The 64,250-nt window shown below is 39.7% G+C and overlaps 1 protein-coding gene across 1 annotated transcript; it reads left to right on the top strand.

The window, feature by feature from the left end:
* The first annotated feature begins 21,185 nt into the window (after positions 1–21,185).
* LOC119732606 lies at positions 21,186–60,442 on the top strand. Its single transcript, XM_038206182.1, has 4 exons — positions 21,186–21,464; positions 40,586–41,464; positions 53,011–53,218; positions 56,166–60,442. Exons 2-4 carry the CDS (start codon positions 40,679–40,681, stop codon positions 58,040–58,042), a joined length of 2,871 nt encoding a protein of 956 aa, XP_038062110.1. The 5' UTR covers positions 21,186–21,464; positions 40,586–40,678; the 3' UTR covers positions 58,043–60,442.
* Positions 60,443–64,250: the final 3,808 nt, after the last annotated feature.

Below are 64,250 nucleotides of genomic sequence, written 5' to 3' on the forward strand. Positions count from 1 at the left end.
ATTCTGTACTCTAATTCACCAGTACTACTACTTTTAGCCTCAATGGGAAAGTCCAAGGGGTACAGTCAGGACCCCAGGAAGTGAGTCGTCAACTTACGCGAATCTGGATTGCCATTAGGAACACTCCGGATACCACACCCTGTCACATTGTGTCAGAGACATGACGCGATGATGTGAGTTGTGCATTAACAGCATTGCCGGTCATGTTGAGGGCACCGGCCTTACATTTATCCTGTAACTACTAAAAACATGAATTAAAAGATTGATTGAAATTATCATTATTGTCTCAATTTATTCCTTCAATGAAGCACCTTATCATTGTCCCTTTCATCAACATCATTTGATAGAAGACAACATTCAGTGCATTTCGGTTAATTTACGTTAAACATATGGGTATACTTTATCTTGAGACACCTTCTAGTTCATACGAACAACAGGCCCACCGACATTAAATATTCCATTGTAAGAATTTTTTTTTGAATTTCACACAAAGAAATGAAATATCCACGCGAACGAATACCAACGTCAACAATTATTGCGTAGTTGTCTGATTCACATATACATTTGTCGATAATTTTTATTAGCCTATTCGAGGTTTGGCAGACACAATAGGAGGGCGCTGTTTGATTTGGGTAAGGTCATTTGTAGTTTAAATAGCGCCCTCCTATCGTGTCGGTCATATTACAAATAGGCTAATGACAATTCCTATGAATACAAAAGGTGACGAAGAGTGTCGTAACGAGTTTTTCTGCCTTGTCACGGTACCAAGAAGCAAACCAGAATGATCCAATTGTAAACTACAAAACACTCAGAGAGCGCAAACCTCCGCCAAAAACTCCCCGCCGTATTGTCAGTTCACCAATTAGAAATACTCGCATATTCACTGGACTTCCATATATTTTAATGCACATTTAACATATCAACAGGATTGCTCATAATTATTTTCAATTTATTGAAAAATAGCTATATTGGCCGCTTTACAACGTGTAAGACAGTGTTAGTTATTCAATAAACAAATCCTTAAATATGTTGTAGTCTGCTTGTATATGCATGTGTCTACCTCTCCACTCCCTTATTGTATAATGGTCTAGCCCATTGACCTGTGTGGTTAGATTATATGGGTGGTGAGGCATACAGGGTCACTGGGTCAGTGCACGCACACGAAGCTGCTCAGTTGTACGCAGCCATTCGCACATACAAAATAGTGAAGAATCTTTTTAAAAAATCCTCAATCAAGATCCGGATCCGAATCACTTCCAAAATCTAATCAATTTGTACTTGTACCAAGGTCCACCCCCAAAACGAATTTTATGAAAATCGGTCCAAAAATTTGTTCAGTTATCCTGTTCAGAGACAAACCAACCAACCAACAAACAAACCAACGCCGATGAAAAATACCTCATTGGTGGAGGTAATTAGTATGTAGTGTTCATGTACAATGGTTCCTTTTGTGTTTACTTAACAGTAAATACAATACATGTAGAACAAACCCCATAAGGAAGTCTTTAGAACTATATCTTCCTCATGAGGGAAATGCTATGTAATTTGACATTTGTCAATAGGAACAGAGGAGAACAAAGGCAGGGAACAAAGGTCTTCCCCACAAGAACACAACAGATGTGAGCTTGTGTGTGCTCCAGTGTGTGGTTCAATCTGCAATTAATATCACACGCAAAAAGTGTTCTCATGTTAACCTTTTTGTCTTTTCAGGATTTCCTGCGAAATTCGTCGTCAAGTTTGCCGAATAATATGGCTGGTATGTATGACCTGTATTTTTGTTTAGTTTCATAATTAGAACTTAATAATATAAAATTGACTACAAACTGTCCAAATATATACATAGAAATCAAAACAATCAGAAAATGTATCCACAGAGATTGCTATTTAACTAATGGACCAAAATTACGGCCGTCCCTAGGAGATTCATTGGGTTCAAGGAATAATTAACCAAGATAATATACAAGAATTTTTGTGTCATCAAATCTAGTCCGAAATTCAAAACCTGTAACGTCCGGAAATTGGGCTCAAACTCTGCCGAGTGTTCCCTAACGAAACGCACTTGAAAAAAATCTCAGAAAATTCCACGTGAACATTAAAAAGCTTCTTTGAAGTTCACACATTTCGATAAAACATTATTGCCCCCGGCCCCATCTAGTATTCGACATTTTCGTTAGAAAATCATTTTTGTATTTCAATTTTGGCGAATTTTGGAAGGGTTCACTTCGCAGTTTAAAATATGACCGGAAATCGCGCCAAAGTAAAATTTCTCTCTGGCTTTGCATAGGGTTAATAAACTCAAGGTTTACGAACGGTAATGTTTACAGCTTGATCAAATGTCACTTACAGTGAAGTTTTGAGGTAAACTGTTTTTAACAGTAAGACACTAGAGACGAAAAATAACACAATACTTTTGTTTACAAATTTCACCCTGGGTGTTCATTTTGGCCCTAATTAAATGTAGTCCGTCATTGCATTTTTTGTCAATTGCGCTCATGCTATTTTGACATTTTTTTGATTGAAAGGGGTATGGTTGCTGAAAACAGTGTTGTCTGATCTGTTAATTTGTAAGCATGTGATCTTCAGAATACGTTGAAATTTAGATTAAAAAATTGTGACATTTCTCCGGGGGAGTTAACAGATTCTGAGGTATTTAATATCTTTCCACAGCGATTCCAGTATTGAATCATTATGTGGCCTGTGTTTTACAACACAACAGACACAAAATGGTTAAAAAGCATGGGGATAGAACTGAAATGAGAACTTAATGATTTCCAAGAACTAAGTGCTTCTCCATACTAAGTACTTTAGGCAAAATTCACACAATATTGCCAATGATTGGCAAGTCGCTCATGTTCAGGTTTGGGTACACTGCCCTTTCTTTTGATACCAAATTTGTCTCAAAATATACCTAAATCTAAATTTTATTCCGCAGTGCCTAAATCACCGACAAAGCCTTCACAGTTCCCGGTCCTTTAATGTGGAACAATATGCCCTCCGATACCATATCCCTGGAAACTCTTTCGTCATTCTAGAAGCAGCTAAAAACACACCTATTCACTGAATAATTGTTGGTTTCTTCCCTTTATCATTGGTGTTTGTTGCGCAATGATCAAAATGGAATCGCGCTATAGAAATCCCGTTTATTATTATTGTTTTACGTGGAAAGGTACCACTAAGGAGACACGTTATCGTAATTTCTTCGCACGATGGGAGACATCGGTCATTAGGGAGACAGTTTATGTCTCCCTAATGTCATTGCCCCCCTTTAGAGGCACAATTTTGGTGTCGCAATTAATTTGTTATTGTTGCTCGTAATCTGATTAGTGAACATACCGAAATTCGTGGAAAAAGGACAAGGGAATATTGGGTTAGAGCACATTTAAGTTTGCAAAAAAATTGTGCACAAGTTTATAGGGCTGTCTCCCAAATATCCAATACAGGGTAATGTATATTATTATAGTTATTATCATTATTATTATTAATTCCCTCCGTTAAAAACCCATTGGTTATCCTTAACATTTATCTCTCAGAACCCCCGGACCTTTACCTTTTTGTTGTATTGTTGATTTACCAACAGATGCTAGTGCATGCCCGTGTTTTCAAAGTGATGAGGAACTGTGGAAGAGCATTACCATTGGTCTCCTTGCTGCAGCAGTCTCCATCCTAAGTTTTGCTGTGATTGTGTTGGTCATCATTGTCATCTGTCAGTGCCGGCAAATAAAAGCTAACCCTCAGAGACGCCCAGATCCAGAAAATGCCCCTTGTAACCGCCAAGGTATAAACACACAAGACTTTCCTCGTGATGACGACTACTAATAGTGGAGAGGTATCGGGAGAGAAATGTGAATAATGTGATAAAAGCATGATACGTACTTGGCATGTCAGGTCTTCATGCCATGACGAAAATGTTCAAATATGGAGGCATTTTATATCTGAGCCCTGGTGACCTTTGAGGGTTCAATGACCTTTACGTACTCTATTTACACCTATTGTTCTTGAAAACACCACCTTTCTATGAGCAAAGTCTATGTCATAGGTCTTCATACAATGCAAATAATGACCAAATGTGGGAAAATTTCATATTTGAGGCCAATGACATTTGTATTAACTGTCATAACTCCATTACAGTTATGAAGATTTACTCTTTAAATCCCAACATTTTTTCAAGACCCAAGTCTAAACGTTCAGTGCTCATGCTGTGAAAAGAATTTCATATGTAGGGACTTTCATATCTGACCTCTGATGGCCATTGAGAGGTCAATGAACTTTGTATATCCTATTTATAGATAAGTAGAAGATTTACTATTCAAAACCCCACTTTTCCATGACCCATATCTAAAATTTGGGTGTTCTTGCCATGATATGAATTTTCAGATATGTGAACCTTTCATATCTGACCTCTGGTGACCTTTGCGAGGTCAATGAACTTTGTATACCCTAATTGCCGTTATTATCATATTTAATCTTCTAAATGCCACTTTTTCACGACCCCAGTGTAAAAAGTGCAAAAGAAGTGTAGTTTAATAATTATTTTACAGCATGTCCTGAATTCAGACCCCAAAGACTATTTTGTCATGACCTATTTCCATTTCCCTATTTGTAAGGCCAAGCAGATGCAAGCGCAATAGATTATAAGACTGATATCGAACCAGCATCACACTCTAACAGTGACCAGTGGGCTTGGTAAAAAGGTTGAAAATGTGGTTAGCCAAGTGCATCTGCATAAAATGGAGTGTAAAAAGTTAACGAGAGTACATAATATTTGACAGACTTCTATTCCAATCGCATCATGTTGCATCTGCCAATATGAAAAGGAAATGGAGGTCAGAGGTCACCTCAAAATTGTTTTTTGGGGGTCTGATTTCACAACATGAATTATAGGTGCAACACCTTTCTTTGGCACTATTGAGGCTTGGGTCACGAAAAAAGGCGTTTTGACGAATAAATATGATAAATAGCTACAAAGAAGGTGCACAAAGTTCATTGACCTCTCCAAGGGTATCAGACGTCAGATATGATGTCCCCGATTTGAAAATTCTTTTCATGGCACAAAGAGTAAACTTTTAGACTTGGGTCATGAAAAAAGTGGCATTTGTAAGAGTAAATCTTATAAATATCCTTAGCTTTGACAAAGGTCATGACCTCTCGCAAGGTCACCAGACGTTAAATATGAAATGTCCTATATATGGAAATTCTTTTCATAGCATGAACACCTATCATTTAGATTTGAATAGTGAAAAAGTTGGGGTTCAAAGAGTAAATCTTACAAATAGCTATAAAAAAAGGTTTACAAAGGTCAATGACCTCTTAAAGGTCACCAGAGGTCAGATATGAATTGTATGAGGACATATAACGTAGACCTGGGTCATAGGAAAGTGAAGTTTTGAAGAATAATTGTCATAAATAGAGTGAGTAAAGATCGTTGACCTATCAAAGGTCAGCAGAGGTCAAATATGAAATGCCTCCATATCTGAAAATTTTTTCATGGCATGAAGAACCAACATGCGACGTTTCATGCTTTTATCACAACGTACACAGTTCTTAGAACTAATGGGGCCATGCCGCTCCACTATAACAGACTAGAGTGGCTACAAGAAAAATCAGAATTTTAAAATGTGTGTGGGGTTTTATTTTTCCGATGTTTTCATCTCACTGCTGTATAGCTGCTTATTTATTGCACGTTGCGTTTTGAGGATGGAGTTTCAATTGATCAATGTTCTGTTAACATTATAAGATGTGTTGTCGACAAATTTGGACGTGTCATGCCTAAAGTTATGTCTTGCTTTATAGTTTATTCAAAAGCCAAAAATCGCATGACAGACTTTCGAATCCTAATGCTGTATCGAGGCATTCTAAAACAATGATTATTGGCCAATTAACTACCTTTCTCTCCCTCTCTCCATCATTGACTTTGTCCTTTTTGTTCCCCACCTCTTGTGGTCAACCATCCCCTTCCCCCAATCCCCCTCCCTTTTGTTACCCTCCTTTCTGTTCAGCCGCCTGCTTTCTCTGTGTATTTTCCTCTGCATCATCTATTTCCACTTGACTGCATTTGTTACATCAGTAATGTATACATGTACCTGTTTATGTTTATAGTCTTGTCATTTAGCCTTCGAGAAAGACTCTGCTAGGGTCGAAACGTCAGGCCACTAACTATTTTTTTGCATTTAATTAACCAAAATAAACTTTTGAATGGGGATAATAGTTGAATGGGAATAATAGTTGAATAGGGCAGATATGATGTTAAAAATCGTTTAGGGGCTTGGTCACCGATAATATGCCCTCGCCTTCGGCCAGGACCATAGCAGTCTGGTTTAAACTACTATTCTCCCCTAATTGATTGATAAAGCATAAAATGGAAAGGCAGTGTGGCGAAAGTCAATAATTTAATTGGACTTCCTTCATTATCCTTATCTTGTAGACGGAGTTCATTACGACAATGTCAGCGGCGAGGTATCTGTTAGAAGGTTTGGGATGGGATCCAGTGTTGGAAGTAGCCTAGAGTGTGAAGGTGATCCCCACGGCTTAAAGATGAGCACCAAACCGTTGGTGAAGAGGAATTACGATGTCAGTGGAGGCACGCCAAGTACCCAGCCCTTGCTGGCCACCAGCACACTGCCTGGGGCCACTGTGGCAAGTGACACGGTGACGAGCATTTCTGGTCACATTGGAGACAATGTCGAGTCCTTGCAAAACACCCCGCCAAGCAGCACTCCACTACACGAGGCACCTACTGCACCATACAGGGAAAGTCCACCAACTTCACCTTCCTACAGTGCATTTGAGAAAGCCGAAGGCCAGTGTGGTAAGTACATAGTGAAGAAGGATATTGACTTAATATTCAGTACCGGTATTAAAAGTCAAATGACAACAACAAAAAATTAATGGTTAAGTAAAACTGCCTGGCAGCACTGTAAGAGAAAATTAGACACATCTCTATGGAAATGCCACCCAAAATGTGTTGTAACAAAATAGGTCTGCTACTTATTTTCTTTAAGTTTTGGTAAGTTTGATTGATACTGAACAGTTGAAAGTGATTTTTTTTCCAATTAAACATACAGAATGCCTGTTAGCAACGTCTTGTTAGGTTTTTTATTAACACTACTCTCTAAATTTCCAAAAAGTGAAATAAGGAACCAGACTTTTTGGGGTGAAAATCACTCCATTGGAGTGAAAATCACTCTCATTTTCGATTGAAATAGTCTGAAAAAAAAACCACTTCAGGCGAAGCTCGAGTAAAAACTCGATCTTTACGACTGAAGGAATTTCACTCTAAAACGTCTAGTCCCTAGTTTCCGACTGTGGGAGTGAATCTTCTTTCAAATGGAGTGAATTTTCACTCATTGGCATTTAGAGAGTATGGAGCAATTTGAGCAACAAACTTTGGTTAATGTTGCTCCAAAAAGTACCATTAGCCCTATCAGTTTATAAAGATGACATTTTACGCAAGTAATAAAACCACGTCAACCCATATTATTAAAGTAACATCACTCTCATTCATCATTGGCCGCTTATATTTTTTTCAGTTATTTGAGTTGGGAAATTTTTTAAAATATCAACAATATATAGGTTTTCCCGGATATTTTAACACTTTTATTACACGAATTCCCTATAGCTATACTTTAATTTCGTCCCCGAAAATCGCAAAAGACAATTCTCAATTTGAATTTCAAAATGCTAGCACTAGATTTCATTTAAGGTTTAGTATAATACACATTGTTAGCATACCGATTCGTCCGAAATTTGTAAAATTTGTCTCGTGTAGGAATCAGTGATGAATTGAAAAAGCAATTTCGTTTTTTTGTCATTCGTTTTAATGTTGTTGTCACTACATTTCTATTCTGGTGACTTCAGACGTTTCGATTATAAAATGTGCCAAATCTTGGGACTTATTTAAAGAATTGTGCGCATTTACAAAACTATAAGTTCAACACATATTTCCATATGTATAAATAACAGTAGTTAGCTATGAGTTGTGAATTTCCTTTTCTGTGTTTCACAATTAACATCACATCAGGAATAGACCTTTAACAATATTCTCGTTACTTATAACATGGAAATTAAGCATCAAGATCAAGCACCTTCGTAATATTGCAGACCTAAGTTCTCTGGTTTTATTCATCAAATAACACATTATTACGAAGGTGTTTGATATAAATGCTTAATTTCCATGTTATAGGTAAAGAACATATTTTGAAAGGTCTATTACTGATTCTAAAGAAATTTGTGCAACACAGAAAAGGAGATGAAACCTTGCAGCTAACTACTTTAATTTATACGTAGGCCTATATAAGGATATTAATGTTGAAATTAACATTTTATTAATGCGCACAATTCTCTAAATAAGTCTAAAAATTTAGCACATTTTTCAATCGTAAAGTCTTAAGTCACCAGAAACGAAATGTAATGACAACAACATTAAAACGAATGACAAAAACGAATTTTTTTTTTAATTCAACGCTGATTGCTACACGAGACGAATTTCACAAATTTAGGACGAATAGGTATGTTACGAAAGTAAAATATCGAAGTAGGGAGTTCGTGTAATCAAAGTGTTAAAATAACCAGGAAAACCTTTAAATATTCGGTATATTTGGCACAGCTTAACAATTGTTTTCTTTGTTTGTTTGTTTGTTTTTTCTTTGTGCTTGTAGGAACGTCAACCCAATGTACAGAATGGCATGCTGACTTTGTGAAGGACAATATCGACGTCAGGACCTACAAGGACTTCTTTGGAAAGCTTGGTTTGAGCAAAAAGGACTATAGTCCTACGATGTACGACCACATTCATGAGGGAATACAGGGTCAGATCAGGCACGTTCTCATTGATGATTTCATCGGAAAAGAGGACAACCCGTCCATCTACAGGCTGCTTTCTGCATTAGATGCAAGTGGTAATAAATATGTTTCTAGGCAGTTCCGGGGAAAATTCCACGTCACCAGCAGCTGGATAGGCTCCAGTGTTGGAAGTAACCCAGAGTATGAAGGTGATCCCCAAGGCTTAAAGGTGAGCATCAAACCGTTGGTGAAGAGGAATTACGATGTTAGTGAAGGCACGCCAAGTACCCAGCCCTTGCTGGCCACCAGCCCACTGCCTGGGGCCACTGTGGCAAGTGACACGGTGACGAGCATTTCTGGTCACATTGGAGACAATGTCGAGTCCTTGCAAAACACCCCGCCAAGCAGCACTCCACTACACGAGGCACCTACTGCACCATACAGGGAAAGTCCACCAACTTCACCTTCCTACAGTGCATTTGAGAAAGCCGAAGGCCAGTGTGGTAAGTACATAGTGAAGAAGGATATTGACTTAATATTCAGTACCAGTATTAAAAGTCAAAATGACAGTGTCGTAACGGTTAAGTAAAACTGCCTGACAGCACTGTAAGAGAAAATTAGACACATCTCTATGGAAATGCCACCAAAAATGTGTTGTCACAAAATAGGTCTCTACTTATTTTCTTTAAGTTTTGAAAAGTTTGATTGATACTGAACAGTTCAAAGTGATTTTTTTTCAATTAAACATACAGAAGGCCTGTTAGCAACGTCTTGTTAGGTTTTTTTTCATTAACACTACTCTCTAAATTTCCAAAAAGTGAAATTAGGAACTAGACTTTTTGGAGTGAAAATCACTCTCATTTTCGATTGAAATAGTCTGAAAAAAGAACCACTTCAGGCGAAGCTCGAGTAAAAACTCGATCTTTACGACTGAGGGAATTTCACTCTAAAACGTCTAGTCCCTAGTTTCCGACTGTGGGACTGAATCTTCTTTCAAATGGAGTGAATTTTCACTCATTGGCATTTAGAGAGTATGGATAAATTTGAGCAACAAACTTTGGTTAATGTTGCTCCAAAAAGTACCATAAGCCCTATCAGTTTATAAAGATGACATTTTACACAAGTAATAAAACCACGTCAATCTATATTATTAAAGTAACATCACTCTCATTCATCATTGGCCGCTTACATTTTTTTGAGTTATTTGAGGTGGGAAAAATATTTAAATATCAACAATACATAGTTTTTCTCGGTTATTTTAACACGTTTATTGCACGAATTCCCTATAGCTATACTTAAATTTCGTCCCCGAAAATCGCAAAAGTCAGTTCTCAATTTGAATTTCAAAATGCCAGTGAAAAGTTATTCGCTGACGAGCAGCCACAAATGTATAGTTAAACTAGAGTAACTTCACACAAGACACGATCATTTCAGAACAAGCTGGTGAACCCCGAAAGGTCAACTTTAATGTAACCAACAGAGGGCGGTGTTCAGTCTTAGAAATACATCACATCTCCCCCATACAAATTAAGTAAACATTAAACAAGTTTAACTTTGGGAACTTACATGTACATGTAGGAAACAAACAATAAGCTTGAGCAAAGTGTTACTGAACTTTATAAGGGAATACTGCAAAATGTGATTTACAAAAGGGAGGATTAGAGAACAATGGAAGGTGTTTGAATCAAGCAAATTTGAAAAAAGCACAAGCGTTTGTACATGAATTTAGACCATCTTGAAAAAGCCACAAATCTGTTATTTACTGTCCATGCAATTTGGTGTACAACTTCAGCTGACAGGTCAAGTTTTTGAGTTGGTCTTACTACCCTGCCACTTCTAGTAGTAGTAGTCTGACCTACAGTCACGCTATCATATTTTACACTATGTTGTTTTGTCTCACTTGGTTCTTCAGGTTCTGCAGTCTGATGGATATTTTCATTCTGTGTGCTAGGAGAGACTAGGTTGGGCTGAGACAATGAATTCCCTTCAATGTCAGCATGTTCTTTGGAGTGAACAATGTGACGCCTATTTCTTCTATACACCTGTCCAGTTGGTGTCGCAATCATATAGCTTCTAGGGTTATCATGTTTTTCTGTCACTTTCCCTAACACCCATTGGCTGTGCGGATTTTGAAATCTAACTTGTTCCCCAGTATGTAGTGTGCGCTTTGGCTTACTACATTTTGCGTCATAGTAGTGTTTTTGCACAGTCTGTCTCTCTTTGAGTTTGGCTTTCATGGGTGGGACTACTTGTGGTTGAAGAAGAGTCGATGAAGTGGGAAGTCGGCTTTTGAGCAAGCGACTATTGAGTAATTGTGCTGGTGCATAACCCTCTGTGCCATCGAGGGGCGTGTCGCGATATTCCAGCAGTGCCATATAAGGGTCCCTGCCAGACACCTTAGCCTTTTTCATGAGTGTTTTCACTGTTTGAATACAGCGCTCGGCTTGCCCGTTGCTTTGTGGGTACCTGGGGCTAGACGTGACATGCCTGAACTCCCACATGTTTTGGAAAGTTCTGAAGTCTTCGCATACAAATTGGCTTGCATTATCAGTAATCAACAGATCTGGTGTACCGGAGCGGGCAAATATAATTTTCAATTCATGTATGACCGAATGGGCTGTGAGATCTTGCAAGGCCTGTACTTCTGGAAATTTGGAGTAGTAGTCAACTACAAGCAGATAGTTCACTCCTCCTAAGTGGAACACATCTGCACCTAGTTTAGACCATGGTCTGTCAGGTATGTCATATTGTATCATTGGTTCAGCAGGTTGAGTTTTCCTACTTGACTGACAGATAGCACACTTGGCTACCGTGTCTTCAATTTGCGAATTCATGCCCGGCCAGTATAAGATAGCTCGTGCTCTCTGTTTGAGTTTCACTATCCCTATGTGAGACTCATGGATTTTCTTAAGCATGTCCTTCTGCATGCTTCGCGGAACTAAAACCCGGTTGCCAAGAAAAAGAATGCCATCACAGAACACTAGTTCATTGTGGACTGCATAGTATGGGCCAACATCACTTGTCAAGTCGTGTTTATCAACAGGCCAGCCATTCATAATGTGACCTTTGACCTTCGCAAGTGTGGGGTCCGCGGCTGTTTCTTCACGGAATTGCTGCAATCGTAACTCAGTAATTGGGAGTTGTCTTAAAATCATGTTGATTTCCCGCGAGTCATCAAACTCTGAGATGTTGTCGCCTCTGCTATTTATTATGCGGCTTAACGCATCTGGCACAAACATTGTGTTACCTGGTTGCCATTGTACACTGAGGTCATATCTCAGTAGGTGCATGCGCATACGCTGCAATCGTGGGCTCAACTTATGCAATGGCTTTTGGAACACTCCTACCAATGGCTTATGATCTGTGATCACTGTTGTCTGTTTTCCAAAGATATAGTCATGGAATTTGTGGCACGCAAAGAGAATGGCGCACATCTCCTTTTCAATAGTCGCGTAATTTTTTTCAGCAGGACTAGTACTACGCGATGCATATGCCACTGGTCTGTTATTATCTTGCATCAATACAGATCCAAACCCATGCTTGGATGCATCAGTGGCCAAGCTGACCGGCTTATTCACATCATATAACATCAGTACTGGTGATGATGTTATAATATGCTTGAGTGTTTCCACGGCTTTAATTTGTGTGTTTTTCATCCCAGTGCCAAGCTATTTGCTTTTCGGTAAGCTGTCGCAACGGCGCAGTGATTTCAGAAAGATTGGGAATGAACTTACTAACGTATGTGATCATGCCGAGAAAGGTTTCAAGCTCATGTTTGTTAGTTGGGATTGGCATTTCCACTACAGACTGGATACGCGCTGGACTTGGTGAGAGTCCTTCTGCAGAAATCACATGACCCACATATTCAAGTTTGTCTGTGCCAATGACAGACTTTTTCCTATTGAGTTTAAGTCCTGATTCTCTGACTTTTTCCAGGAACTTAGCTACTCGCTCATCATGCTCAGTTGTGTTTTCCCCCCAAACTAGGATATCATCGACAACAATTTCAACCCCTTCAAGTGCCCCAAATTCAGTGACCATGGCGCGCTGCCAAATTTCACTTGCCGACGAAATGCCGAATGGTAGAACCATATATCGAAATCTTCCAAAGGGTGTGTTAAATGTTGTCAAGTACGAGCTTCTTTGTGTGAGAGGAAGTTGCCAATAACCACTTGTAGCGTCAAACTTTGAAAACACCTTATAGCCTGTGGCATGCGCGCTGCAACATCTCGGAGGGTGGGCATAGGGTAATGGGCTCTCTTTATGGCATTATTGAGCTCTCGCGGGTCAAGACAAATGCGCACACTGCCCTCCGGTTTACCAACTATTGACATGGAACTGACCCAGTCTGTGGGCTCTTCCACACGCGCAATGACCCCAAGTTTTTCCATACGCTCTAATTCAGCCTTCACTTTGTCGCGCAATGTGTAAGGAATAGTGCGTGGAGGGTTCTGAACTGGTGTGGCATCTACATTCAATTCAATCTCATATTCATGGTTTTGCAGTTTCCCTAGCCCTTCATACAAATCATTGTGTTCTGTGAACGTGATGTTGCTATGCACTAGCACATTTTGCGCACTACCACTAACCACTTCATCTACTCTTACTCTCTTAATCAATCCTAGCCTTTGACATGTTTTCAGACCTAAGATAGGTTTTACATTTCCGCTTACCACTTGAAAAACAACTTGTTGTGTGGTGCAACCGGTACCTGTACCAACCTTCAAATTGGCTATGGTCTTTCCTAATGCCTTAATCTTGTGCCCTGAATAGGATTTGAGAGATGCATTACAAAATGTACTGGGAAGCAATGCCAGTCCAGTGTTTTTGAAACAGTCTTCTGGTAGAATGTCCGCTTGAGATCCTGAATCAAGCTTGAAGTCCACCTTGTTTCTCCCAATTTGACAGGTTTCAGTCCAGTCGCCTGATTCTTGTCCAGCGATGTAGCCTATCATCAGGTCCTCGAGTTGTTTTCTTGGTTCCTGTATGTTGACACCGGCAACATCATACTGCGTGTTGTCCTCAACGTCATCACTGCTTTCGTTGACTTCCCTGACCATCTTTGGTCGCGACTTGTGTTGGGCTTTGCATATTCTCGATTTGCTGAAATGTCCAACTTTATGGCACGAGTTGCGCTGCTCATACTTTGCAGGACAGCGGTTTGTGAAGTGTGCGTAAGCACAGAAGTCACACCGTGACTTTGCTCCATTTTCTGCGTTGTTATTTGACATTTCCTTGCGACTTGCAGCTCTGGTCTGAAGTCTGGCTTTAGTGGACGTCACCCGGTTAACCTCCTGTTTTTGCTGGGTCAAATCCAGTTCAGCCTGTAGGGCTTTCACATGTGTGGCGCTCATTTCACTGACCTGGCAGATATTGATGCACTTTTCCAGGGTCAAATTATCTTCCTGAAGCAGTTTTCTCGTGTTTTTGTGTCCTTTACACCACACACAACTCTGTCTCGAAGGAGGGAATTCTCAATGTCACCAAATTCACATTCCCTCACCAGGCATTTCACGTTTGTCAAGTATGTGTCGAACGGCTCATCCACTTTCTGGTCGCTCGAGTTGAACATGTATCGCAGTACTGACAGGTTTCTCTTGGGTTCACAGTATTGTTTGAACTTGGCTTTAAGTACTTGCAGTTTGTCCTTCTCATCGTCCGCGAACGTCAGTGTCGCATATACACGCTGTGCCGCTGGGCCCGCCACGTGCAGAAACGTTGCACACTGCACTGGTTCCGGTTTCTTCTGCAGTTCCGTTGCCATAGCGTACAGTTCAAATGAACGCACCCATTCCTTCCAGTTTTTCGCCAAGTTCCCTTCCAGCTGCAACTGTCCCGGTGGTTTCAGGCCTGACATTGCGACTTTTATGATCCGTTTTCTGACACCATGTAAAGTTATTCGCTGACGAGCAGCCACAAATGTATAGTTAAACTAGAGTAACTTCACACAAGAAACGATCATTTCAGAACAAGCTGGTGAACCCCGAAAGGTCAACTTTAATGTAACCAACAGAGGGCGGTGTTCAGTCTTAGAAATACATCACAGCCAGCACTAGATTTCATTTAAGGTTTAGTATAATACACGTTGTTAGCATACCGATTCGTCCTAAATTTGTAAAATTCGTCTCGTGTAGGAATCGGCGATGAATTGAAAAAGCAAATTCGGGGTTTTTTTGTCATTCGTTTTAATGTTTTTGTCACTACATTCCGTTTCTGGTCACTTCAAACGTTTCGATTAAAAAACCTGCCAAATCTTGGGATTTATTTAAAGAATTGTGCGCATTTACAAAACTATAAGTTCAACATATATTTCCAGATGTATAAATAACAGTAGTTAGCTATGAGTTGTGAATCTCCTTTGCTGTGTTTCACAATTAACATCACATCAGGAATAGACCTTTGACAATATTCTCGTTACTTATAACATGGAAATTAAGCATCAAGATCAAACACCTTCGTAATAATGCAGACCTAAGTTCTCTGGTTTTATTCATCAAATAACACATTATTACGAAGGTGTTTGATATTAATGCTTAATGTCCATGTTAAAGGTAAAGAACATATTTTGAAAAGTCTTATACTGATTCTAAAGAAATTTGTGCAACACAGAAAAGGAGATTCAAACCTTGCAGCTAACTACTTTTATTTATACGTAGGCCTATATAAGGACATTTATGTTGAAATTAACATTTTATTAATGCGCACAATTCTCTAATTAAGTCTAAAAATTTGGCACATTTTTCAATCGTAAAGTTTTAAGTCACCAGAAACGAAATGTAATGACAACAACATTAAAACGAATGACAAAAACGAATTTGCTTTTTTAATTCAACGCTGATTGCTACACGAGACGAATTTCACAAATTTAGGACGAATAGGTATGTTACGAAATTAAAATATCGAAGTAGGGAGTTCGTGTAATAAAAGTGTTAAAATTACCAGGAAAACCTTTAAATATTCGGTATATTTGGCACAGCCCCAACAATTGCTTTCTTTGTGTTTTTGTTTCTTTGTGATCGTAGGAACGTCAACCCAATGTACTGAATGGCATGCTGACTTTGTGAAGGACAGTATCAACGTCGTAACCCACATAGACTTCTTTAACAAGCTTGGCTTGAGCAAAATAGACTATGGTCCTACGATGTACGACCACTGGCATGAGGGAATACAGGATCAGATCAGGCACGTTATCATTGATGTTTTCATTAAAAAAAAGGATGATCCGTCCATCGACAGACTGCTTTATGCATTAGAAGCAAGTGGTAATAAATATGTTTCTAGGCAGTTCCGGGAAAAATTCCACGTCACCAGCAGCGCAGGGCATAAAACATAACCTTGTAAGGGTTAATAAACCCTTACAAGGTTATGTTTTATGCATATAAGCCATTTGCGAGTGACCTATCCTTTGTGATTTACATTTGAAAAACCTCAGGCGCACTGACTTGCTCAGAATGCTTGGCACATTTAACTTTAAATTCTCCAGACCAAAGACACTGTTGCTAATCACATGATTCGGGGCAAGCTCTTGCATAGTTACGTAAGAGACGCTCAGCACCAATACATTGTTCACAATGGGTGAGAATGGCACAAAGACACCAGACCATGCCGGAGCTGGGAGTTGCAAGCGTAAAGGCTTGCCCTGAATCACGTGATATAGTATCAGTCTCTTTGGTCGGGAGAATGTAAAGTTAAAACGTGCAAAGCATTGGATTAAGTCAGCGTTCCAGATTTTATTCGAATTTAACTCGCAAAGAGCTTATTGTATAGCACGTGCCAATTAACACGATTTCCCACTAACATACCCCAAGCATTAAGCACACACACACACAAGCACACACCCACTTGTTTCACATGACTAGTGTGGACTTTCCATTGCTTTTGTGTAGTTAAGAAAAACCAGTGAAAAAACTCATTTTTCTCAAACTGTGAAAACTCTTTCAACCCAATTTTTTTTCTATGATTCCCTTTAGTGTTTCTCTTCATTCTGCTACAGATAAACCTAACCCAAAAATGCCTCTAAACCTGTTTTCCAGAAATGCGGAAACACTGTGTGGACGTGGGGTAAGTCCACACAACGTCGGTGCTACCTACATTATGTGGACGTCTTTTGTTCGGAAGTCCACACTGCGTATGTAAGACAAACTCGTGTGTAAATGCCGGCAATCGTGGACGTCCCATTGTCCCTAATCCTCTTTCCTTTGTTTGTACTCTTAACTTTTAAGCGACAGCTCTCATTGGTTTTGTACACGATTTGAGATTGTGGATGTTCTGTCAATCGTGGACGTATTGTTTGCGCCCAATTCTTTTGTCCTACGTCCACGATTGCCGGTGTTTACATACTCATACTCACCCTTACATTTACCTCAGAATGGCCAATGGTGTGAAACACAAGATATCCATGCGCCTGCAATCGTTTGCACATCCACGCTTCGAAATTGTGCTTACGTTTAGTACAATCTTCTGCAATACTAGTTAGCACGTCTTATCTGCTAATGCTGTTAACCTGTGCCATGATATTGGTACCTAAAATGCACAGCAGCAAGATATATAACTCTAAACAAAGTATTATTTTGGTTGACTCATAAGCCTGTCTTTAGAAAAGGATGAAATTAATTTCCAGAATTGATCAAGAAATGATTTTTGCCAATGCTTTGTGAATTAGTTGTAAATAATTTAACAGACAAATTTGAGTTTGTTCAAATAAATTGAACACTAGGCCCCCTTTTTCATGTTGGTTTTATTTGGTTGGGAAAATGTGTGAAGTAGTTATGAAAGTGTTCTGAGCGTAAAAAGTGTAAACGTCGCATCTGGAATACTTAACTTTCGTGTTTGTGTTTTGTGCAAAATTTATGTCTTGAGCTTTTCATTAAAAAGAGATATCCTTTTATGTGGAATTGCCACTTTCTGAATTAAAAATGTTCACCCACTGTTAATAACGCGCAAGTCTATTGGCGTAGTGTGTGAAATCATTTTATTCAGAATGTGCTAAAAGCAAACCAACTGCTCTTTGTGTTGGTTAGAGGAACGTACCCGAGCGTTTGGGCTAGCTAGTAAATCAAGATTTGTTTTTCTGTTAATATTTTGTTGTTTGCATTTTGTAGAGTGTAAGGAATGATATATACATGTATTTACTCAGAAAATGAAACAAACAAACGTAGCCTAGAACAAAGTAGCCTTGTTACATGTAAATTATAGTTTAAAATACTGTTGAAATGGTCCTAAAGACACGTGCTACACTAAAGGAAAAGTGGATAGGATGGGTTGCCATGGTGATGACAATGACTTCATAAAGTGTCCCCTCCTCATTTTTCTGCATAACGCTGCCAACGTGTGCCTGAAATGGATTGATTGTCCAGATCCAATATTCTTGAGTTGCATATTGACTTCCTTGCAGTTAGTTTCTTTGAAGGTCATATTTGCACCTTTTCTGCTAAAGATTGAATGCAGGGCCGTAACAGTACCATGTTTTTTTATCCCTAGCCCCAAGGGTTCAGTTGAATTTTTGGTACGACACATACGAAGATAATTACTGTACGATTTTATTACGATTTCCATCACAGTTTGCAATAGTGGCACTTATTGGCGTTTGGCATGTCTTAATTCATTTTAAAACTTTCCAATGCTGCTCAGTGATCAATTAGATTTTATGGGTTGGATTCTATTTTTTTTCTGATCTTTGCAACCAATCGCAGCTGTTATAGCCAACTGTTTGTTGACAACTCATTTACATTTTCAAATAGTAAAAGGTGCAAGAAGTGCTACCTGTATTCTCAAATTTTAAAAATAAGAATGCAACATAATAGAGAATGTACTTTCATAGCAGCGAGTATGCACGACCAACACAGTTTATGGTTCCACCTTTGAAATAAAATTCGTCACTAAAAGGATCCCTTTCATGCCCATATTGTTTATTGACTTGGCTCTCCCCAGGACCACATTGTTTGCTCAGTCATGCGGAAATCACTAGAGCGTGAACAAAATGAGCACGAGTCAAAAACTCACTTTTTTCAACCCAGATTTTAACTGCCAAGGAGTGATTAAAGTCATAGGTGTTGTGTGTAAAGTTTGTTCCTTGAACCTTACTCTTTTATGTGATGTAAAAATAAAGTCCATACGTGCAAATATAAGAAAGTTATGCCTTTTTGTTCATCTGGTCCCAATTATCAAACTGCAAGCCATTTCAACACATGACCAAATGGCACTCCATACCTCAAATTGTGCGTGGATACTTCTGAAGCACTTTTCTCGTATTTTTGTAATCGTAACACTATGAATAAACCACACCAATAAAAAGATCCGAAAATACTCTTTCAGCTAGTGTATGGTTGATGTATGGGCGGCCAAACATATCAACATGCCGCCTTTCTGAAAAGTAGTGAATATATCTGTGTTGAGGGTGTTTTGTGTGTGGTTTCCTGGTCGACTAAAGTCGCCCATGGGAACCAGCAGGGGGTACTTCTTGTCGACAAAAGTCGCCCATGGTAAGGAAAGGGTCTATTCATGCACTCAAGTCACACCATGTCTGTGAGTCACACGTACTGTACGAAGTGCGAACAGCGACCTCTCGCGGCTGGTCTACAATGTGCAAATCAGTTGGTGATGGTCGAACGCCTTGTCACTATTCGGTATCGTTGGACTATCTGATAGTAAGATAGCTTACGTTGTATATATATTTTTTCTTTCACATTGTGTTTTGGTTCGTTCCATTCCATTTGCCCTTAGCTTCATTCATTTTCATCTCGCTACACTTTTGAATGTCTTTTTTTTTCCAGTTTCAGTTGATTTATATTATTTTTTACCTATATTTTGCCAAATGATTTTATTCATGATACTTCGTGAATAAAAGAATAGTTTGTCTTTTGTCTTAAATTGTCTTTTAATATTAGAACTTGCGCCGTTAAGGTGGATAGTATACACCATTTTTGAATTGAATTGAATTGAATTGATCTAATTGGGACAATTCGTGCTATTTTTGGCTGAAATTATATCCTGTTATATTTGGTTTGCAGACTCCAAACTTGAGAATGTAGCCACAGCATCCATCTCTCTATGTCAAATATGAGTATCCACGACCATTGAGCATCAGAATATCCATTCAGTCTGAAGATCATGGATTGTAAAAATATGTTGTTTGGACCCCAATGCACGGTCCACCCTCAAAAGAGAGTTTGAAACCCGAACTTAAAGCCGAGATTCCTTAACTCCCAAATAAAAATAAAATACTGACGGTGATCTGTAAGACGTCAGAAAGAAAAAAAAAATTTGCTTTTTCTATCTCACAAATAATGAACATTAGTTTTAAAATACAAGTGTAACAGTTTAATATAATTAAATAGATTGCTTTGTGATCTTATCTTTCTTTTGTTTTTCAATCGAATTGTCTATGATTTCGATTTCGTGCTTTCTTTGTAGCCACTACCTGAAGTGATATTTTACCCTGTATGTTTGGCTAATTCCATAAAAAAAACACTAAAACCTTGCATGATTTGTGGTCTTGGTTGTGTTTTTCGGGCGGTTGAATGTGTGTACCACGTTCGAAGTTCTCGGGGCCAAAAATAATAAATGAAAAGCTGAAACCCCCCCCCCCCCCCTCCTCATCAGACTCAACCCCCCCCCCCCCCCTATCATATTACCCCGCCCACCCCCTCCCCCCCCGTTTCCTGAAAGTTAGATCAGTCCCTGCTGCGACTTGGCTGCAGAATTAATTATTTTGAACAAATATTCGGAGGGAAACAGATTGTACAAAATGTAAAATAGCTCAACATTATACATGATGACAGAGCTTACCTACAAAATAGTTGGAACGGTTGAACGTATTACACTGTTGATGCATTCCACCCCCCAAAAAAAAAAAAAAAAATCCGCCCATAATTACCGGGAATTTTTGTCGGAGGGGTTTATTTTGCAAGAGTGGGGATAACAGTAAGCTTCCGTACCATAAACTGCTGCTAGCAGTAATCATAAGCCAATTTGAGGGAAATATTGCGCCGAAATCCGAATCTCTTGTCTAGGGCTATTGGTCCTCGTCCATTGCAACTACGTTGGAAGAAGTTGACAATAGCCGTAGCCGTAGTTCTAGAAGCCCGGTTCAGGAAACGGCCTTAACCATAACCTATTCCGATCCCCCCCCCCCCCCGCCCGACCTCCTCACCTTAAAGATTTGCAGGTATTGTTTCTTGACATTGGAAAGTAAGGGATAAGTGTTTTTCCTTGTCAATGGAAATGTATTTACTACTATGGAACGCACAAGTAGTATGGTGAAACTTCTGAAGGACTCCCACACGCCCTCTATTGATCTCAAATGCCAAAATATCCGGTAACACATCGACGTCGTATGGCATCGTGTGCGTCCATTTGTCAGGCACCAGGCCATTTTTGTTCGCGCTCTGCTTACGTGCGGCTGTCACAAATAGCGCACACAACTGTACATCACATTCGCAAAGACCTCCGTTCGCTGACTCCAGAATTAGATATCCACGGTACAGCGCGCCCAGCAATCAACTGCCTACGTAGCCATGGCAACGGGAGGACACTGCTCATAAGTCTGGGTAATCGACGTTGGGAAAGGAACAGCCCGTGTACGTGCTGCGAACGTAAGTGCGGCTCCACCATTCGCCTCTGCGTGTTTGTACGTGGATATGTGAAGTGCCCTTGCAACATCGTCCATAACACCATTCTCAATAACGGTAAGTCGCCCACGAAATCCTCTCGTTTAGTGTCTGCATTGACACAAATTCGTAACATTAAACCTGGTGTTACTGATTACAAAGCGTGTTATAATCACAAACAACCTTTTGAATTGTAAGAATGCTCATCAGAATAGTCATGTTGTCAAAGTGTATTTATAGAATGTCATTTATATTTTTGGACTACACTACCCGGCGTCATATTACTCGGAGCGTATAAATGGACTTAACGCACGCACAAAATACCTAGTTGTGAGAAAATAATTGCCACAAAGGACAGAAATATGGTGAGTTTCTCATGATATTTTTGAGGAGATTTCTTCATTACATCAAACAAGTCTAATGTATAATTATCTTGGTTTAACCTCGATCAAGGAACATACTTCTTTTCAACCACCAGTACTTTATTCCATTTGGCACACGTACTAGTAGTAATAAGAAAAAATGTCAAGTGAAATATAACGATAAGATTTAATGGACCATGAATTGGTTTTGTATACAATATTTGGCACAATGAACCCCAGTGACATATTCAAGGCAATATCATAATGAATTGCCAAGTCTAAACCATTGACCTTTTTTTTCTTCTTCTTCTTAGTTTTCTTTTCTATTTATGGGGGTGATTTTTCATGATTAAGAAATGTTTACATGATATCGTTGTTGGAAAGGTGTGTGTGCTCGGATGCCTGAAAACAATTGTTTTTAATGGGCGTTGATATGACGTACGATGCTTTGTAAATACAATTTAATTTGATAGTCTTAGAAATCAAAATGTCAATGGCCAACATTTAATCCTTGTGTATACGCCATGTTTCAATTAATGGTTTAAGACACAGTTTTCTATAAAGGAAAACATAGTGTGACCTTATATAATGATCGAAGATGTGCGCATGCGGGGCTGTGATGTTTTCCTTGCTAGCGAGATTGCGTGCAGGATAAGTGCATTGGTGCGTACAGACTGTCCATCAAGTCCAAATAAACGCCCGTGGTTTCATGGGCAATTTCAGCTGCATCATTAAATTGTCTCGGATCTCTATCAGTATCAGTTGTGCACGCGATAGCATCACTCGGTATTCATCGCAGTGGACTGTAAGACTAGTGGAATTGTTATGGCTTCTTAATTTTATTTTCAGTATAGTATTATTTCAAAGAAGGAGACTTCTGATGAGCATTCTTCAAAGACGAATAATTATATCAAGTTGTTCTTCATTTTTAGTGGGCTTTATTCACGAGTCGGCCATATTAAATTAAAGGCGAGGTAAAAGCTCCATTTTTGGAACTAGCGAACAGAAATGAAAGCAGTGACTTAAATTAAATTACAAATTAATACCAGTCTGCTCTAATGAATATCTTAATATTTGTGATTAACATACCATACTGTTTTAAGCAACATTTTTAAAAAAAAAAAATTGAGAGTGAGGCTAGAATGCAGAAATAGTTTGGCACCATCACATTCAACAATTCACAATTTGACAAATACATTCAGGGAACACGACCAAAATGGCTTCCTCGGGAATAGGGTCCACTGCTTATCTTCTGGCAGATGTATTTTGTTGGTAGCATACACGAAGTAAAAGATACAGGCTTCCAGTAAGCTCGGTGTACATAGTTTTGTCAGAATATAATTACCGATCCCAAGAGAGGCTGTATCCGTTCTTCAATCATTCCCTCACTCAGTTATGTAAAATAAATACACCGTAAAACATTAAAGAAATTGCAAAACCTTAATCTTAAACTTCAAAAAGAAAACACTGCAAAAACTGAGTTAAGCAATTGAATACTTTTCAAATTACTTTCGAGCTATCAGTTTGTAAACATGTTTAAATACTAAACATGTTTAGAGTGATTGATGTTGAGGAATGAACACATAATGTTTAGCTTCTAAACATGTGTACAAAGTGATAGCAAGATTGTGTTTAATTGCTATAAACACATTTTTAGAGTATGTTATTATACGCTACCAAAGAGTAACTGTTTTGGCGACAGACAAGTATTGCGGTAAGACCGTTTGAAACCAATTGGTAAATCACAGTTTAATTATTTTGCTGTTTTGTGGTTCGGTATAATAGAGGGGGAATTAGGACACTTCACTGAATTGTACGCTAGAGTATGTTGCAAAAAACTAAACACTTACATAATATTAACCAATTACCAAATAATACAAAACACAGACAAGAGGTCTTTCCGTACGCCGTCTGCAAACTAAAATTCCAGTGTCGTTTGATTGGGTCGTTCTGCCTTTGCACTTCGAATCCCAAGCACGTTTTATTTGCACTAGGGATCATATGTGCACTTAGGGATGTTGCTCATTAAATATTGACATTTTTGGTCAACAATCGCAGCCGGATGTCAAATTTGCCTTTGGTGGGGATGATTGTCGAAAATGTCTCACCCCGAATTACGCATCTGAAGCAGCTCATAATATTTGAAGAGTTTATTTTAAAAAACGCCATACATCCATTTGGAAAAAGTGAACAATTTGCACGGAAATGAAACTTTAAAGCGTTAGCATAATAACATACAGTATAACAGCTGTTTCTCAACTTCATTTTTAGGTATATGGTATTCTTAAGTCCTGTTTAAGTATAAAACAGCTGTCGAAATTGCTTTTTGGCAGCCAGGAGAGAGTAGGATTCTAAAAGGGAACAAAATGGCGTATATCGCGTTTTGGAAATAAACTCTTCATTTTGTGTGATCAATATCGGTTTGGAAAATGGTGATGAGAAAGCCTTGCCTTTTGTTGGCCTATTTTGTTTGAAAGGGGTTTTTTTTGGTACAAATTGCTTCAACTTATTGAATATAATTGCTTTAAATTGATAGAAACAAAACAAGTGAATGGTATCGTCCACATGCATGCGTTATAAAAAAGTAAGGTTGAAATGCACTATCGATAAGTGATGAACGACTCACCTGAGGAATGCACTGCTCTCTATTCATTTAAGTGTAAATTCCAAACAAAAATAGCGAAGTTGTTTTCTATATCCCCGTAAAAGTGTGGATGAATTTCTTTTTAACAATTGAATGTACGCAACTTTGTTTGATGTATTTCACTCATGTCGCTTTTGCCAGCACTGTCGACAACCGGTCGACCGCAATAGAGTTTCATTCCATGCCCATTTTTTGTTTTAATCGTTTGGATGATAAGAGTTGTTTTTGGTAATTGTTTTAGTATATATTTCTATCGGTTTCATGGGTGAAATGTATTTATTAACAAACTTAATGTAAATCCAAAAAACTTTGGTTTAACCTCGAATTATCTTTTGGGGGGAAAAAGGAGAAAGATTGAAATTGAATTGAAATGCACTTCATGCCGATCGCATGTATATGATAGCAACATAATTGTTTTTCGTCGTGGCCTGCTATCAACCAATCAGATCGTTTTGCTCCAGGATCAAACCAATTATTCTTGGTTGAGCAGACGTAGACGTACCATTATTGACAGTCCAGCATCGCAGAGTCACCAAAAATGAGCAGGTGTTTTTATCTATTGTGAACATCGCAATACAACTTCCTTTTCAAGCTCTCAATAATTTGTTTCTGTTGGACGTGATGTTTTTGACTCTTTACTGATCGAAGGGATCGTTTAAAGTCCTCTGTACATCTGCTCGGTCAGGTGTTAATAAGAACTCTTTGAAAGGTTCTGCTTTATGGACTGAAAAGGCTTTGCAATATTTTGTGAGAGGAGTAAAAGATGTACCGTAAGGATAGACCTTCGCACAGTAATAGTTAACTAATATTCTGAAATATAAGATGTTGCCCGTCATCTAACAAAGCTGCCCGGCACTAAACATAGTTGGTGAAGTACGAATTCATTATTAAAGTGGTGGAGATCATGTACGGCTTAGTAGCTTTAAGAATGACTCCATAATTAGGATGAGATGGAGATAGTGTAAAGTATAAGTGATACGGCTGAGATGAGATGTTTCATGTGAGATGTGAGAACGTTTGCCGTGTAAGAAATGTGTACGCAGGTGTAGACGAGTCCAAGGTTACAAAATGCCTTTCACCAAGTGTTTTATTACGTGGAAGCTTCTATATTTTTCCCACAGGGAGTCAGGTTGGTGTAGCGGTACTTTCCTCGCCTTCCACCGCTGTGATCTGGGTTCGAATCCCGCGTAGGCAAATAAATGTGGTTTGGGTTTTCAGTCGCTACCTGATTCCGTGGCTTTTTGTCAGAATATTCGTCCTCCCACGTTTAAAACGGAAACTTCTTCAAATTGTCTTCTCTTAACTGGACCAAATGGTAGACCAGTGGATTATACTGAATGGGCTACCGTGGCGCACATATGCGAACCTACCGACAACAACTTTCTGATGACCTGCATGAGGATGGTTGGTATTCGCTCGAACCAGCTACACCAAACCATACAAACTGCCAAACAATGGGAAAAAAAATTAACACATTATTATTGTAGTTACTGAGCAACCCCTGTGAGATGCACGCGCACAGACGTCACCAAGATGATGGTCAAATTAAAATAAGAATATCCAAATACAAATTGTCAAAATCGTTTCAAACTTTCGTCGAATTGATTGTTTTATTTCTCTCCCTCAAACACTATATACTTTTACTGTGCCAAACTATTTTTGTATCTAACCACCTTGCTTGTGCAACCTGCTTATCCAAACCCGCATTTGTTCGCTGATGGTCAAGTGTGTGTGTGCAGGTAATGCTTATACGCTCAAGCATTGATCCAGAGTGTTTTCTAAGAATTGATGACTCCTGCGTAGGAGTTTAGGGATGTGCAGGATTGCGTGTGTTGGAGGCTGATCTAATCAGGACTCTAGACATCACAAGGGTGGTACAGATGACTCTCATGTAAACATTTTGACACGTAGGCAAAGCCAGAGTGAGTGTTTCCTAATAAAACAGTTGCCAGTACATGTGAAACCAAGAAAAACAAAGTATAGGAGAAAACTGCCGGAAATTAAAGTACAGCGGCAATTTTAGGAATTGACCGCAGCATAGGCCTATTTATAGGTGTGTGTATGACTTTTAACCATGTACCTGTGATGTAATGATGATAGAGACGTCATGCTTGACGTCAACAGACACCCGGAAATAATGAAAACGAAGCTATCTTAAATACTCATGGTGTAAATTTGCAATTTGGGGAAAAATCTGCTGTCAAGCTTTGGGTTTATGCCAACTACTAGCCCCGCTATGAAGAAATAACGCGAAATGACGCGGAACGTTTTGAGTCACGTTCAAACACTTCAACATAAACCTAAGTAAAACGGGTTTTTTTGGACAGTACTGCTCGTTAGAGTTCTGCGAATATCAGGAATTGTTCACCGTTTCGCCCGCAATTCAGCATTGAAATACCGGCCACCACGCCTTTCCGCGCATTACCATGCCCTGCTAGCGCATCGTGTCGTCACGCGTACTATAGCGTTGGGCAATTTATTAGAGGACGACGATAATTTGTATTGGGGGCCACGCTTTCCCCCTCCCCACGTTTCCCGACAAGTGACACATTCCATTAACCCTGCACCTGGGACTTGTTTGGACAAGAAAATGTTACACACACATTGCCGACCGTTCGCTCATCCATTTCATTAAAAAAATTAAGTGACACCTGTTTCGGGCTGTTAAACCAACTTGATAAATGTGTATTGAGAATGATTAACTTTGGGGAAAATCCTTTGCGTTAGTACTATAATTGCCTCTCAACCCATATCAGCCCAATTGAGAGAGTGTTCAGCCCAATAAAAGATGAGGGATGTTGCGTTTTCGCTTGCCTCTGCCCTTTCATCAGATATACTTTATACGATAAGTTTTACATTTAGTGTAAGTGTAGACACGAATCAAATGTAGACAGGGCAAACACTGTTGTTATTAAAAGACTTCATCTATCCCATCATTTTGTTTTAGTGACACATTCAGTAATTGCCCAACTTTAACTTCTGAGAACTTGTTCCATATTTGGAATGCAAACACATCTTGGGGGACGGAGGGGCCATGAAACGCACTTGTTTTTTATATCTTTGAGAGTATAAAGATATTTGTGTCTGCCTACGCGTTTTTCAAAGCTTTTAGTTGATTGCATCTTAATACACGTCCTTGACTTACACAAGGCAGTCTTCTGTAATGGGCACGTATTGGCATATACATCGATTACTTCTTGCCGCCTTTTGTTCAAGACGGACTGCACAATCTTCGCCTTTGTGGCTTAAAAACCGCGGGAAATATTTCCCAGAAGAAAAGCAACTGCCCGCATTGTCTTCATTTATTCAGTTGCAAGAGCTGTAACTGTTTAAAGGTATTTGTGATACGATCGTTGTCATGGCAGCAGGCAAGAGAGAAGTGCTTCGTCGGTCGTTTACCTTTCTTAATTGTTGGAAAATAGTGGACGAGTGAAAAAACCGGAGAAATGCTTTTACGCGAAGTGGTTTTGAGGAATCAGACATCCACCAAAAATGTCTCGACGAGATTGTGTTTGAAGAGTACTACACCCGATCGATGTGTTCCTTTAGCTGAGGTTCGATTATGTAAAGGGTGTGTATTGCACGGTGCCTGTGCAGCATTGGTTCGTTGGGCTTGATGTGAGTTGGTTTTGTCTTGTTGGAAGGTTTTGGTTGATTTTGGTAGCACATGGCATGTTGAGCTGCGTTTTAATTTTTACTGTGTTGAGTCAGCTAACTACTTGGAAGGCGATTGCATGAATTTTAGACATTGTTTGTTTTTCTTATTCGAAAAACGTAGGCTAACAGGCCAAAATTCCATGTGATTCATATAGCTTGTTACTGGTCCTTAGCTGACTAAACAAGTTCCCTATGCATTTTTTTTTATTCTAAGAGGATGTATGAACTTGGGCCTCTTGGCTTGAACTGGACTTATCTGAGATGGGCTGACGTACTAAGTTTGGCCGAACTGAGCCTGAGCTGGGCTGTAAGCTGGGTTTAAGGCATGGGCTGGGTTGAGCTATCTAGACTAGGTTTGACCGAGCTGAAGTTACAGCGGGCTTATTGACTAGGTTGGGTTGAGCTGGACTTAGCTGGGCTCTTAGGTTCGGCGTTGGCAGGGTTAAGCTTGCAATGCCTTGGTTTGACTGGGTTGCAAATAAAGCGGAAGGTTATACGAGGTTGGGTTCAACTGGGCTGACCTGGGTTACAAGCCGGGTTAGATTGGTATTTGCAGGGTAGGTCCGGGTAAAGTTGACGCAGCCTGGGTTAGACTGGGCTAAGCATGTTTGCTTTGGCCTAGGCCGCGATTGCTGAAAAAGTGTTAGATTGGTCATCCTTTTCTCCTGTTCAAGTTTCCTTATCAACAACCCATTTATAGTTGGCAGTTATATAGTTTGACTTACCACCGCCGTGTTCAACTCAAAATGCAATGCGTTATTAAGGTTAGCTATCATATCCACATGGTTTAGTGACGTCAACGTGAATCTGTATTAGAAACGCAGTTGTCATTCTGAGGCGAGGAATGACATAAAAAATTAAATTCTCATCAGCGACAAATCAGAGGCCACAGCCCGCACACCCTTTTGACTTTCATCCGCCGAAATGTCAAGCAAGCATCGAGCCATATTTTGCCGATCTACTGCTTGCTTTACAATTTTTGAAATTTCAACCGTCAATTATAAATAAACATGTTGCGGCTAAATCCGTCGGTTGCCATCGCATCAATTTGTCCAAGACCTATTATGAATTCATCCCACAGACGTCTGTCCAACTTCCGATGTTATGATTGCCTCGGCACACCTTCGCAATCACGTCATTTGATATTGCACCACTGGACAAACATTTCATTCACTGTGTTGACTTCCGAACATAAGATGTCCCATAGGCCTAAACCAGGTAGCAGCGACACTGTGAGGACTCACCCACGTCCACACAAGGTTCCCCCTCTCTGGAAAACAGGTTTAGAGGCATTTAGGGTTAGGTTTATCCGTGGCATAATGAAGAGAAACTCTAAAGGGAATCATAGAAACAAAATTGGGTTGAAAGAGTTTTCACAGTTTGAGAAAAGTGAGTTTTTTCACTGGTTTTTCTTAACCACACACAAAAAAAAGGAATGTTCACACTAGGTATGTAAAACAAACATGTGTGTCCTTTTGTGTGTAAGGGTAATCCTTTACTTATGAGGACTTGTAATAAAGGTTTACCACAGAAAGCAGAAACACCAAAGAGCTGGGCCCGATGCAGTTCTCGGTAGGTTTCGGGCACACACCGTGTGGGGGAAATTTCAAGAGAAGAATGTCCAAAGAATGGGAACAAAAGAAGTGGACAATAAGGGTCATCAGCAGTATAGCATGACCCGATATTATTTGTATCTATACAGTGTAGTTATGTTTAGGTATTGAGTTTAGTATTATTTGAATAATACCAGACATCGACAATAGGGTCCACATTTGGTTGGAGGTCCACAGTTGAAAATTCATTACAAAACCAGTTGGATTTTCTTCTCAAAAGCATAAATAAGAGGACAACAGCAGGTTCACAATTGAAGGGTTTTACTCAAGACTATGTCTTATTGAACTTGAAAGAGAAGGGAGCTATTGGGGTTTTTTCCAAACATCAGCTTCGTCTTCGACTTCAGGCAGGTCCCAGTTTAATGATGCAAGGTCGGAGATGGGAGTCACAGGGACAGAATCTGGTTCTCTTTTATATACTGCTTAGCATCACTTATTAGTAATTACATTGGTTAGGATGTTACAGAATGTCCATTGTGTTCGAGCACCAAAGGGATCTTGATTAGTCTGGAGACGGAGATAGAGCCCAGGTCGGAGATGAAGCTGCGTTTTGGGGAAATGGCCCTTGTTTGTCTATTTCCCAGGTCACTCACACAAGACGGAGACTATTTTGTCATGCACTTCGGGCGAATTCAACACGCACTCGTACCGCAATCAAAACATAGGAAATTTACATCCGCTTCTTCACGATCGGTGCCCGGGTAAACTTATTCAACGCGCACTAACTCAAGAGAACGTGAATCCAATATCCAATACGGAGCAGTCTACAGACTCTTGATTTTCTAACGAGTATGTCATGTTGGCACAGGTTGGCACAGGACATTCCCCTTTCCCTAAACCAATATCGAAAATAGAAAGGTGGATTCCTATTGACATGCGTAGCTTTTAAACCACATTATTCCATCATTCTGGTAATGAAACCGAAGTTTTTCAAAGTTGCCTAAAGCACTGTAAGAGAGAAAGCCTGAAAAAAGAGAAGTCAGTTAAGAAATATTAGAGATAGGATGAAAAATCCTGAGTGAAACTCCTTGGGAAACCCATTCACGGAGACAGGGGGACTAACAACCCATTCAGTTGTTGGCTTGAATCAAAACAAGTTGAATAGGGTTGAAATGGCACGGCGTTTAGATCAGTGCCGTGCATAGAGCTATATTAATTTAATATAGGCCTATGGTGCCGTGCCACTGTCATTCGGAACTACGATAGAGCAGCAGCCTTGTCGCCCTATGTATGGCGTTGCCGTGCCGAACTCAGTTTGCCGAGCCAACCATTTTTGGTTCTAAACGCCATGCTACCGCCAAGCTGAATTCAACAAAGTCAAATTAATTGAGTTCGGCGCAGCAGTAGCACGGCGTCTAGAACGGGCCACGGTAGGTGGCTAATGGAGAGACAATATTGTACATGATTACCCTGTAATGGGATATTATCCGATCCACTGTGTACACAATGTACCTCGTGTCAAAGAAAACATGTCCTATAATTATTTGACCCGAAATAATTATGTTGTCTACCAGTGGATCCACACCAAAATTTCAGATCATGTAAACAAGGCGTGAAAAATTATGGAGCGAGTTTCATCAACTTTGTGCAAGAGGGTGAGATTTAAACGCCATACGAAAAAAAAAATACTCACTTTCAGAATCTGCCACTTTCGACTTGGCGTCCTTCAATTTTGATACAGCGCTGGAGACGGTGGCGGAAGGCGCATGCTGCGGCTGAAAGCTTCTGAAGGAATGCAGGATCACCCCTGATGTCATTGCACACCTTGTCGATCGTGTGTTGCGCCAAACGATCGAGGAGCTGTTCAGTGTTATTTAGGATCTAAAGTAGGGTTTTTTTTGTTTACACGTAGAAATCATGAAAAGACTTCTAGTGAAAAGCCATTAGGAATCAATTGTATACAGTTTGTGTGCTTTGGGACCAGCTATACTAGGCTGTTCTTGCCTTGTAAAAGCTGTTGATGGTGGAGATTAGTCGTGTATATTTACATTTTAACATAACATTTTTTTATGTGATTAAAAGTGCAGTATACGGTAGTGTTTGCCAAAGAGGAAATTTCCTCCAACGTCATGAAAAAAATATACGACGGTCTCTTAAAATGGCCCCTTTGAATTCTCACTTTTGCCTCTCAGTCATAGAAATAGGGGCCATGTCACGTAAAATTCTCTGAGATACGTGACGTTTACTGTTTTTGTGTAAATCAAACCCATTCCATTTTTAGCGAGTACTACCCTCGATATTCCACTTCATGTCTTGTCGTTCGAATCGAACGTGTCAAGTACCCTTGGGACATCTCATACCCATCAACAACCAAAGACACCGTGTCGACATTAATTTAGTCTTTGATTCAAGTAAAAAGCAGCAGGGGCAAAAGCTTGCCCACTCCGAAACAAATTTAAACCGACATCACAAATCAGGATCTTCACGCCCGGCCCGCAGTTTCATTAAAGTCCTGTCACGACAGCGTATCAGAAGTTCACTGATTTTATCTCGAAGTTTGTGACACGTACCAGAAAATTCTACCCAGCAAAGAAACTTTATCCACCAGGTGCGCATGCGCAGTGGTACATTTCACTGGTTTTAATATTCACTTTTATTACGCGCATATCGTCACCGACACCACAAAGTGACCTTAACCCCCGCGAAGTGGAAAATGTGTGTTTCGAGATACAAGCGATTTAAGTTGGCGATGTTTTGAAACATAGCCTCAAAATTCATATTTTTTACATTGTCTGAAAGCTGGGATCTTGAATGTCACGTTAATGTATGATTTTTAATGTAAACAAATAATATTAATGAGTTATCAAACTAATTAACCATAAGATCACTTCGTAAAAACTCAAAATTCAGATTACGCTGTGTTCGAGTTTTCACGAAGTGACGCTAACCATGTGTATTAGCTAATGGGTTAGCGCTACTTCGTGATAACGCCAGAAGTGAGTCGCGCGTATCACGTGACATTTGTGTCACTTCGTGAAAACGCAAAACCCGTTTTGACGCGTAGTGTGCAGGCACTCTACACGCGAAAGAATGGTATAGTACACTTCGTGAAAACGCATTTTCCGGTTTTGACCCATTAAACGTCAATTAATGTTAATTAATGTTTTCACAAAACTAATTAACTATGTGTTTAGTAACTACTTGAGGTGATAGATTATGTGTAATTAATCACAAATCAGAAATCGAAATCGTAAAATATCGATTTTTCGATGTTAGTGTCACTTCGTGGTGACGGTGACAATATGTACGACACATTTAGGTTTAGCTCAACTTCTTGTTAGGAAATATTCAATAAGGAATACTAACGATAGACACTCAAAAATTTCTATTATTGTGTGATGCTCAGTTGAATACTTCTTTCACGACTTTGTTAAATAGACCTTTATCATGCTGCCACCATTTCAGTCACGTTCCCTGTATCCAATAACAGTACCGAATGATTTTTTTTTGGCTAAAAGTAACTAGAATATTTGTCCTGCCAGCCTTGTTTTGGTTACGTTGATTTAAATAGGCCGCAACATGATAATGATCTTTACCCTTGATTAGAAATTGTAACATCACGAGTAGGATCGCAACTATGTTTGGGTTACATAATGTTACATCACATTATTCATGGTATGTGATATTACTATAAATGTCACAGTCATGTAAATAATCAATCAATCAACATTTATTTCCGTAATGCCAAAAAGAAAACAAGACAATGTAACAAAATAAATTAATAAGTAATATAATTAAATTAATATAATTCTAAATATACATGGAAATATCTAAGCAAGAAAGGACAATAAAAAGTGCAATTATGGGGGCATCTTCCGAAGCCGGGGACTTATATGGCGATGCCTTGACAAAACAAAACCGAAATGACAACTCGACAAATACAGAGACATACAATCAATCGGACAAACGCAAATATAATACACATGGGATTAAAACATTCTGGATATAATTATATATGGATGCAACAAAAACGATAATGCCATAATCACATTTTCGTGCAACTACATGCAGTCAAAATCAAAACTATACAAAAACGTTCAGGTAAACACAAGAAAGTGAACAAAAACGAATTGATAACCAAACAAAAAGAACAAACAAGTAGGCAGCCAAATCAAAATGTTCTTACGAAAGATAAACAAGATGAACAATCAAATGGCAAAAAAGAATTACACACAAAAAATAATGTCATAACAAGGAGTGTTGTACGGTTTATTTATTATGGTTTTAACTATAGACCAAAGGATCTTAATGTTTTCAAGAAATTTACACAGAGCCAATTAAGAAAGGCGAGGTTTTCAAGGGATATGTCTGGGATTATTTTTTATTCTCAGTGTTAATGCGGAGTTTTCATGTAATTTTTTTATTCAAAGCAATTCTATTTTTGTTGTACTGATTTATGTGATCTGAATACATTTAATGAACTACGTATACACTTTTATTTATTCTTTTTTACCATATCGGGCCAACTTATTTTCCTGGTTGCATTGAGTTCCCCATTGGTTTCTACATGTACATATATAATGGCTGGACAACTTAGATTGGTGTCTTAATTGAGGGTAATATATACAACTTTTGCTTTTGCTGTTAGTTTCAGAAATGGATGGATTTGAGGGTTAGTAATGTATTGGCAAATATTGTTACACTGACCTGTTCAAAGTTTAGTGTTCGTAGATGCTGGAAAAACCAAGACAAAAAAGATGATGTTGTTGTAGTCTGGTTCCCTGATGAAACAGAGCAATTTATGGACGTCAGGGAATTGTCATGTCAGGGAGCCAGACTAGCTGGCTTGCATCCGTTCACAGATGTGTAATCGATTGAAAAAAGTAGACTAAATTTAAAATATTTTGGGCAGTATTCGAAAAAAAAAGGCAGTTGTTTTCCAACGATGGTTGGCTAACCATCGTTAGAAATGGATACAAAAATGCCACTTCCTTGAAAATTTCAGCACACCAGTTGCCATGATATTAGGGGATGCTTGAGACTATTATTCACTTACAGTCAAGTCAGGTATTTCATAATAATTTGGTAGTTTTGTTTGTTGATGTTTGCAAATCTATATCACCTTTAATACGAATGTGTGTTGGGGTTGAAAAAAATCGAATGTGTGAGGGCTTTGCGGTATAAAAAAATATATGATAAACGAGTGCTCAATTGGGGTAAAGATGTTTTTTCCGGCTGTTCCCTACAAATTGCAAACTTTCTGGGGCAATAAATTATTTAAAGCCGTATGGGCCGCAAATGAATTATTTTGTTTTCTAGTTTTTATTGTTTTGCGGGTAATCCCCCAGGAGAACAGTTCATTAAAAACTGATGTGGCTGCCCTGGTAAAATAATATGAAATAAATGAATGAGTGGATGCATAAATAATCAAATGTCATGCAAACTAACTGACGGTTCCGTGTGTGAAGCGAGTTGACTTGGTGGTGATCCCATGTGTTTTATTCAGAACAAAATGATACAATTATGGAAAACACTTAATGTAACAAAGTGATACAGAAGAAAAGTGAGAACATTTATAAACAATTAAATAGAAATATATAAATGAATATAACAATAGGTATCGAATGAAATATACAAGATAAAGGTATATGGAGGCACTTTCAAGAAGCCGAGAAGGTTATACTGAAATGCATTTGAATGAAATATTATTACAAGTATTTAGGATAAACTGTACAACAGATAAGACGCAAAACATTATGACGAGGACCGGACAAAACATTGCACACAAAACTAGGACTGACAATTAAATCACTGAAACAAATGAAGTCTGAAAATGTAAATAGCAAAACTCCAGATAAAACAATTAAATCAGGACTAAGGAATAAAGGAAGAAGATAAGAATAAAGAAGAGAAGGAAACTATGTCACATAATGGGAGATAAGAACTCGTTTATAAAGTCGTTTAAAACGACCCACGGATGGCTTGGCTTTTTCGCCGATGCTGCTTGAACTGTTTGAAAGGAGATTGCACGAGTGATGCACGTTCACCCGATGTGCTTGCCAAGGGCAAACCGCCCGGTCAATTTAATACAAAACCTCACCGACGGAGACAATGTGGCAACAACAATTAGGGTTCTGAGGCAGCCTTGAAAAATTATAATGTTTTCGGTATTCTAACGTAATACTTTGTAACTTATTCAAATGTATTGAAATCGCGTGTTGATGTGACTGCATTGTTTGAAATGCAGTCACATCAGTATGCGATTTTTAGCGTGTGCTCTTTGTTAGCGCTTTTCTTCTGAAGGGTACAATGGATATACATGAAACTTTCACCACAATTATGTCCAAAACACCAGCCTACCACATCTCCCATTTGCCTTTGTTTTGATAATTACTACATATTTTTAATTTTTTCTTTAATTTGGGTCCAGATCATTCTGACTCACCCTGTACTTTAAGTTACAGACACAATTATTCCGCTGCAGAAAACAATAGTGTTATTTTAACACGGTTCGCTACCTATAGTTAACTATTTTAACACTACGTTTGGTATAGATACCGTTCATTGTAAATTGTACAATATATTTACTTGTTACACACTTTTCCTTTCCAGTTTGGGAATACTCTTGTGAGTTATTTCTTTTGTTCTGCACTTCACGTAGAGACAATCTTTGGAATACGAGCCAGCCATAAAAATTCACGTTTGTTCTGTATTTCTTTATATTTTAATTTGCAAGGCAATTCAGAATATCGGTATCAAATTTTGATCTGATCCCTAATTTTAAAAAAAAAGCCGACTTAGCTACCTGTTCATTATCAACAACAAACGTTAATAACACATTTTTGATATTGCCCACTTTGTTTTCCGGGAACGGCATTCAAATTATTCATAAGATAGAATTTGCGTCTGGGTGATGTAAATTCAATGTTAGGTTTTGCCCTTCACCGACGTGTAAACAATTGTCTACTCCTGTGATACCCCCGAGTGAAAGTGAGAAAAAAATCTCAAATCTCATTCAACTAAAAACAGAATGGAAAGAAGATTTTCAGTTGGGAGATAGGAAAACAAAACAAAAACAGGTTCGTGTTGTTAAGACCTTTTAAAGTGTGTGACATTTTCTCTTTGTGTCAGTCTCAGTTCTACTGGGTAAATAGTTGCATTGCCTCGGTACAATTCGTAGGACAAGGCGTGTATTCGGGTTTTTTTTAGTTTTTTCTTCTTTTACAGTTTATCGTTTGCTTGTCTTCTTACTCTCTTTTCTATTGATCTTTTGGGTCTCTGTGGCCTATGTTTGATGTCTGTCTTATTCGTATCAATATATAAACCAAACTGTTCTCTATAATTTAGGCTTACTAGAACAGCCCATACCTTTTTTTCGACTTATACAGTGAACTGAGTTTACATTAATGTAAGGTTTTCAGTCCTGTTCCCTAATGTTGTATATGCTGTGTATTTTTTCAAATGGACGTATGAAAATACATGTGATTTTGAATTGAATTGAACAATTCCTTAAGGCTAAAAACAGATTACGGTCACCATAGGTTAACTCGTTTGCGGTCGGTGCAGCTCGGCAGGTGTTTTACATTGGTTTGCGTACACTTGATGTCATTGTGGTCAGTATTATGCCCTGCAAAGTTGTATTTAAAAAAGTATTGTTTTCATGTGTGTATGGATCCACTTTTCAACAAAATATTTTGTGAGCTCCCTATTCAAGTCTTTAAGCAAAGGAGAAACTGGTAAATGTTGGCATTTCAGGAAGAATTGCTAGGATCGAAATGCCAGGCCCTGTAACGTTTATATTTTCGATAAATATTTATGATAGGTTTCATGTAGTCAGTTATTTCTAACAACTGATAAAAAAAGTTCCTGTTGAACAAGACAGGTAGTTCTCTTGGAAAATAGGTTAAGCGTATAACAACCCCTCCATCATTTTGATTGCGGCTAGAATGATATAATCAGACACACTGGTCGATAATTTTTAACAAACGTGTTCGTCATTTGAATCTGGTCAGACAACCTGCAAAAAATGGGCAATTTGTTCTTCATGCCTATTGTTTGTCAAAATATCAACTGCGTACACGAAATTTTGATGAATGTTTACCCAAATTAACCAACAGTTTGAGGTTTGAGGTTCATACCAATTGAAACAGATCAACACTTTTTTAACAGTAGACGTGCATATACAGGGTGAGTAAAAAAAAAAAAAAAAAAAAAGTGTTGGGACCATTGTTTTAGTGAAGTTCTGCATGTAGCACTTCAAAATCTAGGATATGAAAGCCCAATTTATATGCTTTCTTTTAGTACAAAGAATCATTCAAATCACTCAAGTACTTTTCAAGTTAAAGAATTTTAAACACAACCACCGTTTTAAGGTTCTGTCCACGGATCACAAAAAAGTTCAGTGTTTTTTCAGCAAAACGAAAAAAAGTCAGATAGGGATGTGTGTGAACTGTTTTCGTTTTGATGAAAGAACGCAAACCTATTTTGTGATGGTGGTGTGTTAAAAATTCCGTAACTTGAAAAGTGCATTTGAATGATTTTTGTACCAAAAGAAAGCTTTCATATCCTAGACTTTGAAAGTGTTACATGTAGAACTTCAATAAAACAATAGTGCCGACATTTGGGTTTCGGGTTTACTCACCCTGTAGTGCGTTCGAGATTGTGTTTTTGAACAGAGGCCTTAGGTGTGCTATGCGTCAACCTATTAAATATATGTTTTTCTACCATACATCTTGATTTGTAAATCAAGATTGAAAAGGCCTATACTTTGTTTTGCTAAAAGCTTTATGTGGGAGTTATGATCATATTGTTGTGATTTTTTTTCGTTCTGCCCCTTGCATTTTCAATTTTAGTTCCAATTATTCATTCTAAATGGTACGGGAGTCAAATTCAGTAGCCATCAAGAAAACACTTCTTGCGCTCCAAAACTGACGTTGATCCGCCGTGATCTTGCTGGGGATATGGAAGCCTTGGCGTGTAGCGGGTAAACAAGCTCTCTCGCCCCCGTCTACCACCGGAGTATCGTATTACGGTTAAGTCCTATCGACAAGAGGATTTCAAAAAAAATCACTCAGATGACGGTCATCGTCATATCAAAAATAAAGAAAGAGTTCTCCAGTGCATCGACTGTTTATTTGGATGTCGCGGGACGTCCGTGCACGTCCGCACACTGGACAGAATAAAATTCAAACGGAAAGCAGCGAAGTGGTACCTGTTTTTGCACTTTTCCATGAATTCGATTTTAGCAAGCTCGTACGTATACCCATCAGATTACGTGATGATAATACTGACATTTTAGACAATAATTTATGACCACTTCGCTTGAAGGGTTTTTTCTCCATTTAGGGGCCTAGGCCTATAGGTCTTTTAACAATAATATACACTCTTGTCGTATATAAACATAATACAAAAAGACTTTCGTTTTCCCACGAATGGTAAACTTTTTTTAAATTATAATATTTGAAATAATATTTCATAAAAGGAATGATCTTTTGCGAATGAAACATTATACGTTGTACCGCTTAAGAAGCCTGCACATTTTTTGAAGAAGTTTATTTTATGAAACAGACAGTTTTCTAGTCAAAACTCATGAGCAATTGACTTCTCATGCAGCAAACAAATGGTTCTTTTTCTCTCTGATTTGCTCTCTCTTTGTGTTTCGACGTGAATTCGAGTCGAAGCTGACTTAATTAACAGACTCCCCTTTCTTACTCTTCTGGGCATTTTTTTTCAAATTTAAACAAAAGAAAAATTAATTTGCTTGTAGATATTGTTCATAAAATTCAAGTCACCATTGTAAACATTAAGCATTTAATTAATCTTATCTCTAACTTTGAAAGAGTGTAAGTAATTGCACGTAAAATAGAGTGAAAATCCCTCTAATGTTAGATATAAATACGTGGGGAAAAATAGTAATTCAGTTGAAACTCGTACTTTAATCTAAACGATTGAATGGATTTTTTTCTTTAAATTGATGGGAGTGAATCTTTACTCGAGAAGAATGATTTTTTTTTTCTTTTAAAAAAAAAAGAGCAGTCTTTGAAGGTAACGTGTTGTAGTTCTGTCTGTCACATATGCAGATAAAGTGTTTACACATCCGAGATGTTTTCCATATTACGGCAGTTTTCATTCCCTTGTGCATATTACGCACGAGTAAGTCGTAATATGCAGATGAGACCGATGTGAATTTATGGTGCGTGTAGATATGGAGGTGGGTCGCCCTATCAACTTTGATATCTACTTCATCAGCACACCGATTTTCTCTATGCGTTACCTGTCTCTGCTTCCAGTCGTAAATGCACCACGCGTTACTGATTCTGTAAGTCCCTAGCGAAACGAAGCGATTCACTCTTGTCAGTGGACATCAGCACTCGAGAAAAAAAGCTCATCAAAACAGAGTCACAGTGACAGAGACACATTGAGCCTCGATGATGTTCAATTTATAATAATGGATCCTATATTTTCTGCATTTTCTCGGCGTACACAATGCTGCTCCGTTAGCGGGGACTACACTTTTGCAGCGCAGTGACGTCAGACTGCGTCACCTTGGAAACCTTTTACAAATGCGCCGGGTCTGTGTTTTGTTCGCAGCTCGTGTGAAAAGTGTGATTTCGATATTCTGCTGAGGGTGGCTGACACAATTTTGTCGTCACGTCAAAGACTCGAGGCTGGAGGCTGAGCGATGTTGGGTTGTTATCGCACTGGTGCTTGTTTTGTAATCGTTGTGAGCGGTTGATGCAAGGTGATCAGATTCAGGCAAAATGTCATCTTGTTTGGTTTCTCGCATCGGCTTAGAGAACAACAATCCCCCGTTACGGTTCGTTTAATAATTGTGGAGAAAATATCTAGGAATTATATTTGGCAAACACTTATTTGGATTTGTGTCAACGAATTGTGACATTTGAGAGAGCCCCAATGGGATTTTTTGAGTGTGTTTTTTTTTTTCCAACTGATGTTTCATTCTTGTTTCAAATTAAATTGCAGAGGTACTCCAGATCATCACTCATCATGCATCAGGACATCCGGTAATGAACTTCTTTGTTGTAAACAAGCCGCCCAGAGTATCCATGAGGAATAATGGGGGAGAGCAGAGAGGAGTACAACCAAATTCTGTACGGTAACTCCATAGTGTGGATCATTGTGATTCCCGCTATCGCCTTTGAGAATGTGGTCTGCCTTCTGGCCATCTCAACGCGCAAGCGCTGGAAGAGTCCCGATGTCTTGCTCTTCTCGTTGATTTTGGCGCATTTCTTGACCCTGGTGCTGCCCATGCTGCTGTACGCCGCCGTGCTCATCAGTAAGTCCGAGTGGGTAGAGAGTGCCTGCAAGTTCCTGGTCTGGTGCTTCATGAGCTTCACGATCGTCAACTCGCTTCAGATCAGCTTCCTGTCCATGGACCGCGTCTGGACGCTCAAATGGCCCAGCTCCTACCGGATACACAACACGGCCAAACAGAGCATGCGCACTGTGTCCTTCATTTGGATCTTTGGCCTGTCCATCGGCTGCATCCCCCTCCTGGGCTGGCCGGATGACCCCAGTGTGACATCGCTCTGCAGTGTCATTCTCAACATTGGCGGATACGGCTACGCGCTGTGCATTGTGGTTATCATTCTGGGCAGCTTCGTCGTCAGCTCCGCCTGTGTGGCCACCATCCTCCTCCACCTCACCTTCCAGAAGCAGACGGTTGAGGGCGCCCCAGCCCCGGAATTCAAACAGCCGATTCCTGAGATCGTCATCGAGAGCGAGACCGGTGAAAGGACGTCAGCAGTTCAAGGGTCACGCGAGACGCAAAACCGGCAAATCTGCCTGCTGGTATCCGCCTTGGTGGTCGTGGAATTTTTCACAAACGGCATTCCATTCGTGGTAAGTAGTTAGTATTAAATTCAATACCACCAGAAGAACTCATCTATATTTCATTTTAGGAAAAGCGTTTAAAAAAAAGCATGATCACATTTGTCAGAGTGGCTGAATGGTACGTGCTTATAGCTGATTAAAGATGTTCTGTCTGTGTTGCTTCAACAAAGCCGGTAATTTTCCCTGACGAATTTTCAACTGGTTTGTTTTCTTAACGAACACATGTTTTGTCTATTGTTGGTGTCTACAACTTTTATTCCGTGTTGCTTTCGCGTACAAACAGATCCGCCGTGTCAGTAGCCTGGTTCTCAATCCCATGTTCTCAAATCCTAAATCCTAAATCTTTTAAATCCTACAATGTCAATTCTGATTGTGGAGCGGAAACTAGTCTGTCCTACGGGGGAAAATAACTGGCGGTCAGCAAATAATTTGAAATGTTTACAGTAAAGCAAATGTACTTTTCTGGTAAAAATCGAAAATAGTTGCAAGTTGCATCTTACTCCATATTTCAGCATAATGTATATCGATTTTCGCACGTACTCCACGTAGTCTATACTTTAAAGAGGTTGTGGAATGCTCGAAGACATTTCCGTCATTTTTGGGGTATATGAAGCATAAGGTGTGATGAAATAAAAACGAATATTGTTTCTGTCATGAAATGAGTACAAAGGGTACTTTTGAGAGCTATTTTTCAGGTCCTGTTTCGACCCGAACGTGCAATTTTTGTAAAAGTCGTCGTTGCGGGCAGCAAAAAAAACACAGTAAATCGTGACGTAATAAACAGGACTCGTTAATGCTACTCTGCATCGGGAGTCCTGTTTATTACGTCACGATTTACTGTGTTTTGTTTGCTGACCGCAACGACGACTTTTACACAAATCGCACGTTTGGGTCGAAACAGGCATGACAGGACTTGAAAAACAGCTCTCAAACGAACCTTTTGTACTCATTTCATGACAGAAACAATAGTCGTTTTTATTTCATCACACTTTAAGCTACATATACCCAAAAATGACGGAAATGTCTTCGAGCATTCCACAAACTCTTAAAGTATAGACTACGTGGAGTACGTGCGGAAATCGATATACATTATGCTGAAATATGGAATAAGATGCAACTTGCAACTATTTTCGATTTTCACCAGAAAAGTACATTTGCTTTACTGTAAACATTTCAAATTATTTGCTGACCGCCAGTTATTTTCCCCCGTAGGGCAGACTAGTTTCCGCTCCACAATCAGAATGGACATTGAAGGATTTAAAGGATTTATTTTAAATCTATTGTTTCTGTCATTTTATGACAGAAACAATAGTCGTTTTTATTTCATCACACCTTATGCTACATATACCCGAAAATGACGGAAATGTCTTCGAGCATTCCACAACCTCTTTAAAAAGGTACAGTTATATATGTTATTAGTTGTAAACTTAGTTTTCTTCATTAAGTTGCCAGCAGCTGGCACAATTACTTGTCATACACACACGTGATTCTTGTTCCGTAGTTGTGGGGACATACACTCATCTGTACGAGGTATTTGTGGGATTGAAAATGCGGTGGGGACAGCAGAAAGTCTTCATAACTCGGTCCTAATTTGCCTAACAAACTGTGGACATTCCTTTTCATTCGCGCAGTTAAAAAAAAAAACGGAGAAAAACTCATTTTACTCCCAAGTCCGACACTCTTTCAACCCAATGTATTATCAGGATTTCCTTGAGTGTACCTCTTCATTTGCAACAGAGAAACCTAATCCAAAACTGCCTCTAAACTTGATTTCCGGAGAGGGGTAACCTAGTGTGGACACATAAGTGTGTAAACGCCTTCAATCGTGGTCCCATATTGTCCCTCTTTTGTAAGTACTTAGGAAGACCTCCCATGTTTTGTACACGATCATCAATTGTGGACCTTATGGAATTGTGGACCCTTTTGTCCTCTATTGTTTAAAGTCCCCTACTGAATGCAAAAAACAAACCCACCGTGACACACAAATCAGCAGAACAAAAATCAGCAGGAACTCGGCGTCAAAGCATTATGTTGGATACCTGAATTGTCCTCTATCTAAAATCAATAGATAATTCCGCTTGACCTTGAGTCGTTGTCTCGACATCGACCGCCCGTGCCGCGAATGGGGTCGTAATGATTTACGGCCCTTAACAACACAGAAAAACAATATTTTAGAGCACAAACCATTAAAAGGTACGGGTCAGTGAGTGCTTGAGAGGCGTGGTATAAAGATACGGGTATTTCAGCCTGCCCTCAACCTCGCCCCTATCCGTGCCTTTCCCCTGTAGAGCACGACAAAGTTTGGAATTTTATTTCGAAAACCAATTTTAGTTCAGGTCCATAACTAGGTCAAATGTAATGAGCAGGGATGGGCACAGGAAGGGACAAAGGGTAGTTTATTAAAAAGCCGGTTCGGTATTCCGACTGCGTGTCCGCACATCAAGATTGATTTTGAAGAATGCCTGCCAAAAATAATAATCGAGAATACCAACAAAATTTGACATTATTATGGTTGTTTTGAAGTAATTGTAAAAATGTGAAAAACATTGTAATGCCCCACCTTAAAATACCGCCTTCTTTTTGATAGCATTGAAAATGCCAACAAAGAGGGCAACCTTCGCTGGTTGACGCGCACCGTTCCTTATGTGTGACGCACGTACACCACCTGGGGCTTTGTACTATGTTCACGCAGTGGCCCCGCTTCTCTGCAAAATTGCAGTCAGGCAAGATGGCGTCGGTCGGTCACCCCCAACTGTACTTTCTTTGCCGGTGAGGGGGTACTTGTGAACGGAGCGGATAGACGATGTGACATTTGTTTACGAATGGTGTGGTCACGCGGTGCCAACATGCACCAAACAGTTCTCTTTGCACTGCATGTGTATCTCTTGAAATATGAATGGGTTAAAAGTGTTGACATAATACTGTTTAATATATCTTCAAATTGTAACATGCAGAAGATGCTTAAATGTTTGGGTTGCCCGGCGGTTCCCTGCATGACGTCACAGGGCACATGGTCGATTCGGTTGCCTTTCCCCTCCCCTTCCGTAGAAATGTTGTACATGCCTACGTGAGGATTGTGAACGTTCAACCAATGAAACGGTAAAAAGCAACTGATTTCAAAGGAGTCAAAATTTCATGTGACACTGGAAAAGTGTTTAGGACCTTTGTAAACCGTTTAAAACCGGCCACGTGACGGGCTCTCCAACAATAGGAATGGGTAAACTGTCTTACGTATAGGCCTATTCCAATAATGATTGTGTTTTCCCCTCAGCATTTTCAGGCTGATATAACCATTGAAACCTTGATTGAAACCCTTCCCTTAACAAATGATTTGTTCCTGTCTTTCTGTATTTCCTCGCATGACATTGTGTTCAAAATGTTTCTTATTTCTATCAGTAGGTCTACTGTTTTGGTCGATTTTTCAACTTCGGCTTTAACGTATTATGCCGCCCTTGCCACCACTTTGTGACCTTCTAGAATTCAGTTAGATCGATTGCTATTTTTGGACGATTTCCAAGTCGTTTGGGCAACCCAGCTGGAACCCTTCCCACCACGGTCAAAGAAATTACACCTGAATAACAAAGGTCAAAGCAATCATACTTTATATAACCATCTAAAATTACCTCATCAGCAAAGTTAGCCCGTTCTAAACAAAAAAGCGTTTGTAGGATCAAGATAGGGCGCGTATTCACGAGATGGCTTTTATACGTCGAGTTCCCCATGTCCATTTATTTAAATATCAATGATCATTGCTTTTAACAGTTTGAAGTTAGATGCATTTGATTGAAGTGCTTGCTCCGCATTAAAAAAAAAAAACAATTTCCACGTTTGGGCCTATTAATCACGAAAGGGTTATTCAACCACAAGTTCAAATTATTCCACAGACTACACCAACACCAGTCCGTCGGCATAATCCTCCAATCCAGCGATAAGGTTTTAGTAAAATTCCTGCAATGATGATCTCTATTTCGAATCGTCATTAACTATTTTAAGCCAGCCTCTAAGCATTTTCTGGTTTCTTCTGGTTTACGCCTATGTTCCGAATTCTCGTTTGTTTGTTTGTTTGTTTTTTGCAGGAGGCTGTGCCTCAGTCATTCAAGTTCAAATGCATATGCGGAGTTCAATTTATCCCTCCCAGCGACCGTATTTTCATCCAGTCAATCCGTGATAGCGAATGGGGGGATTACCAGGCCGTGGACATTCGAAAAGAAGGGGGATACCAGGTGACACTAGGGGGCGCTGTTCGTGATACAAAATGTACATGTAAATTTGCGCGCATTCAAAGCTTTGGTTCTGTTTGTTCTCCATTTTTCAAACTACTGAGGGGCCTGATAAATTTGGACCGTTGAACAGTTACGAGCTATAACCTCAAAATAGTCAATTGTTTGGTTTATCCAGTGGCCCATCCCCTCGGTCAAAAAATGGAGGGGATCATTATCTTCCCCGTCCCCCTGGGAATCTACGCCCATGTTTTCCAACAAGCAATGACCACACAAAAACGGTAATCCCAAATTGAATTAAATGTTGCATCTGTATTAAGATGCTTCATATCAGCTTCATGTCTACAGTGTCTCCCAGAAAAAGCGGGCCCGGACAAATTAGCGGCCATATCTAAACAAATATTCATGTCAGACTAAATTGTGTTTCATGCTGTTGGTGTTGTTTATTGCCTGTAGAAAATGAACTGAATTGATTGCAAACGTTTAAAGACATGACTTGAAACGTAAGCGCTCCGTAAAATCGAAATGAACACTTTGTTGTGGTATTAGCTCGTGCTGGTAAATTACTGGAGAGAGAGGGAGACCACGAACCTGTATCACACACGAACACATTTCACATGCAAACACAAACAAGAAGAGACTTTCTATATTTCATAAAAAAAAAAATTTCTAATGCTCGTTAATACAATGTGGTTCTGGTAAAACTAAATATTGCCCCTTAATAAATATAATATTTCAAAAAAACAAATTAAAAAGCCGCGACATTCTGCGAGACGAGAGTTCGATTGTTGACGTGAAATTATGTAAATTTCGATTTTTAAGAGCTCTTACGTTTCTAGTCATAGTTAAAAGTGTTATATAAACCAAGTTTATTGCTTTACAGACAATAAACAACATCAACAGCATAAAATAACAAAAACAAAATTTACTCTGACGTGAATATTTTTTTTTAGATATTGCCATTGATTTGTCCGTGCCCGGTGTTTTTTTCTGGGACACACTTGTATGCGTTACTTGCACCCCCATGGTTCAAGTCGATTAAGTAACACTGATTTCGAAACGAAAGAACAAAATTATCTTTTGCCTGATTCAAAGGCGTGATTGGCTATTCATTTAACAACTCAATCAGATGAACTTGGCAAATTAAGGTATTTGGCATTTGTTTTAAATAGTGGTACCAAGTCAACCATGATCACAAGGATGCTAGTCGGTAGACCACCCTTTCAGATGCACCCTCAATGAAACTGCACCATCAAATGAAATGTTAAGAATTAAAAATACTAATCCATTATAACTTACTAATTATCTTTTGTTGCAAAAACTTGTATAGCAAGTTATAACATGCCACTTAAAGTAGGCAGCAACTGGTGAATATTCAGTGGATTGAAAATTAACCTCATCCTTTATAGAAATAATGACACAGAAATACAGAGTAGCTAGCCGTAAACGCATATTACATGTAGTTGTATTACGATAAGTGATACCTAAGTAGCACAGAAGTATTGTGGTTTGTTTTGCCTCCAAACTTATACATGGACATCCAATTACGCGTTTTCAAAACAATGCAGCCAATGTTTAAAAAAAAATAGAACCACGCCAACGTGATACGGCCGAAAGTGCGCCAAAACTCAACATCGGTTTTGCGTCGCCGTGATGGCTCCGTCCGCACTGCTGAAACAAATGCATGCAGTGCAGAGGAAATATCAGGGAAATTAAATCCGAAACAAGACAGTAAATCTCGAAGGCTACAAGAAAGGACGTAGCCCAAGGCGTGTCTTTTCATCTCACCCACGTATTTATCTGTTTCCGTGTCGTGTTGATTATTTATGGGTTTCTATTGGCCCCGGGCAAACTGCATTATTAACGCATTACTAAACAGCACTGTTCGAGTGAGTTCCAGAGGTGTTTTGTACACGAGCATAGTCTATACACAGTCTTAGACCTCGAAATACATGTAAAACATTCGTTTGTCAATTATAATCATTCTAATAATGTGTATTTTTTTATTTATTTATTTATTTCATTTTCCGGGATATTACAAACAGTGAATCATAGACAAAACAATTACATGTACAAATAGCACTGAGTAGTAAACATAACAGAAAACAACCCCCAAAAAGCTCCCGCAGGATTACCCACAAGAAACAAGTTTCTGTCGAGGGGCTCTCCAAACAAAGTACTCGAGCTGAGAAGGACTGTCTTTTGCTCATTGATCAATTTTATATCAAAACGCAAATCACATTCCATCGAGGTCGAGAAACGTATTTTATTGTGTCTGAGAAAAATTCTGAGGAAAAAACTAATAATAATAAAGTAAGTTAAAAAAAACTCGAATTTTGTTCGTCAATCAGTTCCATCGACGTTGAAGAACGTAGGTAATTTAGTCCGAGAAACCTTCTGAAGGAGAAAAAAAATAATAATATAGTGAATTAACATTGTATTATGGGAGTCGGGTTGGTGTACAGGTACTTTCCTCACCTTCCACGGCTGTGACCCGGGTTCGAATCCCGCCTGGGCCAATATGTGGATTCGATTTTTAGTCCCTGTCCGATTCCGTGGGTTTTTTTCCAGAATATACTTCTGGGAAAACCTCCCACCACTAAAACTTTAATTTTTCCTCATTGTTTTCTCTCTACAGGTTTCTTCAGGCTTGCGAGCTACAGTGCCTATAGGTTTCATTGCTAATTTAAATAAATAATTAATAATTTAAGTTAAATTTTTAAAGTATGATTAGCGTCCATCTTTGTGGATGTGCATTTTGTGTACCTATTTCTTCAGCTATATTATGCTGGTGATATAATACAATACAAAAAAGGTACTGTTGCTTTGCCTTGCTTAAAAACTATTCCCTTAAATAGTTGTGTTGGTTTATAAGATATCTGTCATATAATAATGCAGAAATGTGTGTAGGATAGAAATATTTATTTATATATTCGATATCAGACATTGCAAAAGCCCTTATAATGGTAAAACCGTACCCGGCCATGCTACTGTCACTTACTTGTTTTAATGACTAACTTGAATTGAATTGCGTGTCAAGACAATTGAATTTGGTGAGACCGTGAATGATCGATGCAGAGAGAAACTGGACGGTCGAATAGTACATGTTCATGTTGCACATTTACAACCAAGTCAGACATAACGTATTAACAGATCGTAGATTGGCGCCATTTCCCTAAACTGAATAACCATGTTGACTTCGCGAGGAATTCGTCATCCTACATAGGGCCTACACTCTAAAAACTCCTCAGTGAGATTGACGAAGAGTCTGAGTCTATATTGTAATGTTCTGATGTAATCTAAGTGGTTTTCCCTGTGTCTCACGAGCCATAAGAAGTACCGGTAATTATATTTAGAAGCTATATGTATTCAATGTTTACACGCTCCCTCGAAGTGCACCAATGAGATCAAGGACTTTGCAGGATCTCAACTCCCCACAATCGTTCCTTGTTCGACTGGTTTTGAATGATTAAGTATTGGCGCCATTACTATAACTTCTCCATTTTATTAGGTACAATATAATCTTTGAGGCTCATAAATAATACAAGAGACTAAGGTTGACGAACAGGACAAGACTGACAATAGTAAGAAGTTTTGATCACGGGGCCATGTTTATTCGATAGAGATACTTTCATATGCCCATGCCATTTGTAAAGCGGACATGAAAGGTCATGACCAGCGAAATGCGTGCGGTTTATTATCAACGTGGCCTCTTCGCAATCACCGTCGCTGAATAATTACTGTCATTGTGAGTGACTACGTTTTCCGCACGAGTAATTTTCTTTCTAATTATAAATTTTTGGATAAAAAAAGGTGCAAATTGCATTGAAATAAAAAATAAAAAAAGAGGAGACTATAGTTAGCGGATGGTGTTCTGCTGATATGTTTTATTATTCATAAGTCGCTACCAGTATTTCCCACAATGTCCATTAGCGTGGGTTAAATAATTCAACAGTCTTAGCATATGTGCTTACAGTTCCATACAGGTGTATGCATATTAGCAGTGCCGACAGAAGTAACGAACTCGATCTCAGGGTCGAATGACCTTGAATCGTCAGACAGACAGCGAGAGGGCATACATAGCAGTAGCATTATAATGCCAAGTCACTGAGGTTATATTCTCAATGGGAAAATAACCAACTTGTGACGTTAGGTCATGAGTGTGTTGTTACTATGGTCTCTTTAGTATAGAAGGCGCACTCGTTGTATTGCTCGCGTCATGCGAGCAGTATGCATGTATTATCAGATAAAAACAGATTGGTTAAAATAACCAATATCGGTAGATACGTGTCCCACCAATCCGATTGAATAATAAAAAATAAATAGGCAAACGATTGAACACAAACACAAGTGGTTTTGCCTTCTTCGAAAATGGCGCATCGTTAGTGTTGATATGTTCGTCCGTCATCGTTTACGATGTTACTCAATGATCAAACTCTACTACGTTTACGATGTTACTCAATGATCAAACTCTACAAAACACACAGTAAACTATAGCTTGATTTACAATAATTGTTCACTTTCTGTTGTTTTCTATGCATGGTTATCCGTTCCGGCACTGCTGGTTGAATTTTCCCTCTAAAAATGGCCCCCTCCAAAAGAAAAGAATGACCACCACCAAAACCAAACTAGAGCTTATTAATGGGTTTAAGAGGACTAGACATAATCTCATTTTCTGAGTAAGCACATATTCCCAAACTTCGTCTATTGCTATGTGCCTGATTATTCTGTCTTTCCCGTTGTCCGATTGGCCGAATTCTCCAATGCGCATAACCTCGCGATGCGCTGTAATGCATGCGCATGTAAATATGTAAATCATTTGACCTCAGCTCAAAGGTCTTTTTTGTGTGATACATTTGGAGATTTGTTCAGACTTGCTCGGTCGTGCTCACCACATCATATTCAAGGGCATTGCTGACCCAACCTCGTCCCCAATGTCGAGCAGTACGCGCCCACCACTACCTGCTCTCTCACCCTGGCATTTGATCATTTGCATGCGCAAGATTTTTGAACACGTATGCAAATGAGGAATAGTCTGATGCCTGCCTGTACGTTACATTAGTGATTGTTTTCGTATGCGGTGTCTGGGGTAAAAATAGCATCAATTCGTGGGGGGAGGAAGTTAAAATGTTACAATCTGGCCCGCCAGTATGCAGTATCACATTTCATATCAATACGAGGAAACTGGAAAGGAAAGGAGTATTTTTGAGAAGGCGTGGACGTAATTACAATTAACGTGAAAAAAACGCAATGCACGTTGTAAATAACACCACCAACTACACGATATAAATCCGTTACTAGCGAAATTGTGGTATCGAATCAGGATACAGGAAGAAAGTGTCCTATCCAGGGCTTACTATTGGAAACGAGGTTGGAAATAAAGTAAGCACTGGAGACGAGGTTGTTGGTGACCGCCACTCTCAGAAAAGTTTCTAAAGGAAACACAATCGCTGCAAAGCATTGTGGGTAGCTAACTGCCATGATCCAGTGCACGTGTATCCCATACGCGAGGGGAACTGTGTTGACTTCGGGTCAAATAGAAGGTCAACAACGCGTTTTGAAATGGTGGTGGATACCAGCGAATCGGATCATTGTGAACACTGTCACTTAAAAAGGTCATCTTTCCGACGAGTAGAAGGCAATATTGTCTGCAATGCCATTCATACTTTCTTTCGATTGTGAGGTAAACAGAGATAGGTTTTCATTCGATTTTTTTATATGAATCAACATCATGCATCATTGAGTTAACGTCGCCAGCTCGGGCTATTTTCTAATTAGCTTTTTGATAATGTGACACCCAGCACTGCACCTGATGCCACGTACGTGTTTAATTGTATGCGTTGGTGTTGGTAAGCGTTCAAGTTAAATGGAAACAAAGCCTAAGAAAGCAGAACAAGCTCAGTTGCATGAATGTGTGTGCAAATGGTAACCCAGGCATTCCACGTGATTATTTACTGACTTTACGCTAAAAGCCGTACTTGAACAGGGGAATCAGCCCCGCTAATTTTACAACGAATTTGGATGCGAACTTTGAAAATGAGTTTCGTAAATATCATGGATTGATAATAAAAAATGGTAAATTGCTTCACCATTAAAGATAAATGGGATCATGTGCTTTTCATGCATTTTGTTTGTCTCCAAAACAACACCACTCAAAATCTAAAGACGACTGACAAAAACCTATTACCTGTTCAATTTTCAGTTCAGTCGGTATTACTCTTTTCGAGAAAACAGTGAAAACCATGCACAACCTTTTGATCACGAAACACGATTTTGTCAGCATAACTCTTTATTTCCAACAAATGGACTGATCGTTGGAAATCACCTACATTTCTTGATCTCTTCTAAATGACAGCAAGCCAGACGGAATAAGTTCACTAGGTGTTAAGTACCAAAAATAAACCAAAATTAGATTTTTGATAATAATTTGCTAGGTGAATTTTCGGCCCAATATGCCAATGATCCTGTTGGGTTTAGGATTCAATACCTGCTTTCTTGTTTCTTAACAACAGTGCACGTTTAACAAACTGGCTGAGGACGAAAACCTCAGTAAATGTCGGAACATCACTGAATGCCGTAATGTGCTGCTCTTTAAGAGTTAATGGCTTCCTAAAACGCCATGCCCAATAATTACACGAGAGTGATTATACATTGGCCGCGTCAATCATCGCCACTTCCGATGATCAATTAACCATGAAATGGTTTGAAAATGTAATCGGATCCCCTGAAGTAATATCTCTAGTATTTTCTCCTGTTGGTGTTCGTTGCTTTTGTTGTTGTTGCTGCTGCTGCTGCTGCTGCTGCTCTGCTGCTCTGCTGCTCTGCTGCTCTGCTACTCTGTTGCCGTGCTGCTGCTGCTGCTGCACTGCTGCTGCTCTGCTGCTCTGCTGCTCAGCTGCTGCTCTGCTGCTCTGCTGCCCTGCTGCTCTGCTGCCCTGCTGCTCTGCTGCTCTGCTGCTCTGCTGCTGCTGCATGCTCTGCTGCTGCTCTGCTGCTGCTGCTCTGCTGCTGCTGCTCTGCTGCTGCTGCTCTGCTGCTGCTGCTCTGCTGCTGCTGCTCTGCTGCTCTGCTGCTGCTGCTGTGCTGCCCTGCTGCTGCTCTGCTGCTGCTGCTCTGCTGCTGCTGTTGTAGTTCTTGTTTTCTACTGTGCACATTATTGGTATAAAGACCTATTCTTTAGAGGTAGCTTGAGTGAATTATGACTGGAGTTTTAAAAAGTTTGGTTAGGTCAAGATCAAATTTGATTTCCATTGTAATAATAATGAAACGAGATATATTTGAGGAACTTTACTTTTTCTTCTTGATGGTCTTGATCTGTCCTTCATTTTATAACAGGTGATTAACATAATGGCCCTGCAGAACAACTCCCAAATGGCATGGATGCCAGCCACTGTTGTGTGGAGCGCCCTCTGTGTCACGCTGATCAATCCGGTCCTACTGTGCGTCATCTGCCAGAGATATAGGCGGAGTTACGTGAAACTTGGCATGTGTCTCGGCGAGGCCTGCGGCTGCGCGGACAGCAGTGTCCAAGACACTACAGTCGGTAAGACAGTAGGCTTGAAAGGAGTCCAGGTTTTTTATCATGCTGGCTTGAACTGTCTATCGTTAAAGACACTCCCCTTCAAGTGAAATTGCTTGGAAAATGTTACAGAAACTGAATACAGGCTGTCCTACCAAAAATAACAATTAATAAAGGTATATTGCATGTGGGTTTGGGATATTTTCAAATTACCTCTTAAAGTCAGATAACCAATTTATCAAACAACGTTTATTTCATTCGAATCGATGCATTGAAACAAACGCTATGCTTCATCGAACTCAAGTTGAAAATCGTCTCGGGCCACTTTCCTTGAAAGTGAGAAAGCGCAGTTGAAGAAACACACAAAGTATTTATTTCTTTTGTTCAGGAGTAACTTGTGACTTATTTTACCCGCTTCGATCTGTAAACTTGATAAATAAAAAGTGGCCCAAGGGTTTTTTTAAGTCCCGTATTGTGATTGCTGTAACTTTGAACAAAACATTCTAATGAAACCAACTAAAAGCATTTGGAAGACCAATATTCTACTCAGCAATACATTAGACACGATTTTGAATACTAACCCCACTTTTCTGAAAACATGCCCGATTAGACTTTTTTGTGCAGTACAATAAACTTCGCATTTCCTTGATGGTCGATCGCCCGTTCGCTCGTATCCTAACCCACGGCCCTATCAAAGGCCACCACTGATCTTTATTATACTGACTGGATAGCGCATCAACCAATGCGCGTACACAAGACCGTGACGCCCTCGCACACACGCGGCGGCCATTTTGAAACTCCCTCAAAGCCCGACAACGTACGGATCCGTATATAAAAAGCACAGAATGACGATAGTTTAGGAAGCAATTTTGGATCATCGAACACGTTTTTATTTATTGATTGTTCCTACAGTGTTGTTTTACTCATGTTAATATTTGTTCAAATATATGATTTATTTCGTGACTTTGAATATATAAGGGAGTGTCAAAATGGCGTCCAGTGACTTCACCCTCACGGCCCGAAGCGCTATCCAGTCAGTATAATAGAGATCAGTGAAGGCCACTGGTGACCGCAATTCTCTTACACAAAATTTTGTTCACGGAAAAGCAGACGTCGCAAAGCACTGTGGGTAAAGCAGTGATCATTGGTACGTCGCTCTGGCCTCAATGCACGTACATTCCGTTCGCATGTCGTGCGCTTGTCGCGCGCACGCGTAGGCGTAACTGTTGACCGCGAGTTTGCCTATTCAACAAAAATCAGTCCAGTGAAATCTCAAAGAAATTAGAGGTCACCAACAGCTTTTATTTGGGCTGTGGGTTTTCAAAACTAAAATCAATTTTGGGCAGCTGGGATTTGTGTCGAATACTAAATTTGTTTAGAGTTTATTTCCTCTACAGCAATTTAGACTTGTTAGCTTTTTAGCTGACGTTTTATATAGTTGCATGACGATTGATTATTTAATTGCGTCATTTAATGTCGGGAATACGATAAAAGGGAATTGGGTCTTTTTACTGCATCAATTATGTAGTAGGCCTAAACCAGTCGAGAGCGAAACTCACTTACAACTGAAGCTTTCCTAGGATGAAATCGTTTTGGAAAGCAATTTAAGGGGTTTTTTTCAAAAAGAATTGAAAATTCGGACTGGGCCACGTTTCGCAATACCTTTCATGCTCCGACTTAATCTGTGCAGTATACATTTCTCTCATCCTTTGATTGCCTGAAACAATTTGCTGATTGAACATGCGCTTTACCTCACCCCCACAGACTTGTGCCCAATAAATTCACAGCCGTTATCTCTATATCGTCCAAATTGATCAGCCCATCTAAAATGTCATTGAAATGCAAGATGACCACTTGTCTGTTTACGAGTACGTATGGTTGTCCCGGTGATACGCGATTGCCGAAGACACAATTCCTCGCTACTGGACAGTTATGAACAATCTCATTAAACGTGGATTGTCTCGTCGCTTGCTAATTTTTGTAACCGAGCCAGAATCAACCGATTAAAATATGAAATCGGATAAAGTACACTTACACGAGCTGTGCGCCGGTTGCCAGGTTACCGCGCGTGTGCACCGTCATTCATCTGCGATGTCCCCTTGACATTCTTTGGTCACCATCGTCGGCCGTTGATTGCTGGCCCCGTTTTAGCGCAAGATGTTGGTTAATATTTTATTAATTTGTATTTTGTTGTTCTCTGGCCGGACGCATTTCTGACTTTGCCTCCAGGCAAAGAGTCACCGCTCCAGCGATAATTGGCACGTTTATAAGATACGGTCGACTTAATGGAAACAGATGTGATAAATGTTGTATCTTGAGACTGTCTGAATGAAGACTTGGCACGCGCCGAATCGGGTTAAGGGTCGAGCTCAATACGGATAGGTTGTTTCGATATCGACCGACGGAGATGATTATTTCAGCTTTGCAACCAGTGGCAAAACCAACAGATTGAATAAAGAACATAGGGCAAGTTCAATCAATAACGACGGTTCCTGCGACAAAAATGGCAGGTTTCGGGATGACGTAAATTTGAATAGAGACCGTTTGCACTTTGCGATTAATGCGCAGGCGCTAGGTAGGCATGCAGCATAGTTAGATAGTACTTGATCGAATATACTCACACCTTGTCGTATAACATGCTTTTTTGGAATGTAACAAGTTCTTGAGGGGAATGTATACAATACGTGTGACAATATGCACAGTTTACAGTACATTAATATTTTTGGTATTACGCCCAAAGTCACAATACAAGCGATTCTACACGCCTGGAAAGTAACAATCGATGGGCACTCGGAGAGGATGCGGCTGGATAGTCGGCACAGGTGTTCCGTGTCCCAAGGTCACAGATTTAAATCCCGCTATAGAAAATTTCTTTGTTCAATTTATTATTTATTAAAAGTGAAGCACTTCAATTTTCCTCTGTGTTTCTTCGAAAAACTTTGGTTGATTCAAATTTGATTGACTGTTGCAGGCGGTATTCAACGGCAAGAGACCATCGATTCCTTGGACAACTTCTCGGACGCCGATGACGAACTGGGCAAAGCGGCCTCCTCCAATTTTGGCGACTTGTCCTTCTCCATTGACATGGACGACGAGCAGGCCTTGGAATACGGCATCACGGCCTCTATGGAACAGGACATCCGAAGTCTGGAGATGGCCGGAATTCTCTGCCAGGACTCCATTGACTTCGACAACGAGGCCTACATCCAGGACGAAAGCATAAAAAAGGCGTTGTCGTCCAAAGAGAGACGGGCCCTGTGGCTGGCCCAGAAGGCTTGCCGACGGAACAACCCGGACGCCCACCCTCAGGGAAACTCCGAAGATGCCCTTCCAAAGGAGAACCCTCAGTTCCTGTCCGTAGACAGGGCCGACAGCCTCAGGAACCACCACCGGAAACTGGAACGGAACTTCAGGCCAAGGGATTCAGGACAAGGTGGTGCGGCGCGAACCGGCAAACCATCGAACGGCGAGGACACAGGACAGACCATGCACACGGTAAAAGTTGAGATAGAAAATGGTGGATTGAATGTCACCAAAGCGGACGGGGGCAAAGGAGACGGGGCCAAAAAGACCACTGAGAGGTCGAAGCGCTCTAGCAAAAAGCAGAAATCGGTTGAGGTGAGAGAGAAAGATGAGGCGAGGGAGAAGCGCCTGAGGAACGGTGGTCTTCTTGGGTCGAAGAGCTGCGATGTTGCCCTCTCGACAGGCACTCGAAAGACAAAGAAGAAACGTCGCAGCTCAGTTCCACAGGAAAAGGAAGAGACCGCGTATAGCGTGAAGCTGTCACCGGTGAAAGGTCTAGGCGAGGGTCCCAGCCTGCGATCGAACCGATTTGATATCGTCAGGGAAAGGATGTTGTCTGAAATGTCGAGTCTTCACGGCTCGGGGGAGCTCTACGACATTCCGGAAGAGGACGGAGAAGATGTCCAGGAGACCAGTTTCGCTCCAGAGCATGGCAAGCCGACGGATCAACTCCCAGAGGAGCTCATTCCGGACAATACCTTCGAACAAAGCTCTTTCACGCCCACCAAGACCCCGAAGTCCAGCAAGAAACACAAGAAGAAGTCAAAGGACAAGCGATACTCCAGGAAAAGCTTTGAGAAGAGCACCAGCATCGATCTTGAGGACAATCCTCTGACTCAGGAAGAGGAGTGGCTGAAGAAAGCGATTGAGAGGGAGGAGTCATCCGGCCGCTTTGCCTTTGAGAATCTGTCAAGTGATACGGACACGACAGATGGTGCAAACTCGGAGTACAGTGGTTACATCTCCTCTCGCACCAGCAGCGTAGTGTCCAAAATGTCTACCTTTCCGTCTATTGACGCCTCGGTGGAATATGACATGGACATGATTGTCATCGAGCAGGTCAACCCCGACCGAGAAGCTCCTTGCACGGATGAGGACGATCAACCCTGCGCTTGCAAGGCGAGGGTGGACGTCGCTGAAGACGAAGTCACGCAGGATGACGAGCCTCTTGCGAGTACCGAAGGAGCTACCATGCAATGCGAGACTCTGCCCATGCACGAGACCTCGCAAGACCATGCGAGCCCTGATGACGGCACAGGAAAGGGCTCGTCGCCGATCTCGCAAGATTCGAAGGACAGTGGTGAAACCGAAAGCATGACAAAAAAAGACGCAGTGGACCTTATCAAGACAGGTTTGACCGGTCACCTTAGCGGGGAGAGTGACCCATGGGCGAACCACACCGGGCGGCCCCGGGCCTACTCAGCAGGCGCCGGCCGGGCATCCACCGCAAAGGACATGCGAGAGAAATACAAGAGGTCCCGGTCGGAGCGAATCATGCTGGAGCCCATCAACTCAGACTCGTCGCAGGAGGTTTTATACTTGTAACATTAAGCCTTTAAAAATGAAACTCTTGAAATATTTTTATAATGCACTTTATCGCGATTTGCAACAAAATTGATATGAACAAATATTCATCCAGGCATTTTTCTTGATTAAGCATACTTTTTATAAATGCGTAAAATTGACCAATTTAAATTTCTTTTTGTTCTGACATTTTTGTACGAGATATATCACGATTTAAATAATTATTATTCTAATATGAGGGTAATATAAACATTTAAGAGGCGTCTTTTGGGACAATTTTATTGGCGACGTGCGGAACCCATTCACTCCGCAACGCAGAATGACGGATTTTATCGAAATATTTGTGAGGTATTGTTCTGTAATCATCTTACGTTTTGCACGATTGTTCAGAAATCTCCAACTTTTTGAAATGATGTGATGAAAAAGGCTTTACTATACTGTTTACTCGATCTTGCGATCGCCAAATTTCTACAGGCTGTTGATGTCAAAATGTGCGCAAGATATGTGAGCCCATTAAGATATTCATGTTTGACTAAAAACAAATATGAAATTATATACGGTCTTTCCCACTGTAGGACATTTACAGATATTTTTAACATTAAAAAAGTCGACAAGTGTCGCGCGAGGTGAGTATCTCTCCTGTCGTGATGAAATGAAAATCAACAAATTATCAAAGCGATCTGTCGACTACTGTCAGTTTAAAAAAACAGTAATACACCGGTGCGTCAACTACTAAAGTGTAAACATGATGTTTAAAATGTTACTGAATTGTGTGCGTTTATGTATGGCTAGAAAGCTGCGCTGATATTTGCTCAAATAGCACAAGCTAGTGTGTCAAATGCTTGAACTATTTATACGATTACACTCGGGGCTTTAAAAATAAATACATTTTACTTCTATGAGAAAACAGCTCATTGCAGCGCCACCTTCATGTTTTCCCCCTTTTGAACGTAAAACAAAAATACATATTCGATGATTACATTGTAAAATTCATTGCCTTTTCGCCCAGTCTTGCCTACGTCTCCGTGCAATATGTTTTCGAAAACAAGTTCTGTATGTTTTCTTCTTTTTATTTACTTTCCCATTTTTCCATTTTAATCTAAATGTATGCCTTCTCCAGTTTTCTCTTTTGTCGAGCCGATTCTTTCTGATCTTTTAAAAATGGAAATTCTAAAATTGGTTTTTCTGTGGAGAATATGCCCGGTTGCAGAAGCAAACGCACCGAGTACATTTGTGTGTGTTTTCTATCAATTTAAACTTTGCATGGGAGATTGCCTATTTATGACTTTACCGAATTGTTATGCAGGCCATAGAGATCAATACCAAAAGCATACTATGTTGGTCCAACGTCGTTCCCTTGGTGTTGAGCAGTACGCTCCCACCACTACCTGCCTCTTCACCCTGGTATTGGATCGTTTGCATATCCGTTCTTAAGCTCTTGCATTAGCTTCTACATGTCACTTAGTGGTCGGTCGGTCGGTCGGTCGGTCTGTCTGTCCAAAAAAATTGACCAAAAATATTTAACTAAATATTGACCAAATGCCATGACGTGGTCTAAAATGCACTCTTGCCGAAAGTTTTCGGAAGACTAGCTTTGTTTCAGTCGATGCGCATGCGCGTCTATTTTGCATATGAAGTGAAACATTCCCAAACCGGGCCAGAGCTAACTGTGCACTTGCGCTTGCTTTTATACCAGCGTTTGCTTTTGTATGCGTTGTCTGGGGTAAAACAAAATTAATTCGTCGTAACATGAGTTACAAAAACACTGGATTATTTTCCAAATTGAATAGTTTACAATCTAATTTCACATTTCATATAAATATAAGCGAAATGGGGGAACAAATTAATGATTGTTAGTGAAAAGGTTGAGTGGATGTAATAACTCACAACAAAATTGTGTTAAAATACGCAATAAACGTTGACCAAGAAAACAAGTACACGGGATAAATCCACTACTGTATCAAATCAGGATACAGGAAGCTTCCCCTCCAGAGGCTGTTGGAAACGAGGTTGAATATAGCGTAACCCCTGGGGACGGGGTTGTACGTTGGTCAGTTTGATTGTAATCATCGTTGTCACAATACTTTTAGACTGATCCAACTCGAGTACCCTGCACACTCCAAGCTATAAATCAACAACTATACCCTCACGGGAAATGCAGGATTTCAGCTTGAACAAACAAGCCTTGGACTTGGAATTGGATGCGGGATCCACTGTGGTGATTTCTTTTGTGTCCGCAATCCCTGAGGTGCTTAACAGTACAGAGCTATGGGGAAACGGAGTTGACAAATGCCTTTTTCTGTTTGTACGGCAGAGCCTATTAATATGAAATCAGCAGATCACGGTCGTCGACATGCATGTAGTTCAATTTTTGAACAACGTTTCCCGGTCTAATATGCTACATCTTATTATTGTTCCCGTTAAAAAAACTGGAAAATAGTAACTATAAAGGTAAACACCTGCATAAAAATACTTACGATTGTTTGATTCCCTGGCCGTGTATGTAGGACGGATAGAGGACCCAAAAACCCATGACTCCGTCTTATGTTTAATTAAAGGTAATATACAACATTTGCAAAACAAAACTATCAAAGTAGTATGAAATGTTTTAATACTGAATAGTGATTATCAAGCATCCTGTGAAATCATGGCACCTAGTGTGCTGTCATTTTCAAGAAAAGTGGCATTTCAATTTCCTACGATGGTTGGCCGCCCATCGTTGCTCCGTTTCGTGTGAGGTAGGGTCAGGGAACCAGAGTACAAGAACAGCATTTAGGTTTCTTGTGTTTTTTTCCAGCATCTATGAACACAAAACTTTCAACAGGTCAGTGTAACAATATTTGCTGTAACAATATTTGCTGTAAAATACTAAACCCCAAATCCATTCATTTCTGAATATTACAGCAAAAGCAAATGTTGTATATTACCTCTAAATTTTAATCAACGTGCATTTCTGGTACAGACAAAAGCATGAGCTAGTTGTTTTTAAAGTGTTTTTTTTTTACTTTCAATTTCTCCTGTTTTTGCAATGAAATCACAAAGGGAATTTAATAAAATGGTTTCTATGAGATAAAGGTTTAAGCTCCTTTTGTCTCACTGTGCGACTTTTTATCTTAAAATGTTCTCAAACTCCAGGTGAACTGTTGTGCTTTTATAATACAGGGTACTTTTAATGTGTTGAACATTAAGTGTTTGGTGCCTCGAACTCGATTTTATTCTCGTATCCGTTTAAAAATTTTGAATTCAAAATAAATCTTTTAGGACTACGTGTTGGGCACCAGTACTATAACAGCCTTCTTTGTCGTATGCCCTTACTATATCCAAAGAGTCGGATGCCTTTTGTTGTATTGTCATCGGTGCCAGACTACTCATAAAGCCTCCTTTGCTGTTGTGATTTTGTATAAAAACTTCACAATGTATTGGTATTTTGTCGATGGTATTTTATTATTACAGCTATTATCTGTATTCGGTTAATTTTAGGTATTTAATCATAATTCTCTTGATTTAATTTGCAGCTTATTTTGTAAGAGACCGTGACACTATTGGCCTATCGCCTATTGCGAGTTAGCCACGCCCCTTATTAGACAACCCTATGGAATTTTGTAACTAAAGTTTTGCTTGTCTCAGATTTTGCGCGATTCCGCGTCTATTTGTATATCATGTAATTGGACAATATTTCACAAGCTGCGTTGACGCAATGCTACCGCGATAGGTTAATTGTTGACTAAAATACACTTTTCTTGGTATACATAGATCTAAAAGCAAGCGCTCCTTCTGTTAATTCGTGTTCATGCACGCGTGGGCAACAAAACGTGCTGCGCCTCTCCAATGACACACTACATGTTCCAGCTGCGCGCGCCATACGCACATGCACGCATGTCGTACATTAACAACGACTGTGATTGGTCAAAGCACCACTGGGCGGGGCTTGATACATCGGTCTCTTGGTCGCTAGTAAGTGATCATCAGTCTGTAGTAGGCGGCCCAGATCACGCGCAACGTGCGTGATGGTAATGGCGATCGATGTCACAAGTAAGAATCGCGTCAACGCAGCTTGTGAAATATTGTACAATGACATGAGACACAAATTGACGCGGAACGCGCACAATCTGAGACAAACAAAATTTAACGTACATAAAATGGCGATGGGTCAATCGAGCATGACCTTCCCTGCCTTTTTCAAAAGAATGATAGTAACAGCATGTGTTGACACGTGTAGTACATTTCAGCAAATGTCTTTTCTACTAACGAACGTCAATCTTTAAAACAATAAGCTGGATTTCAGTAACGATCTATTGCAAACGGTTGGCTGCCCAGTCATTTGGAAGGAGATTGGTTCAGCAATGATATCACGTATGTGATGTCTGCGAATGTCACCCATGTATGCACCATGTCAACTTCGTTTCCTTGGTACAATCTTGCTGCGCCATGTTGGTACCCATCATGCCTTGCGCGATCTTAACGGTAGTGAAGGAACGCGCACGCGCCCATGGAGTCGAGTTTGGCACCATGTCACTTTAACGCTATAGGTATCTTCTCACAAATTCAAACGTCATTAACTCAAAAAGAAAACCAATCGTTAACTTTTAAACATCGTACGTTTCGGCTAAGGGAAAATCTACAGCAATTATATCGAACACAAATTCATTAATCTGCAGTAAACAACAGCAGAGGAATGTGCGTGATCATTGTGTTCATTTTCAATTATATCTTTTGTCATATTTTAATTTTAAAACAAATTGTATTGATATCGGTTATTATTTTAAGTAATTTGAAAATAACAGTATTACAAAATCACTTTCTATTGACGCATGACATTATTATATAATATTGAAATTTAGTAGAGAAAAATGTTACCCGATATATGTTAATTCGGGTAGGCCTAATTATCTGTTTTTTGTATTGCATTAAACTTATGCGCCTGCAATGAAATAAATACCTTGCCACCTAAATAAAAAAAAGTGTGTGTTGCTTTTGTTGTAAAATATATGCAAAGATGGAAAGATTACAGTTTAAGTTCTAAATTTCGCTTTAGATCAATTTTAAAAAAAATATGGAGGTTTTTGTATAGGTTGTCATGTGCCATGTGCATCCTGTCCTCTTGTCCATTTGGCTGAGCTCGTTAAATTCGATGAGTGTAAACACGGTACAGGGTAGCTGCATCTACGCGGGTACAGTTCGATTAAAGTTGACCGGGGAGTCATATCCAAGCAGAAATGTGTCCTGACACGCTTGCTATTCTCTGACAACCAACCTTCATGTTGAAAGCAGTGATTGAACCGTCCTTAATGGAGAAATTGCAAAGTTTGCATTGATTAAAATATGGGGGATTCAAATAAAATTGATGTCCGGGTCTTTGCATAAAATACAAAGCCCACACCTCTCAACGAAATTTGATCCATTCTAATCTTTCACGTATCACTTCCCACCCGTGAAAAATGCATGACTCGTTCCCATAGCAACGCATCCCGATAAAGGGCACAATTAAGTACGAAAGATGATGTGTCTGATAAGTGACGTCAACGCCGACCTTCGCGACGGTTTTAAAGAATGCCCGTGAGACTTCAGTATCGAAGATTTGATATGGCTGTTTTCTGGGATGTGGAGACTAAAAATGTGTTCGCATAGTAAAAATAGTTTCGGTTTATGTAAAGCAGAATGGAGAGAATAAGCCAGTTCGGTATCTCGATGGAGTAGTCCAGGTCAAAGGTCATTCGGAATATTGCTGACTTGATTTCAGTACTGTGTTGTAAGCTGTGTAAAATCCTTCATGTTGTGAAAAGGGCTGCATTTGGGATTGGAATCATTTTGTCTGGCTATCAGCCATCGAGACAAGACCTCAGTGTAATGCTCAAGGGCAAATTATTGCAATCCGAAACCACATCAGGATTTTTTTTCACAACGTGCAGGATTTTACACAGCTTACATAAAACAACATTGGAATTGATTAAGGCATGGAACTTGGTCACAGTGTCCAAAAATGTTATTGTGATCAATTGACAATTGTGCAGTGATGCGTGACTGAAAATAAATGACACTCATAGGGGTTGAGGCCAAAGCTTATAGGAGTATCTGCACTATCAAACTTCTTCAAAATTGACCTCATGGTTTTGTAGTTAATTAAGAAAAAACTGTCAGACGGACACTTTTTGGGGTACATACTGTATAGGCCTGCGACAATCAGTAAAACTGCAAACACCTCAAAGAATATTCAAGTCCAATTCTAGGC

The sequence above is a fragment of the Patiria miniata genome, unplaced genomic scaffold (assembly GCF_015706575.1).
Source record: "Patiria miniata isolate m_02_andy unplaced genomic scaffold, ASM1570657v1 HiC_scaffold_24, whole genome shotgun sequence".
Taxonomy (NCBI): domain Eukaryota; kingdom Metazoa; phylum Echinodermata; class Asteroidea; order Valvatida; family Asterinidae; genus Patiria; species Patiria miniata.

Excerpts from the sequence above, each read along its gene's own strand:
- LOC119732606 (XM_038206182.1), top strand. The coding sequence starts at position 40,679 with ATGGGGGAGAGCAGAGAGGAGTACAACCAAATTCTGTACGGTAACTCC. Across the intron at positions 41,465-53,010 it reads CAAACGGCATTCCATTCGTG|GTGATTAACATAATGGCCCT; the intron begins GTAAGTAGTTAG and ends ATTTTATAACAG. Across the intron at positions 53,219-56,165 it reads TGTCCAAGACACTACAGTCG|GCGGTATTCAACGGCAAGAG; the intron begins GTAAGACAGTAG and ends TGACTGTTGCAG.